This window comes from Vipera ursinii, assembly GCF_947247035.1.
Source record: "Vipera ursinii genome assembly, chromosome: 5".
Classification (NCBI taxonomy): domain Eukaryota; kingdom Metazoa; phylum Chordata; class Lepidosauria; order Squamata; family Viperidae; genus Vipera; species Vipera ursinii.
Window position 1 is genome coordinate 26290312 of NC_139518.1, and position 72089 is coordinate 26362400.

At 39.1% G+C, this 72089-nt stretch overlaps 3 protein-coding genes across 8 annotated transcripts in view; 2 read left to right on the plus strand and 1 right to left on the minus strand.

Moving 5' to 3' along the window:
* Positions 1-511: 511 nt before the first annotated feature.
* Positions 512-50450, minus strand: RNF13 (ring finger protein 13; the record flags this gene model as incomplete). 5 transcript variants are annotated; one of them, XM_083364430.1, is made up of 10 exons in its annotated part: positions 512-891; positions 1620-1700; positions 13722-13815; positions 17452-17476; positions 17955-18045; positions 19239-19326; positions 24619-24744; positions 39444-39524; positions 40969-41095; positions 50349-50450. In XM_083364430.1, the coding sequence occupies 9 exons, from the start codon at positions 41080-41082 to the stop codon at positions 512-514; spliced, it is 1080 nt and encodes a 359-aa protein (XP_083220556.1). The 5 variants fall into 5 exon arrangements, with proteins under 5 accessions (XP_083220556.1, XP_083220554.1, XP_083220555.1 ...); XM_083364428.1 differs by having other exon boundaries at positions 17371-17476; XM_083364429.1 differs by having other exon boundaries at positions 17955-18065; positions 19229-19326.
* A 5683-nt stretch (positions 50451-56133) lies between these two features.
* On the plus strand, positions 56134-66753 carry ANKUB1 (ankyrin repeat and ubiquitin domain containing 1). The gene is made up of 6 exons (XM_083365076.1): positions 56134-56361; positions 59731-59874; positions 60179-60395; positions 61265-61379; positions 63308-64237; positions 65533-66753. Exons 1-6 carry the CDS (start codon positions 56272-56274, stop codon positions 65615-65617), a joined length of 1581 nt encoding a protein of 526 aa, XP_083221202.1. The 5' UTR covers positions 56134-56271; the 3' UTR covers positions 65618-66753.
* A 3574-nt stretch (positions 66754-70327) lies between these two features.
* Positions 70328-72089, plus strand: part of COMMD2 (COMM domain containing 2) — a 12376-nt gene continuing 10614 nt past the window's right edge. For both annotated transcript variants that reach the window (XM_083364434.1, XM_083364435.1), the window contains exon 1: positions 70328-70467. In XM_083364434.1, the coding sequence (XP_083220560.1) occupies positions 70401-70467 (67 nt within the window). In that variant the 5' untranslated portion in view covers positions 70328-70400. The remainder of the gene's footprint in view (positions 70468-72089) is intronic.

Below are 72089 nucleotides of genomic sequence, written 5' to 3' on the forward strand. Positions count from 1 at the left end.
AATTCCTCTTTGTTGGGAAATAATCTTGGCAGACAAATACAGAACAAGTATATCTTGTTCTTTAAAAGGTGCTAGTTCTTCTAGAGAAAGCCTTCACAGACATAACACCCATACATTTTTGGTTGGATGGATGTTTAGGGTAGTACCATACATTTAACAACTGAATAAGTCACTGCTTGCTTACACTCTTGTAGCAGGGAAAACACATGTATGGTCTTGGTTCAACTATGCTGATAAACCTTTTTGTGTGTGTGTGGGATGTGTGTGTGCATTTAGTGGTGGAAGCCCCGTTACTAACATTGTGAAGTCCTGTTAAAATGCTTATCTTCAAAAGACAAATTGAATAAACGAAAGGAAACCTGTAATGAGATTAAACTATATAGAATGCTATATGAACAGGTGCTTCTAGTGAAGCAATGGAAGGGCTGCAATGCACTTCTCTTATGTACAGGTACATAAGATGAGAGGTCTCTGGGGAGAGGAGTTCATGTAACACTGCCCACTTTGCGGTTCAAACAGCATCTGCTGCTCTGTAATCCTTTTCATCGTTGAGCTGTAGCTGGACTACTACACTTTCTTCCGTCACTCCATTCTCTGCATCGCTACTGTCAATATCTTCATTTCCTTCCTCCTCCTCCTCCTCCTCTTCATAGTCTGAAGATTCTGTCATATTTGGATGTGAGTATGACTCTGATAATGCGCCAAAAGACTGAGTGCTAACTGAAGCAATTGGCCTAAGCAAAGGGGTATTCTCAGAGACTTCATTCTCCTCCTGACTGGTGTCTGTTTCAGAATCGGAATCTCCATGAGAAGGGACCACTTTCTGTTTACAGACAGGACATGTTTTCTTCGTTTTAGTTAGCCAAGGATCCACACATTTGCAATGGTAGGCTGCCAGAAAAAAAGGAGAGAGTTGTTTTAAGGAGAGTGGGGAAAATGGGCAGATATAGGCAGCGTGGGGATAATTTTACATGTTCTATGATTTTTAAGGCATTCTGCGCCACCCACCTTCAGACCAGCCACTGATCTGTACTGTCAAATAACGCTTATGACTGGGATCTCCTTGGATTATCATTTCAAAATACAAACTGAAAATAGCACAATTGAGTTTTTAAAAGGTAACAAATGCTGACCTGCTGTATCAAACAAAATCTAGGCAGTCCAGCCATTCTGTTAATCTCTTGAGAAGGTACAAACTGTCACCCAGTTCTTAATATTTTATAAATATGAATTTTGGATGCAGCCACTTAACATTATTTAATATTTAAAATGTCACCTTTTTCAGGTGACCTATACAATCAAACCTAGGATACTGATAACACTGTAAAAATTCCTACAACTATAGGACTAAGTTTCTTCTCTGACCTGCCACACCCCAACTTTATTATATTCTAAAATGATTCTTGAAATAACAGTAATAAATTTCATTATATGTCTTTCCCAAGATGGCTCGGAATTGAGTTTTAATAATAATTCTGTAGGAACCAGCCTTATTAGTTTAATCCAATAAAAACAACTGCATTTACAAATATACATTTGGTTCCTTGTCTATAATAAGCAAAATCTTGTATCCCCCAGCAAAACAAGAATTCAGTAAATAATCAAATGTAGCCACTTACCATGAGAACAAGGAAGAATTCTGAGTTTATCTCCATCCTCATATTCATCCAGACAAATGGCACAAACATCATACTCATCTCCTGAAGCAGAGAAGTTTTGAATGAAAGACAGTACAGAAGCAGAAGTAAAATACACAAATGACAGGAGTAACTTACAATTTTATAGAATTCTAATACTTAGTATTAGGATGGCAGCTGCTATACAAGAATAAATGGAGCACTTTTGGTGAAAAATATTTTACGATGTATGGAGTGTCAATCAAGAAGCTACCTGAAACTTATTACACCAAAGCTTTCTTTTCCTAGCTAGGTACTGCAAAAACCCAGGAAACACAAAGTGCCAAATTGTTTATAACACCATCAAGGTATCTTTAGTCTTAAAAATAAACCTTTATTCAGCTAAAATAAAAGCATTTGCTTTCTCTGAGTCATGTGCCTTCAAATCAGTATTTTGACTCCTGGCGATAGCGTTAGATGAGACTGCAGTTTTCTTGGCAAGGTTTTTCAAAAGTGGTTTGCCCTTGCCTCCTTCCTAGGGCTGAGAGAAAATGAATGGCGCAAGGTCACATGGCTGTCTTTGTGTTTAAGGTGGGACTAGAACTAATGGTCTGCTGTCTTAAATCACTTACGTCAAGCTGGCCCTCTGCAAATGATAGTTAAGGGAGAGGGAAATCTTCCCCAAATAACTGATTATTTTTATGGAGAATGAGGCATAGAATTGAATAGTCCAAAAGAACTTATGTTAGCCAAGAATCTAAGAAACATTTCAATTTTTCAAGCTGTGGCTGAAAATCCTGGCCAGATTTCCGAAGCAATTCCCAATAAGGAATATAGAGTATTCTAGTCTTTAGGGCAGTAAAATGAGACACTGTTGTCAGATTTGCTTTCAGGAGATACAGATAAAACTGCCAGCAATAAAGGGTACTACTGTGCTAACAGAGTACAGGGCCATCCCAAAGTGTCAGAAATTTCATTACATAGTCAGCTAAGTGACTTTGACAATGAAGTAAATTGTGTGGCTACTGAATTTGTGCTTATTAAGCAAGGAGGGTGAGCTCACTATAGAAAACAGACGTGACTCAAAATGATATTGACAGGTTGGAACAATGAGCTGAAGCTAGTGTGAGCTTTAATTGAGCTACCAAAAATTAAAAATGGAAGCCAGACTATAGTTGCATTCATGAGCTGGGTGGCCATATAAACTGATTTAATAAACAAATGGGCTAAATTAATACATATTACATGGGGTCTTCACAATACAGATGGTCTTGACTTAACAACCACTCATCCGTAATTGTTTGAACTTAATGATGGTATTGGATCACGTTCTGATCATCACAGCATCCTGTGATTGTATGATTGCCATTTGTGACCTTCATTGCTGGCTTCTGACAAGCAATCAATGAGCAAGACAGCAAGAAGCTGCAAATGGTAACCATGTGATGTCATGCTTAACAATGTGGATTTGCTTAATGATGGCAATTGGGAATGCTCAAATTTCTGTTGCTACACTTTCATGTGATACCACACTTCACAACCATATTGCTTAACCCTGAAAATTCCAGTCCCAATTACCCTTGTTAACAGATCCACATGTAGACATGAAAATGATTTAAGATATTCTAAATAGAACATGAGGTGAGTGTTATTAATTTTCATTGATTAGTGCAATCACACACTGTTTTTCATGGGAAACAGTTATTCAACTAGAGAAATATGTCAAATTTATCACACTGAAAGAAACTGATAAATTGAAATGTCCACAAAGAGGAACCATGATGAGCAGCCTGGAAACCAAGCCTAATGAAGACTCAGAAAGGTGTGGATAAGTCCAGGCATTTTAGCTCTAAGGTGCTAATTCACCTTTGTTGTTCCAGAGGACAGGACTAGAATCAGTGGATTAAAGTTGTAATAAATAGATCTAGCAAAACATTAGAAGTACTGTATTATGGAGGAAAAGAGCCTCAACTAATGAGACTAAAGAGTTATAATCAGAGGCTGAGTGGCTATTTCTCTGTAGAGTGAGTAATCTAATTATTAAGATATTTGCATCCTGCCAGAAGCACAGCAGAAATTGTAGTGCAAATATACATATAGAAAAAAGGTTCACCCAAGTTAACGCTGGTAACAATGCAAGACTTCCTCATCCTAAATACTAACAATGCTCCAGGTTCCCTAGTCTCATTACTGTGACATAACTGTCAGGACATTTTCCTGTTCCACCCACCAGGAAAGCTAGTTTTTATGCCATACAAGAAGTCTCAGTGTTGCTAAGATACAGCCTAGAACCTGTTGGCTCAGATTTAACACACACATTCAGTTTGGAGATGAAAGAATCCCTCTCCTTCTAAAAAGTTCCAATAATTAGTCTCATCTGAATGCAAAGAAGGGCATAAAGTTTGCAGGCAATCAGAATGGGTTGTAGTTTAAAGTAAATGAAGGAATGCCTAACACCAAGATTATACTCCCTCAAATCTGCCATCCAAATATGAAATAAAAAAGCACAAATAATTAACCCTTCAGTATCAAAAGGGTTTGAGCAGCTGTAATCGGTGCTAATGGATTTTGCATTAGTGCCCCGGGAAATCTTATCTTCAACAAATAGCATTTCTGGCTCCTCTCTTGCCAAATACAGTATCGCAAAGAGCTAATTCTGAAATAGGTTTTCTAAGGTACAACTTCTTCGTGCCAGGAACCACAGGGATTAGGTAGGCTTGCTTTGTTTTGATGCCCTCGTTCTCATAGCAATGCCTTTGATTAAAGAAGCTTAAAATCCTTTTTGTGTTAACCTTTTTCCACAATCACATTTTGTTTTCCTCTGGGAGGTTAGTATGCATGATTTTACAAGCAACTTAGTTTATATTTTAGCATTGACAACTGAACTATTAATGGGAGAGTAAGTTCTATCTTGATGCTTCCCAATTAAAACTGCTGGGGAAAAACTCTAAAAACTTGTTTTTTAAATTAAATACAAGCAAGTCTGCAAATTCTGTGAAATGGCAAGAAATCTGCCTAACTACCCATAAGAGAGAGAAAAATGCTTCACATACCATAGGCAAGTAGGTCTGTAAGCATCCAACAAATCACATTAAGATTATTAACTACTATTATTATAGCTCTTTTAACACAATGTCATCAATGTATTTTCACAGTAAGTATAAGCAGCATTAATGTGAAAATGTTAATTGAGAATTTATATTTCTAAGCTGGGAATGGTAGAAATGTTTAAGTAATGTCAGACAAGATGACCTTTAGTTTAATGCAATAGAAATCAAGTTATATTGGAACTAGGGTGTTACACTTTGTGACATACCCTGCAATTTGTTAATGCCGAAACATAAATTATAAGGGGTATCTATAAACCCTTAAGTAGTTATTTAGCTTCCATTTTTCAGGCAATTATTTGTGTAAGTAAGGTAATAATAGTATCTGCTCTGCCCTTCTAAATCAGATAAATTGAAGAATTATAGTGTATATAGCCATTACATGAAAAACAATTATCATTTTGTTATTAGAATGTTTCAGGAGATTTGAAAAAAGTCATTCTAGAAACAGAGAAGTCTCAAACAGTTCAAATATACTAATATACAAACACATTTTGTTTCTTTGCCCCCAACAACCTGGCTCCTCATTTTACCAACCTTGGAACAATGGAAGACTGAGTCAACCTTGAGCAGGTCAGGATTGAATTCCTGGCTATGGGCAGAGTTTGCCTGCAATAATGCATTCTAACCATTGCACTACCAGGACTAATAAAATCATCTAAAGCAGGTTTGTCAAACTCGCGACGTCATGTAGCATCGCACGATGTATCGCGACTTATTCCCCATTGCCGGCAATGGGGTGGGCACGGTTTTAGTATGATGAATCTGGCCTGCGGGCTGGCAGTTTGACTTGTCTGATTTAAAGGATAGGGATTTGGAGCAAAGCAGCAGGCATTTAAAGAACACAGGAGCCTTTGAGGGAGCTTCTCTAGAGCTCATGAGCATCAGAAAAAGATCTAAGCAGGGAGGAAAAAAAATCAGGAATTGCTAAAAGGGAGTCACCTGTTAATGTTTCTGGTTTTTTTTTAATTCCATTTATATCCCGCCCTTCTCCGAAGACTCAGGGCGGCTTACAAGCTTAGCAGTAGCTTTCATTCTATGTATATGCCTGCTTATTAGGGCTTTCACACACACCCCAAGCGGCATTATTACAAAGTCAGCTTAATTGCCCTCAACAATCTGGGTCATCATTTTACCTACCTCGGAAGGATGGAAGGCTGAGTCAACCTTGAGCCTGGTGGGATGCGAACCTGCACTAATTGCAGGCAGCTGGTGTTACTTAAGGAGGGATTAGCCCACTGCTCCACCAAGGCTCTTGTTGCCAGTGCTGTGTGTCTAACTGTTTGCTTATTACTGAGGCAAACTACACCTTCATTCCAATGGGGGGGGAGGAGGGGGAAAGGTGATGTTTTATGGGTTTTATGTTGTGGATTTTTAATGCTGTATAAGCTGACAGTGTTAACATGTATGAGTTGGAAGGTCATAAAATTTAATTTTTCAATGAATGCAAATAATAAATGTGGATAATTGATAATACAAGGGGATAATACAATTCAAGACTAAGTATTGGACAACATCTCAAAGTATGACAAACTGGAAACTGAAAGATTATGGCATAACCCAGCCATGGTGGTTCAATGGTTAGTGGCACACTGGGTGTCGTGCCAAAAAATATTGGATGGCATTTAGTAAATTTCCATCTGTCAATTTCAAAAGGCCACACTACTTGGATCCACACATACAGGTGAAACTCGAAAAATTAGAATATCGTGCAAAAGTTCATTTCAGTAATGCAACTTAAAAGGGGAAACTAATATATGAGATAGACTCATTACATGCAAAGCAAGATAGTTCAAGCCGTGATTTGTCATAATTGTGATGATTATGGCGTACAGCTCATGAAAACCCCAAATCCACAGTCTCAGAAAATTACAATATTACATGCAATCAATAAAACAAGGAGTGTACATAGAACAATATCGGACCTCTGAAAAGTATAAGCACGCATATGTACTCAGTACTTGGTTTGGGCCCCTTTTGCAGCAATTACTGCCTCAATGCGGCGTGGCAAGGAAGCTATCAGCCTGTGGCACTGCTGAGATGTTATGGAAGACCAGGATGCTTCAATAGTGGCCTTCAGCTCTTCTGCATTGTTCGGTCTCATGTCTCTCATCTTTCTCTTGGCAATGCACCATAGATTCTCTATGGGGTTCAGGTCAGACGAGTTTGCTGGCCAATCAAGCACAGTAATCCCACGGTCATTGAACCAGGTTTTGGTGCTTTTGGCAGTGTGGGCAGGTGCCAAGTCCTGCTGGAAAATGAAGTCAGCATCCCCGTAAAGCTCGTCTGTGGAAGGAAGCATGAAGTGCTCCAAAATCTCCTGATAGACGGCTGCGTTGACCCTGGACTTAATGAAGCACAATGGACCAACACTAGCAGATGACATGGCTCCCCAAATCAACACAGACTGTGGAAACTTCACACTGGACTTCAAGCATCTTGCAGTGTGTGCCTCTCTATTCTTCCTCCAAACTCTGGGTCCTTGTTTTCCAAATGAGATGCAAAAGTTGGTCTCATCAGAAAAGAGGACTTTGGACCACTGAGCAACAGACCAGGTCTGTTTTTCTTTAGCCCAGGTAAGACGCTTCTGACATTGTTTGTTGTTCAGGAGCGGCTTGACAAGAGGAATACGACATTTGAAGCCCATGTCCAGGATCCGTCTCTGTGTGGTGGCTCTTGATGCACTGACTCCAGCCTCAGTCCACTCCTTGTGAAAGTCCCCAACACTTTTGAATGGCCTTTTCCTGACAATCCTCTCCAAGCTGCGGTCATCCCTGCTGCTTGTGCACCTTTTTCTTCCACACTTTTCCATTCCACATAACTTTCTATTAATGTGCTTTGATACAGCACTTTGGGAACATCCAACTTCTTTTTGCATGTAATGAGTCTATCTCATATATTAGTTTCCCCTTTTAAGTTGCATTACTGAAATAAATGAACTTTTGCACGATATTCTAATTTTTCGAGTTTCACCTGTATACTTTGATATATTATGACATCCTAGGTTCTTCGGAAGAACTCAAGGTGAACAAAGGCCAATACCAACTAAAGAACTGGCAGCTGTGATTGTTGTGAATAAATAATATTTACAAGTGATTGTTGCAACTGGAGTTACCCAGAAAATACATCACACAAAATGTTAGCTGTGACTAAATCAGATAATTCTTGGTTAATGACTGTTTGATTAGTGAGTGTTCTAGGTTATAAACAGACACCTAGAAAGATACTTATAACCCAGATTCAGATTTCAAATATCCAGCCCCCAACATGGTCCTATGAGTGCATTTTTGGTGTGCTCAGCAACCACCCAACATTTATGACAATTTGCAGCATCCCATGGTCACATGAGCACAATTTACAATATTTTGACATTTACTTCTGCTCTCTGGCAAAAAGCACCATACTTAATGACTGTGGCGTTTGCTTAACAACCATGGTGTTCACTTAACAATTGTGGCAGTCATTTAATGACCACCACAAAATATGTAGTAAAATCAAATCAGTCACATGATGAACACTTAACGACCGGTATGGCATATAATCATAATTCTGGTCTTAATTGTACTTATAAATTGAGGGCTACCTGTAGAATTAAAAATATTGGAGTCCAGAAAGTATCTTACAATTAACTTAGCCTGTAATGTGAAGACTAAAATATTCATCCCAGATTCAAAATCTCCTTCAAACTTTGAAAGGTAGATGACTGTAAGTTCTACTGCTAATTCCATTATGCACCACCAAAATGAAAAGCTCTGTTTTACAGACTCCATTAATAATGGATTCAATGTAACACTCACCCTTGATCAAATATTTATAACTGTTCCAGCTGCCTGTAGCTGTAAACAATAATCTGGCAGTGATTTTGAATTCAAATAGACTGGATGTTATATATTAAAAGTTGTGTATTGAAAAGTCCATGTATAATTAACAAGTATTAGCAATTATTAAAAATAATTTCAATTAAAAATACAGTACAATTCAATAATTTACAAATCTCCAGGAAAAAAGGTTCTCTTAGCTTGCGCCCTGGGATTTTCAGCAGGCAAACAGTTGTTTTTTTTTATGCAGCCAGTGGATGTGTTAATGGAAACGGCAAACTCAACAGTTTACATGAACCTGAAAGGAGCAACTTGCCAAGAACAGCTATTGCCACCCACCTCAAGTTTGATCCAATCAATTGCAGCAAAAGCAAAGGAAGAGGTAACTGTTTCTGAATGTCACTTTTAAAATGAAATTATACCACTCCAAATCTACACCAAAGAAACACACAACTATTCCCAATGCCGGGAGGTGGGGGAAGGGAGCATTTATAGTTTTCTATCTATGCAAAAAGTTAAATGTCTCTTGAGCTATCCTGGAAGTAAAGAATTAGATCTGGTTTAGGGACTGTACCTAGCTATCCATTTACTTGGACAATCAAATGATAGGGAAGGACCAAGAAGACCTCTGATAACATCTACTCTAGATGATAATGCTTTTGTCCACGTCGGGTGAAGTGAGGAACACGTTTCTCCTTGTTATGTGTTGTATAGGCAAAAACAATCTTTGTATGACCAATTGAAGACTCAGTGCAAGTCCCATCTCGCTCTACAGCAGGGGTCTCCAAACTTGGCAATTTTAAGACTTGTGGACTTCAACTCCCAGAATTCTTGAGCCAGCAACATCCGTGGGCGAGCTGGCAGGGAAAGTTGCCAAGTTTGCTCTACAGCGAGGAAAGGGCAAAGTAGCCACAACAAGCTTCCTTTCCAGCAGTCCAGGTGGTTCCCTACAAGAGCAGCTCTGCTTCCAGTTGGCTGTTCTGCAATTTTCTCCTTTTCAGCAGCCAAGGCAGCAACCACACAAAGGCTGATTAGATAAGAGTAGTTGCATTTAATTACAACTTGATGAAAATGATTCTTCAGTTGTCTGGGATGATTTCCTTCTTTATAATATGAAACAAATTGCCTCAGCTAAATAGTAAACATTTATAGAGAAAACTACCTGTTTCATTGCAAAATTTACAATTATAGAAAGGAAGGTGTAACATGCAAATTATTTCTATTTGTGAGGTTGCTTCTATTAAAGGTAATTTATACAAAGGCCAGAGGAATGAATATAAATATATAAATTATACTTTATAATTATAAATAAAAATAAATAAACCAAAGCTTTGAATGGCGCTAACTACAGATTTTTTTGAAGGCAGCTTGGCACAGAACTCTAGAGTGGTCCCCTATGCCAACTGCTCTCCCCTTAAGTGTCCATGGACATGGACTCTAATTTATGTCCACTTTGTAAAGACAGAAAGGTAGAATTATCTCCAAAGAACATCAATAGAGGGGCTTCTCTACTCAGTGCCAAAGTCTCCCATTTTATCTGTCCTCTATATCTGAAAGTAAAATAGCACAGTGGCTCTCTAAATTAGGACCTGAAGTAGCAGCATTAGAAGTCAACAAGCAGCAGCTATTTAAAAGTTTGATAATGTGGAGTCCATGGGCACTTTTCAACTTAAAGTTGCAATGAAACAAGCAACTTATGGTTACTTTAAACAGGTATAAATTTTAGGTACATGTGTATCCTATGAATTCAATGCAATGTAAGATAATTAGTTTAACATAAGAGCAAAGTAATACTTATTCTTTGCAGTGAATAGGCAGGCAGCTCCTTCCACATTCACTGACAGCCAGATGCACTGGAATTTCAACCTACATTCATTCATTCATTCATTCATTTCAGAGAGACAGCTGCATACCCTGCACCATACATACAGTTAGTTATTAACCCCTCTGCCTTTCTGGTAGAAGAGAAACAGTTTGTTCTTTTGAGGACTGCAGACAATTCTCCAAATAGAAAAACACAACCAAAACTGTGATACCAGGGCTAGGGAAGATTATTCTTGAATCTCTGATAACATGTGGTAATCTATAAGAAGCTCCAAAAAAGGCACAAAAGGAATGAGACATTAGCTTCAAAGATCATTCCAGAAAGCAGGTAACACAGTCATAACAGTTTTAAACAAATAATAACAATATTATTATTATTATGGTTGGTTGAAGTTAGCCAGATGTTTAGACTGGATTTGCATTCTATCCACCTATTTATTCCAACTTTTATATATATGATGTGTATATCATTCATATATATATGAGAAGTGGCACACATACTTAATATCCCTGTTTTCTGTTTTCCCCATAACGACAATCTTGCCAGGTGAGTTGGCTGACAGTGACTGGACCAAAGTCTTCCAGCCAGCTTTCATGAGTTCTAAGGGACACTTGGAACTCAGTCTCCTGGTTTTTAAGTCACACTTTAACCACCACAGGTAATCCCCAACCTATTCAAAGTTATGACAGTGATGAACAAATGATGGTTACAACTAATCTTTGGAGTTCCAACCATTGCAGCACCCCCACGGTCACAGGATCACCATCTGGGCACTTGGCAAACCATTTGTGTATTTGACCAGTTGCCAAACACCCTCAATCATGTGATTGCCATTTTCATCCTTCCCTGCCAATTCCTCCAGAAAGTCAGTCAGGAAGCTGGCAGGCAAAGTTGCAAGTTGCTGGCGTAAATCTCCGTGATCTGCTCATCCTCCCAAGCCCCTTTGCTGTTAATTCACATAATACTATGAATGTTCCCTGACCCACATGGAGCCTCCCTTGCATCCTTCCCCACCCTCTCCCCCACCTTCTCTGTCCTTCCCCCTAACCAGCAACAGACACTTACCTGCCTGCCAGCCTGGAACTTGCAACTTCCTGCTGGCTTCCCAATGACTTGGTTATGAGAAGCTGGCAGGAAGTTGCCTTACCAAATGAGCATGGGGTTCGGTTAACAGCAACTGGGACTGCAGGAATTGCCGTTGCTAAGTAGTGCAGTCATACTTTACATTAATGACAGAAATTCCAGTCCGAATTATTGTGATAGTTGAGGACTATCTGTACACCAAACTGACTTCATAATTGAGAGCTAGTAATATTGCATAAGAATACTGTGGCTGCATATGATATTAATCTAATTTATTGTCTTTGATATAAATTTTCTCTATGCAAGTTCAGTAATTGTGCATCTTGGACGAAAGACCAACATAATCTCATGGTTAATATAAACAGTCTTATGGTTGCCACTCCATTTTTCTATTGGCAGTTATTCTGAAATGCTGTCTATATTTTTAATGCTTGTGATTCTATTTATTGCTTGTAAGATTAGTCTCCTCACATGAAAGTAGAACTGATTTCCCTAACCACATGCCTATAAAGTCAGAAGAGGTGGCATTATGCCATTCATTTTCTTTTACCATTTCCCCCCTTTTTCTTGTGCCCAGGTGATGGGAGCCCTATCTCTTTTACATGCTGGGTCACGTGGAGGAGAACAGGTAAAGGTATCATTCTGGACGGTAGGAAGCTGCCACCCTGACTCATCAGGAATTGGACCTAGGGTGTGTAAGGCTCAGTCCTACTACTATATTTATGTATTTGTTGGAAAGGACAGGGGAAAGAAACCTTGGCATCTTTCATAATCCTTTATAGTCCATTTTAAGCTCAGTGAAACAAAACTATTCAGCAAAGATCACTCAGCTTTGCATAGTGAATCTCACTAGAAGAAATTAATTCTGCACATCATGTCAAATACCCTTTTCAATCAAATATCTGCTTTGCAGTAGTACTACTGACAATATCATGAATAATGCAAGATATTTATCAAGGGCAAACAACATGCAGGCTAGAGTTATGCCATGAATTCATATAATGTCATATATATTCCTTCTGTTGATAGTGGCATTATGTAGTTATAGATCTGTTTATAAGCTACAATAGATGGTCCACTGAATTATACCATGTTATAAAGCAAAAACCCTTAAAAACTAACATCCTCACTCCCCCCTGAACAGTACACAATGAAGAAAAAGTACAATATACAATGGGAAAATTCAGTTCAAGCACATGTCAAAGGAAAGATCCTATTCAGTTTTTTAACGACTGATTTCTGAAAACTTAATACAGTACACTTTTGCAATAAGATGTCATTCAGATATGCAGAAGCAGATTCTTTGAAACTGCTGGCATACTACCTGGAAATTCTGCAAATCAGAATCCCAAACAGTTGTCAAAGCAGTAGGGGAAAATATATATAGCGTATACAGCAAGCTTCTTTTCTCCTTTTGACAGCCAACATCAAAACCTTTATGCTCTGAGTAGAAGACATCATTCTGTACTTGAAATATATAAGAACTACTTTAGTTCTTCTAAGAGCTGTTATTGCACGACTGCTGACAAATAACTGCTTTTGTGAGCTGTTTATATGATTCATATTATATAAGAGGGCAGACTTCATTGAATTAAGCTGTCATAAGCTATAGAATAAAGGAAAAAAATCACCATCTCCTTTCTTGAAATTACAATATTTTATCTTGAAACATTTTTATGATTTATTTGTAGTACACTTACATCCTGCTTTCTTACATCACGGAACTACATTCTAAGTAATTATTAAAAGACTGAATCAATTAAAAGACTAGTACTACATTAATGACTCATTAGTTTAAAAAAATCATAAATTCAAATTACTAGTAGATCTTCACTTTGGCTAAAGGAGCATTTTGTGCTCCTGCTAGTTGGTGGTTTAAATAGCAAGCTTGGAGATTAAATACAGAATGTTGAATATAATAAACTGTTCCCACTGGAAAATAAAAAAGACTCTCCAGGTTGCCCACCAAAGTGCTTATTTCCATATGACTTCTACAGAACATTTTTTAGTTGAGGAAGTTGGGTCAGGGGGCTGAAAGGGGCAACCGTATTTTCCATTCTTCCCAACATGCGTTCTGCTTTTGTCTATTCTAGACTTCAGTCAGGAGCTTTGCATACCACTCCTATACTATGAATGAATGCTATCCATGTCTGAAAGCATTAGAGTTTGTCAGTGTGCAAAACACTATCAAATTGTTTTCTGCAGCTCTAACAGTGTTTTAAAAACGGCCAGGGTAGAGATTATTTTAAAATTTCTAAAACATTCCACTTACCTTTCTTGAACTTATGTATTGGAAGCTTCTTAAGCTGATCCTTTTGCAGGCGATTCCTTCTTGCTCTGTGTCTGTCCTGAACAAATTTTGTTATCTTGAAAGAGAAAAATAAAATAAAGTATAGGACTACTAAATTTGTTTCAAGTTACCTAAAAAGAAGGAAGTATAATAAAACTATTTATAAAATACAACAATAAGTCTCCTACATGTAAATTCTTAATTCAAATCTTCAGTTAACATAATACAATAATGTTTAAACTTTCAGCAGTTATGGACTGCTAAGAAGAACATATGGTAACTCTAAGAACCACCTACTTCTACTGTTCCCAAAGATGTACAACAGATACTTACACAGAATTTCAGATCATTTTTTTAGATTTCAAAACTATTTCATTTTTGGTTTTATATATTATATGGTGATATGGAAGCCACTTTGACTTGCAGAAGTTCAATATACCTTTAACTCAACTACTGGCTCCTAGGGGTAATCTTACAAAGCCTACCGTATTCTGCTGCTTGCTCTTTATATTTAAATTGTATAAACTGGTAGAAAAATAGTTTTATTACAGTTTCAGTAATAAGTTGTAATGAAGATTTTATAGTTTTGTTCTGTGAATCTATGTAAACTGCAAAGAGTAGGCAGTATACGAACAGGGTTACATCCAAATATAGCAAGCAGCTTTAGCTGGTCACTGCCTGGCAACTCTTCTACACCAAAGGCCAGTTATTTCTTTGAGTCCTGGCACAAAACCCTTTTCTTATTATTATGTTTCAGGTGGGCCATGATCTCATGTTAAAACTGGATGCATTTGCGCAGAAGATCTCCACTGCATATTCTGATGGATTCCCCTTGCAGCCAGGATGTTTAAATGAGTGCAAAGGACTGCAATCCAATGTTCCCTAGCAGTTAAGGTAGACATGTTTGCCACACTCTTTCTCCTGCCACGAGCAATGTTCCTCTCTCTTACTGCCCCTATTTTCTTTCCACGTAGAACTACTTATGCTCCATCTCAATCTCCAGCTTCTGCATTTAGCAGTGTGGATAAGACACAAGCACATATCTTGAATTCTAACACAGACATGCTCTGAAAAGCAAAAAAGCCTCCTGCCTATCATTCCTGTATGAGGAAGTAAACTTGTATCAGAATTTGGTTTTCTCCTGTACATGCACTTATCCCTTCATGGAGACTGTCAATAGTTCTTTCTTCATTAATGGTCAAGTCATTTAACTTTTGGATGTTAAAAGTCAGGCTTCTTGTGATTATCACCCTACACTTCAAAGAGTGAGTAAAATCTGTATCCTAAGAGAAGATTTTTCTTACTTTCTTGTCTATTCTGATATGCTAATATTAAAGCCAGATATTTCATTCCTAGTTACAGTCATTTCAGAATCCCATATCAATCAGTACTAATACTAATGAGGTTTTCCTAACCCTTCTATGCTTCTACAATACTTATTTCATACTTCTGCATTCTATGTGGATGGAATGAAAGTTTTCCATATGGCTCCTCTGTCATTTAGACCAAGAAAAGATCTACTAGTTTCACAGAACAGTGCTTAAAACAGTCCCCCACAAGTTGAAAAAACCCCAACACTACTTTAAGAAAGAAGAGCACTATGGTGATCAATGATTCCTGCTGGGAGAAATGAAGGCTGCAATCTGGAAAACATGATATAATTTTGAGGGAGGCACATGGCAAGTCCCTGTATCCAGGGTTGATACAAGACTCTTTAAACCACTGATACGTACCTATTCCTACTGATAGAACTCATTTAAAAGAAACAGAAACAACCCAAAAGGAAGAGATACCGCAACTATGCATAAGAAAAATATGCTTGCCCAAAATGTCATGAATCAAAATACAGAAATATAGAATATAGAAATTCATTAAATATACAGTATTTGCCTGGACAGGTAGAAGGTAATTAAATAACTTTGACTAAAATTTCAAACAAGCATGTGAAATGTAACTTTAACAAGAATCAGACTGCAATTAATCCCTTTCCTCTCGTCTCTAACTTCATTTGTCAGAATGCAGCACCAACATGGGTTTTGTTCTGCTGGACCTAATCCTTAGCTATCGGGAGAAAGTAATTGAAAAAAGTGGAAGTAACTGGAATCTTGGTACTAATACATTTACAATGACATTAACACTCTTCGTTAAACAAAGAAGCTAGATTGTCACAAAGTCTCCTTAGCCAAGCTTCCTGAAAGGGAAAAAAGGGGGTTTACTACAAAATATTGGAAACTGACATATGTATACTTAGCCCTCACTCCATCCCAACCCAAATCAGTGAGTACTGCTCTTTAATGCCTTTGATCCTCTTTCCATTTCTCTTTTTATTTAAGGCAGCCATTTATAAGATACAAACAGAATGTCCATCTAGTCTTGTTCTAAAGGTTTTGCAAATTTTCATTCTCATGCTCAGAGAACTCCATAACAACTGAATTCAAAAGAATTTCTTTTTAGCATTACCAACTAGATGTCAGTGTTTGCTTTCATTTCTCCTGTCAAGATAGGCACCTGTCCTACTGCCTAATATTGAACTTCGCAATCATTTAAAAATAGGATGCAGAAAGTCCAAAAAGAAAACGTTGCCCATTTATAACCCATTCTTTGAATAGTCATATATATGCATTCACAGAATTTGCTGAACACTGTTTCACAGCAACCATTTGAGGGTTTTTCTACATCACCAGCTGTTTCAAGAGATAGAAGATTTCAGAAGCTAAACCAGTCATTAATGACTAAAAGCATAATCCATAAATAAGCAGGAAATCTTCCTTTTGGAGCAGTTTGCTATGTTTATTTAATTTCTGAAGTACTACCCACACCTTTATCCTGGATTATATTTTAGATATGAAAATAAAATTTATTTCAAGAGAAAAATATTTTTCCAGTTTACCTTCATGTGATTAGTACTATTTAGTACTATTTTAATAAATTTGCCGGACAAAAAATTATCTATTACTCTAAGTACTAGCTACGTTTTGTTCACTTGCTTATATAAAAATTAAATAAACAAATAAATAAATATAAAAGAAATGCATTAATCCTCACAAAAAATAATAAAATAAAATTCTTAAAAGGTCTGATGCATTTAATCTTGCATAATAAACTCTTGTATTACAGATATATTTGAAAATATCTGGAATCATAGTTCCCTGAACCTGCAACATAAAAAGGATTTTAACTTTTAATTTGCTTCTCTAACCTACTATGATATTCAACTTATATCTACCCCAATTCCTAAAACAATGAAAAAGAATTGTGACAAAAACTATAAGCTTCATATACCATCAGAAGAACAAGCATATTTTAATTAAAGTTTGTGTTTATAATATTTGCACATGAAACCTTGTATATGGCATATAAGGGGATTCATATCACATTAAGTTGAATATAAATACTATCCATAAGGAAGCTCTTCTTAAACTGATGAATCCATGGAAAACTCAACTGTAGTGATAATCCAAACAGCTTTTTAAAGTTATGCTAAAGATTCTAATGTACAGTTTACCTAATGCCAGCAATATCTTTCACAAATACATATGCTAAACATTAAAACAATGAGTTCAGCAATAAAAAATGTGTTCATATGTGTAGAAAAACCTAAGATAACATAATGAGAAAAGATTATACCTACCATGAATATAACAATAAGGATGAGACAGATTCCCACAATAATTAAGAATGGGATTAGATAATATTCCAAAGGAAGACTGACCTCTGGAATTAGCATAATATGGGCTCTGTGAAGGAAAGGAAAAATAATTTATTGTAAAAATTCTACCAACATGTTATACAGATAAGAATATCTGTAAGGAATTCTGAAAATACTTCACTTTTCTTCTGCTAAGACACGATTGTTACATTTGGTTATATATTTCTTTGAAGTTTTAAATTTACACAGATCGTATCTGTGGACACTTTTATACTGTATATGTTTATAAGCCAGCATTATTTTTAAATAAAATCCTATAATTTTAGAAGGTAGCTAGCATAAAAACCCTTGCATAAATTTGTTTAAAATTTGAACACTTAAATCTACAAATTTCATATAACTTTCACAAGAAAATAGAAGGTTTTGAAATATGGGAATATACTTAAATCTCTTGCAATTTCAGCATCAAAAGCAAGCAAAACATAACATCCTTACACTAAAGCTGAATATTTTGTTCTGTTTATCACCATAGTAAATAGAAAGTTTGTGAGGCATCTCATACATACCCTTTTTCATAAGTAAATTCTTCTTTAAGAGATTTAGCAGATGTTTCACCAATGAAAACTGATGGAATGTCAATCTTCTTTAAAATTTCAACTGTTTTTAAAAAAAGATAACTAGTAATCACTAATCCAACTGTGATATTTATTTATTAAATTTATGCGCTGCCCATCTCAGCAATGAAGCGATATGCTGTTTCCCTAATGTGGTTTGCATAGTGCTGCAGAAATTGCCAAAGCAGATCGCTTCATCGCTGGGCTGCATGACCACATCATAAGTGGCTGCCATTTTAGTGCAGCCGCAAGGAATTGAGGCTGCTCTGAAATTGGTAGCCACTTTCAGGACCCAGCCATGCAGCCCGGGAGCACTAAGGGATGGAGGGGTCTGCCAATCTTCCCCAATGTGAGGTCCAGAAACGTTCAAAAGGTTAGTGCATGATGGGGATGAGGCCCAAGCCCTTTGGGGACCTGCCGTGCATGGAGGGGGGAAGCTCTGTGAGGGACACAGTGGGGCCTGCCTTCTATAAATGTTTTGGTTCCTTACGTAATTGGGCATTTTTCCAACATTAAACCTTCTATTTGTCCCGGCATATGACAGATTTTCAAATCTGTCCCAGTTATAGTTTTGTGTTTTTGGAACTGCAGTTCCTTTACAATACATCTCATCCAAGTGTCCCTCAGTTAACGACCACTCATTCAGCAACCATCCAAATTACAATGGTGCTAAATGAGTGGTACTTACAACCAGTACTCAAAGTTCCGGCCATGGTCACATGATTATGATCTGAGTGTTTGGCAACAAGCCTGTCACAGCATTGCATTGTCAGTTGTGATTTGATATGTTCCCTGCCAGCTTCCCACAAACAATATTAATGGAGAAACCAGCATGAAATTGAAAGTTGCAGACAGATGAAGTCATCAGCGACTCACAGAGATTCATTTACCAATAGTAACTGGGGACTGCTGGAACTGCTATATCAGCACAGTCACATGACATTGTGCTTTATGACCACATTGTGTAGCGAAGGAAATCCCAGTCCCAATCTCAGACTTAATTACTGTTAAGTAAAACTACCTGTATTCACAGGCTAAAAGATAGAAGAGTACTTGGCATAATACGTCTGATTCTGTGTTCCTCTCATTTGATTGTAATGATGTGTCCATAAAGTTCATATTAAATATTTTTTTTTATTTTGTTGAAATTCTTAGTGGGAACAAAAAAATGATATGCCATCACCACTGAGAAACAGAATAATTTTCAAACAGGAGAGAATTAATACCTGTACTTACTGTCTTGAGATCCCATGCTAATGAGGTCATCAGAGTCAACATTGTGAACAATTGCTGCCTTAAATCCAGCTCTCTGTGCATTTAAAACCTGCATGTCAAACACACTTGTAATAAATATTCATTAGAGATACATGATTTACTCCTGCTACCCATATATCGTCTTGAACTAACTTATTTTATTTGTGAACTGTTCTTATAGTATGCAAACTGTACAAAAGAAAGTGAGTGATATATATTTTGCCTTTTGTCACCCTGCTGACAATGACTCTCAATACTGGAACTTGGACAAACCTAGTACCACTGAGCACAATACCTTCTCCCATTTACCTGTATTTATATGTAAGAGCACCGCTGAAACCTCCTTTTGCCTCAGGCAACTTCAATGTGTTCTACAAAAGACAAATTAGCTGTTTTCAACATCAGCTATTTTATTTTACAGTTTAATCCCGAATGTAAATAGGATCCTGAGAATTAAAACTTGATTGGTTTCACAGACCCATCCTGGGTTCACTAGGTCATGTTCAATATTGAAAGAAAGCAAATATTTCCAAATATTTCCATAGTTAATCCTACACATCCAGGCATTGTCTCACAGGGTAATAAGCTGCTTTTTAAAGGACAACCGAACCTTACAATATCTCTTTCTAGGTCTGGACTCTCCTCAATGGGAGAGAAACTCAGACACGTTTGTATATCAGCCTATATCAGCCATTCAGATAAGTCTGTAAAGTTACAAAAATTGTGTATCTTTAGTTTACAGTTTTCATATGCCTGGATGCTGTTCTTAAACAGGCGCGAGGAGTCTATTTTAAACCATGACAACACTACAGGAATTATCTAATTAATGGCTTGTTTCAGAAATATTTCAAGGAACCTTACCGTGCGCTTTCAAAATCATATGTAAATTTGAGAGGGAGACAGTCAAGTTAGCTAAAGTCCATAAAGATAACCAATCATTTATGTTTACAATTTTATTATGTTTACAAATTTATCTAGAGGTAAATCTGAGCTATTCTATGTTATCCTACACAGGATTTAGTGTATGTTCCTAGACAATGCTTTCTTGACCTCTCCCACACATACGTGCCATTTCTTTTAGTACTAGATTTAAGAGGTATTACTTGTTATGCATCAAAAACAGTTGTTATGGAAGGAATTGTGCTTGCTCAAGTCTCAGGTTTGTCATCAGCAGTCTGCAAAAAGCCCAAAAGTCACTCTTTTAGTTTCAAAAGGTAATATGAGATGATCAATATATTTATTTATATATTTGATCAGTGTCACAGAAGCAAGGAGGGAAAGCCTTTGCTTCTAAATCTTAAAACTAAGGACTGCCATCGGACAGGCAATAACTATGTGCAAAACATTGAAAGATAAAAAGGACAAATATAAGAAGTGGAAAGAGGGGCACATAACTAAGTCAGAATATCAGCAAATAGCCCGTGCCTGCAAAGATGAAGTGAGGAAAGCTAAGGCTCAAAATGAACTAAGGCTTGCGACCAAAGTCAAAAATAACAAAAAATGCTTCTTTCAACATATAAAAAACAAGAAAAAAGTTAAGGAAATGATTGGTCCATTAGTGGGGGAAAGTGGCAAGAAGGTGACAAGCAACAGGGAGAAAGCAGAACTATTTAACTCGGTTTTTGCATCTGTCTTTACACAAAGGGAAAAAACAGTGCAACCTACCAAAAACAGTACCATAAAAAACAGAATAGAAACGCAAGTTAAGATAGGCAAGAAAATGGTAAGTGAGCACCTGTCCAGCCTAGACGAGTTCAAATCACCAGAACCAGATGGATTACACTCCAAGGTTCTCACGAACTGGCAGACGTGACCTCAGAACCACTGAACTATATTTTTCAAAGATCCTGGAGCACTGGGGAACTACCAGAGGACTGGAAGAGAGCTGATGTAGGGAAAAAAATAGATCCAGGAAACTACAGACCTATCAGCCTGACCTCAATACCTGGGAAGATTCTGGAAAAGATAATCAAAAAACAAATCAGCGAACACCTTGATGCAAACAAAGTCATCACTAAAAGCCAACATGGGTTTGTCAAAAACAGATCATGCCAGACAAATCTTATTGCATTCTTTGACCAAGTGACAAAATTAGTGGACCAGAGGAATGCTGTAGATATAATTTACTTGGACTTCAGTAAGGCATTTGATAAAAGTAGATCACAACCTACTACTTGATAAGATAGAAAAATGTGGGTTAGATAGCATCACCACCAGATGGATTCGTAGCTTGCTGACAGGCCTTACTCAGCGTGTGGTCCTCAATGGAACCGCATCTACATGGAAGGAAGTGTGTAGTGGGGTGCCCCAGGGCTCTGTTCTGGGCCCAGTGCTCTTCAATATCTTCATCAACGATATGGATGAGGGGATAGATGGGGAACTCATCAAATTTGCAGATGACACCAAGCTGGCAGGAATAGCCAATACTCCAGAAGATAGGATTAAGGTACAGGAGGTTCTGGACACTCAAACACTGAGCACTATCTAACAAAATGAAATTCAATGGTGAAAAAAGCAAGGTTCTACATTTAGGCAGGAGACTCTGGAAAGAGTACAGAGAAGAGCAACAAAGATGATTGAGGGACTGGAGGCTAAAACATAGGGAACGGTTGCTGGAATTGGGTATGTGTAGTTTAACGAAGAGAAGGGTGAGGGGTGACATGATAGCAGTGTTCCAATATCTCAGGGGCTCCCACAAAGAAGAGGGAGTCAAGCTATTCTCCAAAGCACCTGAAAGCAGGACAAGAAGCAACGGATGGAAACTAGTCAAGAAGAGAAGCAACCTAGAACTAAGGAGAAACTTCCTGACAGTTAGAACAATTAACCAGTGGAACAACCTGCCTCCAGAAGTGGTGAATGCTCCAACACTGGACGTTTTTAAGAAGAGACTGGACAGGAATTTGTCTGAAATGGTATAGGGTTTCCTGCCTGAGCAGGGGGTTGGACTAGATGACCTCCAAGGTCCCTTCCAACATTATTATTGTTGTTGTTGTTATCAAACATGTTTACTTTGAATTAAGTCTTATCAAGCAGTTGAATAAGCTTTATTCCCTAATAACCGTGTCTGTTTTGGATAATTACTATAGTACACAAGTTTAATGCAGACGTATTGAAGATTTCAATTACAAATTATCATTTGCAAATTTTCATAAACTGAATAATGTAATATAATATAATATAATATAATGTACAGTTTAATATAATAGTTTCATAAATAAGTAAAACAAATTATTTAACATTTCACTACTGTACTATGTTGTTTAGTTTCTTTTCCTCAGTAAACATTTTATTAGATCCACAGATTCCTGAATATAACGTACAGAGCTGCCGCATTAGGCTAAATCAAGCTTATTTCACTTCCTATAACCTATAGGGCTAGTTCCTTATGCCACTGTTGTCAATCAAAAGAAATGCTTTTGCAGTATTAATTTCAGTATTCAATATAAAAACAGCTGGCACATAGCAACTACAATTTAAAATAGATAATGAATGAAACTAACAAAGTTCTCATCTTGGGAAGTGATCAGGATTTATTTAAAACTATACTATCTGATTTCTATGCAACAAGCCAACTGCTCTAGAAAATGAAGCAAATCTATATCAAAAAATTCTTCTGGCCATGACAATTTAACGCAATTCGTGTACTTTCTCCTAAGCAAAAGTTTAGTATTACAAACACAAATATATATTTATTGGGAGTAAAGTAAGCTTTTCATATACTGTATTAAGACCAACATATACATTCAATAGATCTAGCAGTAAACATCTTGATTATACTGCTTGAGATAGTAAGGAAACAAAAGAAGTATTCAGGTACAACAGCATGGGCAAGTACAGAATCTTCCCTTGACTGCTACTTTTTTTTCTTAGACGTTAGACGTTTCTTTTATGCTAAGAATATCCAAAATCATTCCCCTCAAGCAGTCAGATGAGGTTACAATCCTGAATGCAATTTAACCTGTGTGTAAACAACAACCATAAGGGAAGAGAAAACTTCTCCAAATATTCTATTTTGCATTTGTAGAGTTCAGCTCTCCCCATCCCACCCCCAGGCTGCTTAGAATTCTTCAGAGCTGTTTTTTAAATAAAAAACAAGACAAAAATGCACTTTTAATTATGCTCATACAACCATTGTGTTCAGTATGGCACCCTTATTAATTGCAGTGGGAGTACGCACTCTTTTTGCATTCCACTTTTCTAGCAACGTTACCAGTCATCTGCCAGCTTGCTATTTTATTAGCTCTGCTCTAAAATATGTGAATGGCACATGCAAGGCACCCACAATCATATGAACACACTGTCCGGGCACCTAAGTTTTACAACACTTGTCATTTTTCTTTTTAAGCTTGCTTTCAATTATAAACCACAGCAATAGACTTTCTCCAAGCCACAGTTCTTGGTGCTAGGAATTGTGATATACTTGGAAGTAGTTAGAAAAATTGGAATCAAACCATAATTTCAGATCCTGGGTTATTTTTACTTGAAATGGGAAAGTAACATTAGGGACAGGAAAATATGCCTAGGACTGGCAAATGTATTAATTTTACAAATATATCACCTTTACCATCTATGTTCACTAATCCCAGAAAGCGATGTGCATGTTCAACATGAACCAGCTGTTTTAAATATTATCTAAATTATATAATTTAATGTACAAGTTGTGAAGTCCCCAAGCAATCTTATTTCTAGACAGCTGCATTTTACTGTAGTTTAAACTCCATTTCAAGAACCCCCAAAGAATGAAGCAGTTGCATTCTGGAACAAAGCCTAGTGCCAACTCTAAACGCTTCTGAGAATATAAAGAATGCCATTTCTTTACTAAAGTATACAGTACAGGTACCCACAAGAAAAAAAGTTCCAAGTCCTGCATTAAAGACATATTAAGTTGTTGCAGAAGAAAACCTTCAGAGAAAATAAGTTTCCTCCCACAATGCTTGACATATAAGCAAATTGCCGCAAGCAAGAGAATTGGTGGATAGCCCAAAAACAATTTAATTACAAGTAGGCAGTTTTGGGGGGCAAGGGGGAGACATTTAATATTTTTTTGGCAACTTGGATGCTATTATGTCTGGAGAAAAATACAAAAAAGAGAGAACTATTTTCTGTCTTTTTTAAAGTGGGTTTCTATGTATTTTAAATTGCATTGTCTACTAGTTTTCAACGGGTTACCTGTCTCAAAATGATAAAAGACTCAGTTCCAACCATCTTCAGCAAGAAGAAATTTGGGGAGCAACTTACCCAAATTTGATTTATGCATATGGACTCAACAATGTGACTCTTTTCAAGTAGCATATTTAAATATAATTTTGAAGCTTCAGAAATTCCATACATTTCTGAATTGAAGACATGAAAGGTTACTTACCTTTATATCAAAATTGCAATCAAGTCTTCTGATTAATACAAAGAATTCATGGGATGTGTTATCCTTCAGAGGTGGAGGAATTATAGGCTCACAGGCATTCTCAGGTTTTGAATTTATTAGGAACCCCTGAAAACCATTTTCAAAAGATATGATTAGTATTTTGACATAAGACAGGAAAATTAACAGATTTTTTTAACAGATTTGGGGAATTATACAGCATAAATAAAAATGTAATATAATTAAAAGGAATTATAAAATAGCAATCCAGGTTTGATATCGAATAAAGTAATTTTAATGATTGCAGAAAGACAATGACATTTCTTTGCAGGGAAGGCATTCCAAACCCTGAAGAAAGATTGCTGTCATGCTAACCGCCACCTCCCACAATCAGGCTAGTAATGTTGCACAGCAACTTGCCTGATGACAAGTCACAGGGCAGGAAAAAATCATCCTGAATGAGCCAGGCCCTCCAATTCGCAGTGCTGCACCATACAAGAACTTTGGAATCCTTTTAGATCAAGCTCAGGACTTTATACATAACCAATGCAGCAACAAAAGAATAAGTACGACTCTGTAAATGCTTGGTTACTTTAGTCTCTATCAACTGCAGTTTCTCAATTACCTTCAATAGCGACCTCAGTCCAGGAACTGTAGCTAGACAAAGCCCCCACCACCACCACTGCTGCAGGAGCCACAAGTCAAGGAGGACTGACTGACTTTTGAAGAAGTGGAGAGCTTGGCCCAGAGCTATCACTGGAATTGAGTCAGAGCTAAGAGTTCCTGAGAAAAACAGTATATCCATCTTGCTAGGATTTAATCTGAAATTGTTTTATCCCATCTACTCCCTATTATATGCCCTGTTCACCGCCCTGAGTCCTTCGGGAGAAGGGCGGTATAAAAATTTAATAAAACTTAAACTTAAACTTAAACTTCTAAGGTCAAAGTACCAACTCAACACCTCCAAATCATCTCCGGCCTGGTCTGGCCTGTGATGTATAACCAAATGTCGTCGGTATATTGATAATTAATACAATTAACATGTTACACTGGTATTTGTGAAATCTAAAATACATCAGCGAAATATACGCAGCCTAAGAAGGTAACATAAACGTTAACATTTCATTCAAAATATCTATAGTGGTTTTATTTCACAGAAGTTGCTATGATACCCTGTAGTGCACGGGTCGGCAACCCGCGGCTCCGGAGCCGCATGCGGCTCTTTGAGCCGTCTCCTGCGGCTCTCAGCCGCCCGGTGCGCGCGCACCTCTTCGAACGGGCAGTGGTGCACGCGCATCTCTCCAAATGGAGAGTGGCACCGCCCATTCTGATAGGTGCGCACGCACCTTTCCGAAGGGCGGAGGTGCGCGTGCACCTCTCCAAGCCGCCGCTGTCCCGTCCAGAGACCTGCCGCGTTCACGGCAGCTGTGCAAACGGGATGGCGGCGGTTTGGAGAGTGCACGCGCACTTGCCAAACCGCCACCATCCCGTCCAGAGACCTGCCGCGTTCGTCAAACATTGACGAACACGGCAGCTGTGCAAACGGGATGGCGGAGGTTTGGAGAGTGCGCGTGCACCTCTCCCAAGCCGCCGTCGTCCGGAGACCTGCCGACGTTTGGGGAGGTTTGGGGAGGTGCGCGTGCACCTCCCCAAACCTCCCCAAACGTCGGCAGGTCTCCGTACCTCCGCGCGAACGGGCAGTGGCCCCGCTTGTTGCGAAAGCTGCCGCGGCCCATCTGCAAAGCTGCCACTTTCGGCAGCTTTGCAGACGGGCCGCTGCCCGTTCGCGTGGAGTTACGGACACCTGGCGACGTTTGGGGAGGTTTGGGGAGGTGCGCGTGCACCTCTCGGAATGGGTAGCGGCCCCGCTTGTTGCGAAAGCTGCCGCGGCCCGGGCCGTCGCTGTTGCGCAACTGGGAACCGGTTCCATCACACATAAAAAAAAAGACAACCGCGCGCGTCCGTGCAAGAAACTTTTTTGCGCATGCGCGTGCATGTACGCACACACGCGGCTCCCACTTTTTTTTATGTGTGATGGAACCGGTTCCCAGTGGCTCTTTTCCTTTTTCGGGTTGCTGACCCCTGCTCTAGTGGATAGTTTAAGGTGGTGAGCTGGCATTAGTTTTTAAAAAAGGCCGTCACTCTGGCTTATTTTATCACGGAATTTCAGCTCTTGTGAGATAATTTCTTATAAAAAGGTAAAAGTAAAGGTTCCCCCGCACATGCGTGCTAGTCGTTTCCGACTCTAGGGGCTGGTGCTCATCTCCGTTTCAAAGCCGAAGAGCCAGCGTTTGTCCGAGGACGTCTCCGTGGTCATGTGGCCGGCATGACTAGACGCCAAATTTCTTATAGTATGACCCAATTTGAAAAGAGAGCAGCAGAAACAGAGAAAACCATCTAGCAAATTTGTCGTACACTCTGTGTATTCTCTGTTGAGAAAGAAATAAATATTGTGCTGGAAGGAGAACACTCAGTGTTCCTGTACTGTACAGCTACCTTCATTATGCTATCAATTACAGGATGTTCATAAGCCAAACTGTCATGGCGAGGAAACTGCCCTTTGCCACAATTAACACTATGCGATTCTCCAGATAAGCACTAATACCTCTAGTACCGGTTGCTGGGAAAGGATGCTCTTCTAAACATTCCCTTCCCCTCTTTATGAGGAAAGAGTCATGCAGCGCAATACAAGACAACTCATCCTATTTGTTTTGTGGAACTACAACATCATTTTAAAAACTAAATTACAAAGGTTCTAATACAAAAAATGGCAATTTGTTCAGTTTACTTATGATTGCCTGTTTTAAATTCTTCTCTTCAGGATAAAAAAATGATGGAAGTTTCATGTAAATCAATCAAAACTGTTAATGGTGCAAGTATGACATCACTGTAACCAGCATCCTTTGCCAGGTAAGGAAGAAATCAGAATCCTATATCCTAAAGTCCAATACAAATTAAAATTAATCAAATGTCAAGGTACAGTATAATTTATAATGACAACGTTCAAGTGCAACTGAGCTATGCTTCCAACTCTATTTCACATGGGCATTGATCCAACAAACCACTTAAGTGTGTACTTAAATACACTTGGACTTGGACTTCAGTAAGGCATTTGATAAAGTAGATCACAACCTGCTACTTGGTAAGATAGAAAAATGTGGGTTAGATAGCATCACCACCAGATGGATTCGTAGCTGGCTGACAGGCCGTTCTCAGCATGTGGTCCTCAATGGAACTGCATCTACATGGAAGGAAGTGTGTAGTGGGGTGCCCCAGGGCTCTGTTCTGGGCCCAGTGTTCTTCAACATCTTCATCAATGATTTGGCTGAGGGGATAGATGGGGAACTCATCAAATTTGCAGAAGACACCAAGATGGCAGGAATACCCAACGCTCCAGAAGATAGGCTTAAGATACAGAAGGATCTTGACAGACTCGAACACTGGGCACTATCTAACAAAATGAAATTCAATGGTGGAAAAAGTAAGGTTCTACGTTTAGGCAAGAAAAACCAAATGCACAGGTACAGTATAGGTGGCACCTTACTCAATAGTGGTAACTGTGAGAGGGATCTTGGAGTCCTAGTGGACAATCACTTAAATATGAGCCAGCAGTGTGCTGCAGCTGCCAAAAAAGCCAACAGAGTGCTAAGCTGCATTAACAGAGGGAAAGAATCAAGATCATGTGAAGTGTTAATACCACTTTACAATGCCTTGGTAAGGCCACACTTGGAATACTGCATCCAGTTTTGGTCACCACAATGTAAAAAAGATGTTGACTCTAGAAAGAGTACAGAGAAGAGCAACAAAGATGATTAGGGGACTGGAGGCTAAAACATATAAGGAACGATTGCTGGAATTGGGTATGTCTAGTTTAATGAAGATAAGGGAGAGGAGTGACATGATGGCAGTGTTCCAATACCTCAGGGGCTGCCACAAAGAAGAGGAAGTCAAGCTATTCTCCAAAGCACCTGAAGGCAAAACAAGAAGCAACGGATGGAAACTAATCAAGGAGAGAAGCAACCTAGAACTAAGGAGAGACTTCCTGACAGTTAGAACAATTAATCAGTGGAACAACCTGCCTCCAGAAGCGGTGAATGCTCCAACACTGGAAGTTTTTAAGAAGAGACTGGACAGCCATTTGTCTGAAATGGTATAGGATTTCCTGCCTGAGCAGGAGGTGTACTAGATGACCTCCAAGGTCCCTTCCAACTTTATTATTATTATTATTATTACACAGATATGCTATAAAAGTTTAAGCTTTAAGCATATATTAAAAAGCTTTGTTGCAGCCTGCCAATTCTATAGTATTTTAAGCACATTTTTATTATTGCATTTGAGGTATTTTCACCACAAGCAGAATACGAATTTTATTTAATTTTCATTTTAAATATATCTCTTGAGAAGGGAAAAACAGAAAACTTTGTACCCTCTCAGGATCCTTGGCCCTACTGGGTGTAATCACTAGAGAAGGAAATAATATACAGTACAACTATTACTTAGACTTACTGAATCAAAGCTTAAATAGAGGGGTCCCTCTTCAGGTACCGTATTTTCCGGCGTATAAGACGACTGGGCGTATAAGACGACCCCCTACATTTCCTGTTAAATTATAGGGTTTGGGCTATACTCGCCGTATAAGACTACCCCTCTTCCAACGCACACCAAATAAAAATTAAAAAACATCAGATTTGATTTTAATATAATAATTTTAATTCAAATGCTTATGACATGCAGGTACTTAGTAGGAAAACTGTCACTTATAAACATAAGGCTGTTTGTCATCAAACATGTAAACATAAAACAGTGCAAGTGGATTAAACTTAATAATAATAATAATAATAATAATAATAATAATAATAATAAGAAGAAGAAGAAGAAGAAGAAGAAGAAGAAGGAGGAGGAGGAGAAGAAGAAGGAGAAGAAAGAAGAAGAAGAAGAAGAAGAAGAAGAAGAAGAAGAAGAAGAAGAAGAAGAAGAAGAAGAAGAAGAAGAAGAAGAAGTAGTAGTAGTTGGAAGGGACCTTGGAGGTCATCTAGTCCAACCCCCTGCTAAGGCAGGAAACCCTATACCATTTCAGACAAATGGCTGTCCAGTCTCTTCTTAAAAACTTCCAGTGTTGGAGCATTCACCACTTCTGGAGGCAGGTTGTTCCACTGGTTAATTGTTCTAACTGTCAGGAAGTTTCTCCTTAGTTCTAGGTTGCTTCTCTCCTTGACTAGTTTCCATCCATTGCTTCTTGTCCTGCTTTCAGGTGCTTTGGAGAATAGCTTGACTTCCTCTTCTTTGTGGCAGCCCCTGAGATATTGGATCACTGCTATCATGTCACCCCTCGCCCTTCTCTTCGTTAAACTACACATACCCAATTCCAGCAAGCGTTTCCTATTTTCCTAATTCACTTTTTCACTTTTCCTAATTCACTCTAAACCTTTCTCTGTGCAGAGCTTTAAGTAACACCAGCTGCCTGCAATTAGTGCAGGTTCTCATCCCACCAGGCTCAAGGTTGAGTCAGCCTTCCATCCTTCCGAGGTAGGTAAAATGAGGACTCAGATTGTTGGGAGCAATAAGCTGACTTTGTAATAATGCTGCTTGTGGGGGTGTGTGTGAAAGCTCTAATAAGCAGGCATATACATAGAATGAAGGCTATTGCTAAGCACATTGATTTGTGCTTTAAATTGTAAGACGCCCTGAGTCTTCGGAGAAGGGCGGGATATAAATGGGATTAAAAAAAAAAGACCAAATGGGAGATCCGCTCCAGGTTTTCCAGCCAGCCCGCCCAGTTCCTGAGTCAAATGTGTCCTTAGAGCTAAGCAGCTGCTCTGGCTGGCATTCCCCACCTGCGTTTCAAGTTGCTATTGCATTCCCCACCTGCCTACAGCTGCTTTTTAACTTTAGAAGGAAAGACGCCCAGACCCCAGCCTGTAAAAAATCACAGACTGCAGCTTCTACTCCAATTGGTCCCGCTTTCCCTGTGCAGACTAAATGGAAGATCCGCTCCAGGTTTTCCAGCCAGCCCTGTCCCTAAAGTTTCAGCACCCGGCGTATAAGACAACCCCTGACTTTTGAGAAGATTTTCATGGGTTAAAAAGTCGTCTTATACGCCAGAAACTACGGTAGTCTTCAACTTACAACCACAATTGGAACTGGAACTTCTATCACTAAGTGATGCAGTTATTAAGTAAGTTATTAATTTCACCACCTTTTTTGCCACAGTAATTAAGTGAACTTTAACTTTCTATTGCCTAATTGTTAAGACATAGAATTCAAATCCTGTCAGATAATACAGTTCAAATGTGCCTGCCTGCCTTTTAGATGTATTTAATTATACCCCCAATATGTAATTGCTAATTATTCAGTTGGCTTCTGTGACACAATGGACATCAGTTTACCAGGATTGTCTATCAATAAGTTCTCCTGTCAATTCTTGTAAACTCAATAACAGTATTTTGCCATCTTGTTTTCTGTCAACCCTTTTACTAATTGTTTCTGATTCAAGAAGCATTGGGTCTTCTCCAATTACTCTTGTCTTCATGGTAAAGGTCCAAAATATTTAACATTTACCTTCATCTTCTGATGAGCTCTGCAGTTTTATAGAGTATTGAATTATTTGTTCTTACAATCCAAGTATTCTCAATTTTCCCCAGCACTACAATTCAAAGGCATCACTTTTTTATTGTTCAACCTTTCTGATAAACAAGCTTTCAAAGTACATTTTTCACCTAGAAAAACAAGTCTTGACGAAACATACTTTTGCTCTTGGTGTGTTATTATTGCATTTTAGCATTTTGTCTAGAATTTTGCCATAGCAGATATCACTTTATTTTATAAGGACCACTGTGAATCTTTTGAGTCTAAGAAAATGAAGTCTGTTACTACTTCTGTTTCCTTATTGTCTGTTCACATTGGGCTGTCATTGCTTGTTGACAGAATCTTTTTTTTAAAGGAATATTGACCAGCAGATTGGCTTTTCTACTCTTTTACTTTCAATAAGAGTAACTTATTGTAGTTAGTTCCACTTTACTTTCAGCCATCAAAGTGGCATCATTAGTATATCTGAGGTTGCTGATGCTTCTCCCAGCAACCTTAATTCCAGTTTCTGTTTTTTCTTCTCAGACATTCTGTATAAAAATTATTTTTTAAAGAAACCACAGCATACAATCTTGGCCTACTCCTTTTCGAATCTAGTTGGCTCCATATTCCTTCTAACAGTTATTTCCTGGTGATCGCATAAATTATTCAACAGGCAGATGAGGTAATCCAGTGTTTTTAAAGTTTTTTTTTGTTGTGGTTTGTAGAGTTAAAAACAGTTATATAATTAATAAAGCAAAAAAAATAATTTATGTTTGAAACTCCCTTGCCTTTTCCATTATCCATCAGATGTTTGCAATACAATATCAGATGCTTCTGCTTCTTCTGAATTGAACTTATACACTTTGTGGCTCTTTCTGTGCATGCTAAAGCCTGGATAGAAAAAAAATTGAGCATTTTCTTACTGCCATGTGGGATCAATGCAATTTGTGCTTTGAGCATTCTTTAACACTGCTCTTTTTAATATTGGAATAAAAGATTTTTTCATATCAGTTTACAAGCAGCAAACTATTAGCATTTTAACCATATCATCTTAAAAGTTGCTTTCAGCCAGGAAATGGGTGGCATATACATTTAATCAATAAAATAAGAAAATAACCTTTAAATAGTTAACTGATATTTCATCTAATCTCACAACTCATTGTTAGCAATATTTCCTACAGTCCATTTCACTTCAGTTTCCAGATCCCTGGCTCTAGTTCAGAAATCAAACTACACACACACACACACACACACACACACACAGAGAGAGAGAGAGAGAGAGAGAGAGAGAGAGAGAGAGAGAGAGAAAGAGAGAGAGAGAGAGAATATCTCATCAATGGAGATCCTCTCATACATTTTTTTCCATATATTTCTTCTATCACTTCTTTATATCTTTTTTCTTCAATAGCTTTTTGTCTTCTTTGCCTTTTACAGTGTTTCTTCTTTTCATGAAAATTGCACTGATTTATGTAAACCTGTTAAATAATTTGCACTTCCAGATCAATTATCCTCGATTTCTTTACATTGTTTATTTAAATGTATTTCCTTACCCCTTGCTCTTCTCTGGAACTTAGTGTTTAAGTTTGGCAAATTTCGGAACATAGATCTTCAAGCAATCCGTTTATCAAATCTAAATCTATTCTTTACCTCCATTGCATTACTATGCAGAATACTGATAAGATTATCTTGTTGGCCTGTTTTTTTAGTTTTGTTTGTAATCTTGTAAGAATTATTTCATGATCTGAACCACAATCAGCCCCAGGCCTCATTTTTGATATCTGAAGAAAGCTCCTCCATCCTTGCTTGCACACTACATACTTAGTTTGATTCCAGTATTGTCCATCCTGTGACAAATGTACTCATCTTGCTGGCTTCTAGTGTAATTTGCTATCATAATCTGCTAAAATTTCAAAACACTGTTTTTCCTGTTAGTGCAGATGCTGTTTGATTCCAATTTCAGCATTCCATTCTTCTATAATTAACACAGTATCACTTGAGGATGTTTTGCTGATTCCTAGAATGTCAACGTGGTGAAATCTGATACTTCTGTCTGATATTCACTTGATTCATGGTTTTGACATCAGCAGCTGGATATTCTTTCAGTTTGAATCCAGGCACATCTCCAACATAAAAAGCTATTCCTATTTGTCCTTTGTTCTTTGCAGTGGAATACTTTCCCACTGAATGTTCATTCTATAGTATACCTTCTTAACCTATGGGGCTCACCTTCAAGTACTATATTGACATTACCCTGGCTTTGAAAATCTATGTGGCTTTCTTGGTAGAAATCTGGAGTGGGTTCCCATTCCTTTTCAAATGGATTGTATCCTATCTGTTCCATTTTTTTATGACAGGCCTATCATGGGTTCCCTTTTGAAAGTAGACACTCCTAATGGTATATCTGAATGTCATTGAGATGTGCAAGTCTTTCATTGCTACAAGGCACTGTTCCATGATATACTGATTGATATGTGCCATCAAATGGTTTTTTATTCCTATTGACCACACAGATTTTCTCCATGAACTTTTCTGATGTTCCATGAGGGGCCTATATATTAATTTCTTTTAAAAACTATTAGAGCAGTAGACAATAATTCAAGATCTCTTTGGTACATGCTAACGTTTTCTGGTGCATTTTACAGCATTTCCAGAAATACAATCTGACAACTAATACATTATTTACCTTAGATTAAATAAATCTAAATCTACCTTGAGATGCTAATTTGCCAGTTTTCTTGTAATTGCTTTTGTAGACAAATGACAAAGATTTCAGTCAATATCGAAATAAACCAAAGCATTCTCAGAATAAATCACTCTAGAAATATAGGTACAACATACTGCAATTCTTTTTTATCTTGGCACTAGCTATTATTGCATATTAAGGCCTATAAAGAAACAAATCCTTCTGAAAACAAGTATAATGTTTTGACTGTACATCGGCAATTTAGATGACAGAATTCTCAATGTTTATTCTAAGAAATATAGCCTTTGTAACTGATATCAAAGTAAGTTAGTAGTACATACTGTATAATATCTGTTCTATTCAAACCAAGAGAAAAATGAGTGCAACAGAAAATAAGATGCATAATTTGTTACCATAGTTGAGAATATGATATTTGATAGGAATACCACAAGAATGTATACTGACCCAATGCTCAGTACAGCCTTGAAGAGACTGCACAGGAGCTGAGAATTACCCTAATCAACAGACCTACATTCAGAACCTACAGGGAGTGCAGAATTATTAGGCAAGCTGTATTTTTGAGGATTAATTTTATTATTGAACAACAACCATGTTCTCAATGAACCCAAAAAACTCATTAATATCAAAGCTGAATATTTTTGGAAGTAGTTTTTAGTTTGTTTTTAGTTATAGCTATTTTAGGGGGATATCTGTGTGTGCAGGTGACTATTACTGTGCATAATTATTAGGCAACTTAACAAAAAACAAATATATACCCATTTCAATTATTTATTTTTACCAGTGAAACCAATATAACATCTCAACATTCACAAATATACATTTCTGACATTCAAAAACATAACAAAAACAAATCAGTGACCAATATAGCCACCTTTCTTTGCAAGGACACTCAAAAGCCTGCCATCCATGGATTCTGTCAGTGTTTTGATCTGTTCACCATCAACATTGCGTGCAGCAGCAACCACAGCCTCCCAGACACTGTTCAGAGAGGTGTACTGTTTTCCCTCCTTGTAAATCTCACATTTGATGATGGACCACAGGTTCCCAATGGGGTTCAGATCAGGTGAACAAGGAGGCCATGTCATTAGATTTCCTTCTTTTATACCCTTTCTTGCCAGCCACGCTGTGGAGTACTTGGACGCGTGTGATGGAGCATTGTCCTGCATGAAAATCATGTTTTTCTTGAAGGATGCAGACTTCTTCCTGTACCACTGCTTGAAGAAGGTGTCTTCCAGAAACTGGCAGTAGGACTGGGAGTTGAGCTTGACTCCATCCTCAACCCGAAAAGGCCCCACAAGCTCATCTTTGATGATACCAGCCCAAACCAGTACTCCACCTCCACCTTGCTGGCGTCTGAGTCGGACTGGAGCTCTCTGCCCTTTACCAATCCAGCCACGGGCCCATCCATCTGGCCCATCAAGACTCACTCTCATTTCATCAGTCCATAAAACCTTAGAAAAATCAGTCTTGAGATATTTCTTGGCCCAGTCTTGACATTTCAGCTTGTGTGTCTTGTTCAGTGGTGGTCGTCTTTCAGCCTTTCTTACCTTGGCCATGTCTCTGAGTATTGCACACCTTGTGCTTTTGGGCACTCCAGTGATGTTGCAGCTCTGAAATATGGCCAAACTGGTGGCAAGTGGCATCTTGGCAGCTGCACGCTTGACTTTTCTCAGTTCATGGGCAGTTATTTTGCGCCTTGGTTTCTCCACACGCTTCTGTCAAGACTCGTCCTGCAACAAGCAGGGTAGATGCCGAACACAGGAACGAGAGACTTCTGCTGCAGTCTAGAAGCGCTTTATTCTTCAGAGCAACAACCGCAACGAGAAACAAAGCCAGCGTTGGCTGCTACCTGCATCCAACGCTGCTATATACACTCCTGAAAACCCCACCCAAACTCCACCCAAACATGCCTCCGCCCTCCCACTCCCTATAACTTCCCCACCCCTCCCCTACAAGGCCTTTTGCCCGTCGCTCAGTCAGGTAAGGCCCCCCCAACGTGCCGCCACCACCGTGCCGTTTCCCCTCACCCACTCCCTGCTGCACCCACCCCCCAACCCCCCTGTCATCGTCCATGTCCGAAGGCCCCAGCCACCCGGTCGCCGCAGCGGGGAGGGACCCATCCCCTAACGGCGTCGCCACACAGTCCTGCGCAGGCATGGCGTCGGAGTCTGACGCAGTCCCCCGCGAGGCCGAAGCTTTCGAAGCCTCCCAGGCCGCAGAGACGCTGAGCTGGCGCAGGCCTCCACCAGGCAAGCCGCAGGCCGGGGAACTTCGTGCCAACATGCCGCCGGGCGAGCACAGCGGCGAGCACGTGGCTCCCCGGCTCCGGAGGCTCCAGGACTCACGCCGCTCCGGAGGCTCCAGGACTCACGCCGCCTCCAGGACTCACGCCGCCCCAGCCACACCAGCCTCCTCCGAAGCAGTCTCCAACGCGGCCCCTTGCACACCCTCCGCCATGGCACACAAACGGAACACAGCTGAAAGGCAGTAGGGCCGCAATGCTAGTGCAACGCTGGCTTTCTGTCAAGACTTGTCCTGCAACAAGCAGGGTAGATGCCGAACACAGGAACGAGAGACTTCTGCTGCAGTCTAGAAGCGCTTTATTCTTCAGAGCAACAACCGCAACGAGAAACAAAGCCAGCGTTGGCTGCTACCTGCATCCAACGCTGCTATATACACTCCTGAAAACCCCACCCAAACTCCACCCAAACATGCCTCCGCCCTCCCACTCTCTATAACTTCCCCACCCCTCCCCTACAAGGCCTTTTGCCCGTCGCTCAGTCAGGTAAGGCCCCCCCAACGTGCCGCCACCACCGTGCCGTTTCCCCTCACCCACTCCCTGCTGCACCCACCCCCCAACCCCCCTGTCATCGTCCATGTCCGAAGGCCCCAGCCACCCGGTCGCCGCAGCGGGGAGGGACCCATCCCCTAACGGCGTCGCCACACAGTCCTGCGCAGGCATGGCGTCGGAGTCTGACGCAGTCCCCCGCGAGGCCGAAGCTTTCGAAGCCTCCCAGGCCGCAGAGACGCTGAGCTGGCGCAGGCCTCCACCAGGCAAGCCGCAGGCCGGGGAACTTCGTGCCAACATGCCGCCGGGCGAGCACAGCAGCCGCGGCGCGTCCGGAGGCGGCAGAAGCCGCGGCGCGAGTCCCGGAGCCGCCCGAGCCGAGGAGCCGCGCGCAGACGCACCGCTGGGCGAGGGCAGCAGCTGCGGTGCGTCCGGAGGCGGCAGAAGAGGCGGCGTGAGTCCTGGAGCCCCCGAAGCCGGGGAGCCGTGTGACGACGCACCGCCGGGCGAGGCCAGCAGCAGCGGAACGTCCGGAGGCGGCAGAAGAGGCGGCGTGAGTCCTGGAGCCTCCGGAGCCGGGGAGCCACGTGACGACGCGCCGCCGGGTGAGCCCAGCAGCTGCGGCGCGTGTGGAGGCGGCGGGAGAAGCGGCACGGACCCCAGAACTTTCCGAGCCGCTCTGGAGCTGGGTAAGGTCGGCGGGAGGGAAGCAGGTGGTGCAGGGGGGGTGGAGGGGCCCCCCTTTCGAGTGTCGGGCTTCCGAGGCCCGACAGCTTCTTGCGACCCTGTTGACTATTTTGAATGAAACGCTTGATTGTTCGATGATCACGCTTCAGAAGCTTTGCAATTTTAAGAGTGCTGCATCCCTCTGCAAGATATCTCACTATTTTTGACTTTTCTGAGCCTGTCAAGTCCTTCTTTTGACCCATTTTGCCAAAGGAAAGGAAGTTGCCTAATAATTATGCACACCTGATACAGGGTGTTGATGTCATTAGACCACACCCCTTCTCATTACAGAGATGCACATCACCTAATATGCTTAATTGGTAGTAGGCTTTCGAGCCTATACAGCTTGGAGTAAGACAACATGCATAAAGAGGATGATGTGGTCAAAATACTCATTTGCCTAATAATTCTGCACTCCCTGTAGTTTCTGATTTGAAAAGTACTTATGTAAAAGATGGTAACAGGCATCGTGTTATCAATGTATCATCTATAGCCGGAACAATGAGAGTTCTTACTCAGAAAGACAAGGTGATGGAGAATAAGGCAGGGGTCCCCAACCTCTGGGCCATGGGCTATTGGCCACATGAGTGGTGAGTGTTGTCATGGGTGTTTGCAGCCCCACTCGCATGACCATCATTGCAAGCATTCACACCTTACTTGTTCGACTGTCATCATGGACGTTTGTGACCCCACTCGCATAAGCGCCGTCGCTGTGAGTCTTGTGGGTATTCGCAGGTCCATGTGCAAGCACTGGTGTCACCGTGAGCAATGGGTGTTCATGTGCACACACACATGTACATACATTACCCACCCCCAAGAAGACCATCCCTTCTTTCCCCCTTCCCCGTGCTCCAGGCTACCAACCTGGAAAGGTTGGGGAACTCTGGATTATGGGACACTAGAGAAAATTATAAAATATACACGGGCTTATTTTCCATTTTTCTATGATGAACTGCACTCAGAACAACAATCCAGTCAGAGAATCAAAATTTAACATAAATATGCTGAAGATGTTCATACAGAATATGAACAGAATAATAAACAGAATAATACAGAGATCTAACAGTGTAGTTAAGAGAGATGATGCACTCAGTTACAGCTGGATTAGGTTACATTACCTCAAAGCATTCAATTAGTATTTCAAATGGCAAGAATTTAATGTTTTGTTTAAACAAGAATCCCCAAATTTCTCTTTGAGCAGCAGATGACAATTTGTATAGTCAGTAAATTACAATCAGGGTAACACTATCACTGCAGTGTTCCAGTCTCATGGAATAAAGTTCCAAGAAGTAACTGGGATTGAAGAATATTTCAAAACTAAATTTACACACTGAGCATAGGGTAAAGACTCAACACCCTACACTAGCCATTTCAATTTTATTATTTTAATTTTGGCTGCAATTTTAGAAAGTAAAAGATTCTTCTAATGTGATCAAAATTCAAATGCTTGGCAACTGGCATGTATTTACGATGGTTGCTGTGTTTTGTGGTCATGTGATCACCTTTTATGGCCTTCTAATAAGCAAAGTCAATGGGGAAGCCAGATTAACTTTTAACAACCATGTTACTAACTTAACAACTTCAGTGATTCACTTAACAACTGTGGCAAGAAAGGTCGTAAAATGGGGCACTTAGCAACCGTCTTGCTTACCAACAGAAATTTTGGGCTCCATTGCGGTTGTAAGTCCAGGACTACTTGTTTCATAATAAAAACAATCTGTTTCAATGGAATTGTGATCTAGTTTCCAGTTTAAAATAAAATCTTGGGGAAATTCGAAAGGGTTTTTTCTTACACTATTTTTAGATCAAATTGTAATTAATATATCTATACTTATACATGCTGTGTAATTGAATGAATCAAATGTCATAAATTTATGTGCTTATATTTACAGTTTTTCAAAGCATAGCTATGACAAATCTGTTGCAGTTAACTGGCCAATAAATCACAACCTATTTAAATTTATGATAAAGAGTCATAAAATGTCATAAATTAGGATTTTTTTAAAAAAAATATTCCATAATCTGTTTAAAATTATTTCTTACCTTCAAACCTCCAGTAGGCAACCTGTAACCAAATCTTGCTGGTAAGTCATCAAATGTCTGTGTTGCATTTTCAAAATTAAACTGTAATACACAAGAAACACAAAAACATATATCATGCATTAAACTGCAAAATTAGCCATATAAAATGTTATTATATAATTGTATGGTAGAATACAAATAGCATAGTTTTTGCAAAAAAGATGGTTTCAAAGCAAAGAGCAAGACATTTCTAATTTTGAAATTTTGAAGTAGCCCAAATATAATATATATATTGTTTTCATTTATTAAGACTTATGTTTAAACCAAATTCATGAATAATTGTAGAGTGTAAACTAGTTTCTTTTTATGGAAAATCAGAGTCAGAAACTGCCAGGAAGGCAGAAAAACCCAACATTTAGAAATTCAATCAGCTTTTTGCTTCTATTCTGTCTACTGCACTCAAAAAAGGGAATTAACAATTATATAAAATTTACTTAAATTTTATATATTACTTTTTCAATATTAACTTAACTTAAACATAAACTAGAGCAAGTTAAAATTATTATTTACAGTGCATTTACAGCATTGAAAACCTGTTATCAGCAGAGAATAAACATGGAGAGAAATCTAAGCACTAATTTTTGTTGAGAAATACTGAAATTCTTTTATTAAGTAGAAATATTCTGTACTAAGACATGGCTTACATAGCAGGCATTGAAAAAGCAAATCACAGAAAAGCGCAATAGAGATTCTTCTGGGATAAAAGATATTGGAGAAAAAGACTTCTGCAGAGACTACTAGACAAAATATGGGCACTTTGACCCAGAGATTACTCCCTGTGTGGCTCCCCAACTCATTACTCATATATATCGCATGTTGCTCATAAGTTACAATTAACTTAGTGCTTTTAAGACTTAAATTGGGAGAAGATGGAAGACAATTTATAAAAAAAGTGGTTGAACAAAAATTTGTGTGCATGCTTTTCTGTGGATACATTCACCTGCTATAAGCAAGGACAGTTTCCACTTTGCCCTAGTAGCAAAGAGGCTCTCAACTCATTTTGCTAAATATATTTGGCCATTGACAGTTTGTACATCTGTGGAATAAGACTTTGGAAAAGCAAAATTGAACTGAGGGCCGCAGTGGCCTTTGAATAAAGCATTAGGGCTAAATTCTAAATGGGATAGATAGAGCCATTCTGCAAATGAGTGAAGTCGCATCAGAGTCAAAAGAAGGGCACAGAGTGTCATTTTTTTATGAAGGCAAGAAGGTTCATAAAAGGAAAGACAAGAAGGTGGGAAAGACAAGGGACAGAACAGCAATATAAAGGATTATTGCGAAATGGGAAGCAATATAATGAGGTAGTGGATGTCATACATAGCTGAGATAGTAGACATCAGTAGGAAATGTCAGGATATGTGCTAGGAAAAATTTAGCCATAGGATCTGGTAAATTATTTGAGTGTATCTAACATGCAACTAGGTTTAAAGGGTTGAGTACCATTTTTGAAGAATATTTTATGCTATAAAATAATTATAAAACTTACCGCTAAGATGTCAGCTTCTACTGGCAATAGGTTTAAAAAAGCAAACAGCTGAACTGTGAGAATAGTATAAATCTGAGTGGCAGACAACATTAACATTCCTATTGATAGCAGCATCTTAATGAAATTCCTGGAAAAAAAGAACAAAAAAAGAGAATCGGGATATGAAAAAAAGCATTCACTTCTCCTTCTTCTTTACTTTCTCTTTCACCGCTTCAGGTGTCAAGGAAGATACAAAGTTCTGGCTCTTCTGGCAGCCTCAACCCCTCTTAATTGATGTTGCTGTAAAAGCATTCACACTCTAATATAATTGAAACATGTCATCACAAAAGTATAAAAATGCTTTGAGGTGATCCTATTATAGCCACAAGTTATAAAAGCAAGCTAAGTATCCAGTTGTTAAATAAATAGCACACAGTCTAACAAGCTATTGACAAAGGATATTTTAAGCAGCACAGGGTGTTTTTAGATTTAAAGGTAAAAACAGCTTCTCTATTACTTTACTAATAGTATCATAATCCTTTATCTTTACAGTCATGAAGTATGATTGTATTAGATGTCACAACAGTGTAGTAAAGGTGACTCTGGTTTAACGACTATGTACAGTTAAGATGGTGATAAAGTAAATTTTATGATCAGTCTTCACATTTATATCCTTTGCAGGCCTGTAAAGCAAAGAAAAGCTGAAGCACGATCAGAATCGCAGTCATGGTGTCAGTTAGCAATTGCTTTGCTTAATGACAGAATTGTAGGTAACAGTTGTGGCCATTAAAGAGGACTACCTGCATGATACTATTCCTGAATTATAAGGGAAATTTTGTCACAGATTTTGTAAAGAGTAAGGTTGGCAAGGTGGAAAACAAGTTTCCAGGCCAGAGATGGGCATTACACAAGCATGCAGGAACTGCACACAGACCAAGTATTTACACCAAGGATCAGACAATTCATGAAGGTAAGAAGAAATCTATGTTCAAATCCCTAAAAGTACACCTTTGCACTGGCAATGAGGGGGCAATCATGACTTTATCTGAAATAAGTATTCTAACCCAGCCAAGATGCATTTATTTTACAAATGTACATGGCTACCAATCTTAATTAAATAATTCTAAGTGGCTAACAAGTAATAAAAATAAACACATTAAAAAGCAGCAACAATAACAATAAAAGACTCCTGATAAAATAATTGGTTCTTCAATCATCACAGAGCAAAACACATAAATTGGATTCCACTATCATCATGACTCCCTTTTTAAGGACTTCTGAAAGGCCAATAAGGTTGAGGCCTTCCAAACCTCAGGGGTGGGACTGAGGACTGTTCCACAAGACAGGCACTGCAACAGAAAAGGCATAACTCTTAGATCTCATCAGATAACAGTGTTTCACACAAGGGTTCTGGCACATGGGCAAATCAGGTGGAACAGAGATAAACAAGCAGCCCACCAAGTATTCTGGCCCAATGCTTTAAAAGTGGTAACTAGCATGCTGAATTGCACCTGAAACCTATTGAAAGTCAAAGCAGCCCACACAGCAGTGGTGTTACCTGAGCATAACATGGTGCACCCAAAATGTTTTGGATAAGCTGCAGCTTCCAAATGCTTAAAAATGGCATCCCTGTGTAGACTTCACTGCAACAGTCCATCTGGGAAGTGACTAAAATGATTCAGGCATGAGTGACCATTAGCAGAATCTCTCAATCTAATAGGCACAACCTATGCACAACATGGATTTAGGCAAAGGACCCCTTGGCCCTGCCCCACCCGGTCTAGGAGAATGGTACTACTACACCTGGAGTTAACAAAAGACACTCTCCAGAAATGAGGGTGGGGGAGTGGGCAGGAGAGATCATTAAATCCTATTTCTTACTCTGTACAAAAGGTTGAGTCCAAGCCTGTTCCATCTCATCTAGTGAGCTACCAGATACTAAATGACCTAGATTAGAGTTATATAATTGAGTCTCATCAGCATACTATTGTTGTGGGGAAAATAGGAGGAGTATGGATATGTTCTCTGCCTAGAGTTATTTGTAAAAATAATAAAGAATAAAAATAAACGAACAAACAAATACTGATAACACTTAATCCCTTGTCAACAGATGATCTCATAGCTTCATATGGATTAAATAGGAAAGGGTAAAAAATGGCTCATGGCCCAATTTCTTCCCCCTCCCAACACCCATTAGAACCCGCCTCAAAGGAAGGCAGCACACCACATCCCAAAACTCCTAAACCAATTAGAAGGATATCAAGATCAACAGTATCAAAAGCTGCTGAAAGATCAAGAATAACTAGACACCATTCTCATCCTGGCTTGCTAAAAATCAACCACAAGTATGATTAAGGGTGTACAAATACTGTTTCTCTGCTCCTTACCCAAGTGGGAGCCAGGCACCCAATAGAAGGCATTGACTGGCTATCTGGGCAGCCATAAAAGTGGAGTAACAAGTCGTTTTGCCACATGGTAATCCCTAATAAATATTCATACCTTTGCCCAATTGGATTCAATTTTCATCTTCCTCTAGTGATGCTCAAATATCTTTTGCTGCTATAGACAGCAAGGTTGATAATACACACCAGGTCAGCCCTCTCACAGCCTTATCACAGATTGACTTTGCATTTGGGTGTAGCATCTGGAACTCTGCTCCAATGACCAGGCCTTGGAACCAAGTACAGAGGCTGGAATGTGGCATCAATACTAAGGATAAGGTCACATTCTCTGAGAGCACACTTTCTTTTCCTATCATAAATCTCCATGCTTGCCATCACCATATCACTGCCTGCACACTTACCCCTAATTATTCCCAATTTTTGACCCCCTTATCCAAGTCACCCACTAGAAACCATGCTCCACTACAGTGATGGACCAATTCAAACACCAAGAAAGCTTCTGCAAAGCATTCAATCAACAAGCCATATAATCCCCTTCCTATCCACCCATCACACACATAAGAGTTCAGCAATAACCATGAAGAAGAAATCCAAGAACTACTAAGTAAATATCAACTCAGTCCTGGGACAGATGAGGTGTGAAACAAACTCAAGGTGAACTCAGTTTGATTCTGTTTTGTGTAAAGGGAGACAGAGGGATATTCTGGGAGTCTTTCAAAAATCTGTTATTATAACAATAAAGTAAAGCTCCTAACCAGATATCACCTTCACCATTGATCCTTGATATGTGTAAATCAGTTTTACCAACTCGGAACCTGCAAGTCACCACTTAATCTTGATGTCATGTTTAAAAGAGACTGAGAGAGAGGGATGTGTCTATGCATCTTCTCCCAAGCCAAGATGTTGATCTAAGCCAGGGGTGTCAAACTGCCGGCCCACAGGCTGGAGCGTCACGGAGAAACCGCGCCCATCCCATTTTCGGCAATGGGAAAAAGTTCCGAGAGACGTCGCAAGTTTGACATGCCTGATCTAAGCTATAAAGTAATAGACCTTATTTTACTGCCTATCCCATACTGGGAAACCTGACAGGTTTATCTAATTACAGCCTAGATGCCATAACCTTTGCCCCAAAGGCATATCAAGAACTCTGAAAAATTAATTTAGGTGCACTTAGAAAATGGTTGTAAGTGCCCTTACAAAATAGCTTTCTTGATTAAGTCACAAAAGATGCACTTACCCCAAAGCAAGTTGAGCCTTTCTTTATTAATATTTCATTTATCTAGGCCAGGGGTAGGCAACCTCGGCTCTTTTATGACTCATAGACTTCAACTCCCAGAATTCCTGAGTCAACTGACTCAGGAATTCTGGGAGCTGAAGTCCATGAGTCATAAAAGAGCCGAGGTTGCCTACCCCTACCATCATAGAACTAAACACTAGACTACAGAGGTTTGGAGGGCCTGTTGAAAATTAAGACAGTGCTGGACACCATAGCTTTTCTTTTGACATTTAAAATATTCTTTTTTTAAAAAAAAGGAAGTACTCCAACATGATTCATTAATCTCAACAATAATGCTCCATAATTTGCTAATCCAAATAACATCACAATATATTCAAACTTCCATATCTTATATTGAAGGCAGGCAGTGAGATACTCAAGTCCTTCTTTTATCTGACTGAGATTGTAAACATTCTTCAGGTCTAAAGATGCAGATGTTCTGCAGCTTGTCTGATAGGTCTGCTATTCAGAGGAAACAGATAATGATCCCAGATCATGTTCTTATTGGTATGCACTTTTTCATTTCTTTGCAACGAAAAAGATTGGAACAGAGGCTGGGGACTTAGGGGGAAATCTTAAAGAGAGATTTAGCAAACCATCAAAGTATTCCTTTAAAATACTAAGCTCTTTGGTATAATGCAGGGGTAGGCAACCTTGGCTTTTTTATGACTCGTGGACTTCAACTCCCACAATTCCTGAGCCAGCATGGCTGGCTCAGGAATTCTGGGAGTTGAAGTCCACGAGTCATAAAAGAGCCAAGGTTGCCTAACCCTGGTATAATGTAATAATGTCTCTTGCCTGGGGTTTTTGCTCCAGGTTTCAGTTCAATTGTGCAATCAAAGTCCCTATGAGGTGGAAGTGCAGTGGCCTCCTTCTGCTCTCCAAAGACATCCGCAAAATCAGAATTCTTAGTAGGTATTCTACATACTCTGGCTGGATGGTCACTATAAGCACCAAGTTTGCGCTCAATGGAGAGGGAAATGAGATTGCTCGTCACACAATCCAGTCATGGTTTATGGAGCTGAAATCAAGAAGAGAACTAGCACCACAGGTACTTGCAAGGAAGCCGTTACATACAAGGCCAAGAATTCCATGTCAATTGCCAGCTGCACTAGAGCAGTGAATTGCAAAATAGGACCCACCTTCAAAGTCTAGCTGTCTATAGTCTCTTCTTCTACAAATCTTGGTAGTTTTGCTGCAATTTATGCACCACCTCTACATCTATAAAGCTTGTGATGAGATGAAAGCTTTTATTTCTACCTTATACCCCAATTCTAAGATTATAGTGACAGGAGTAAGAAAAAATTCTTCTTACCCCCTTCGTCTTGAGCTCTCTTTTATTTGCTGGCTGGTTCCCTCCAGTGAGCTCTCATGATGGAGTCTAGTGGTGTTCCTCTGTTTAGCACCTGTGGATGAGAGTACGTACTTGCTGGCGGGTTGTTCAGATGCTCTAGTTCCCACTCTTGGTTTTCTCACCATGTTGGTCCTGACAATATGCCCTGAAACTCCAAGTAAAAACAGAAGCACAGATCTCTTTGCCTTTCCCTATTTCCTCCTCTGAGATGGTCTTATTGAGAGCTCCAATTTGCATTGGCTCCCCCATCCATGTCCAGAAATGCGACCGTTAGAAACCTTAGACTGACAACCTGTAGGCATCTCAGCACTTGGATGACAAGTGCCATTTCGTTCCATCCACCATCCAGGGCTAACTATTTAAAATCTGAAACGAACAAGCTTACTTTCCTGTTGCTCTGTTTGAGTTTCCAAATCTCCCAACTGACTGTGATTTCTGAATGGGAATGCAGAAAGTGTTTCTAAATCTCCTGACAAAAATTCTGGGAGTTATCCAATATCAGGTCATTGCCTTCTATCATTGGAATGGCCCATTTCACAGCCAACCCCTTCAGCAAATTCAATAAAAAGGTCACACTAATGTGATCTATTCAAAATTCTGCTGCTCTGCTGTGAGAACATTTTACACTGAACCAGAAGGATTTAGTTGGTCTACATCTCCTCTGTATTTCTCTGGTAAGCTTCCACAGAGTGCACCAGCACTGGCTCCACTGCGACTGCTGGATAACTTGTTGCAACAACTGCACTACAGCAGCTTGTAAATTATTGGCTGCAAGTCCACCTACTGACAGTGCTGGAGTAAGAATGCTGCTAGCCGCTGTGGAGTTTATTGGCACACTTTTGGATCTGTAATCATGCTTGAAAATTTTCCTGGTTCTTACTAAGAAATAAATGTTCGGCAAGATTGATTTCAGGCTCAAGCCCAAGGACAACGCAGCAAAATCCTGACTGAATCTAATCTTTTATTTGCTTACACCTAATGGACAGAATCTTGCCAATTTAAAGCTGTAACTTTCTAATACTACATATATCCTGAAAGAATCTAGGGTGCGGCTACCTGAACCTGTTCTCCTCCTCCCCCTCAATCCATCTTGGCAACTCATAGTCTCTCAATCTGGGCCCTTTCTGGAAAAGCTCATATTGCCAAAACATCTTCCCACAGCTTCTCACAGGGTGCAAGTGTAAAATATAGGTGTATATTTTACACTTGCACCCTGCCCTGCATGGCAGCAGCCACTCCTGACCCTGCTGCATTCATGCTGCATAACTTGATGGCCAGCCTGCTTATGAGCTTTCTGGGACTTGCTTAATGACACACTTAATAACAGCAATGGGAAGCAGCAATGTGGTCATATTATGTCAATCTTTACATGACCGCATTGCTTAGTGACAGAAATCCACTCCCAATTATTATTGTAAACTGAAGACTACCTGTTCCCGGAAAATGGGACAGAGATAGAAGCTGAGATTGTTTCTAGTATGGTAACTGCCCTGCTACTCAACAGCCCTGGATGAGATCCTTGAGTTATCTTGCTGCTGCTATTGGAAAAACTGAAATTTGGTTTTGGGAGACTAGAACTTCTATGCCTGGGTCAACTAGAGATTTCAGAGCCTGCATAACAACTATGGGCTTGTCTCAGATAATTTCAGCCCCAAATCACAAATGTGGGCATGTGCTAGAACTCCTTTTTAATCTAGAGTAGATCAAAAATAATTTGAATATAAAACCAGATTAGAAAAAAAATCTGGTTCAAAAAGAGTAACTGTGAGAGGGACCTGGCAGTGCTAGTGGATGATCACTTAAATGTGAACTAGCAGCTTGCCACAGCAGCCCAAAAAGCTAATATACTCCTTGGTTGTATAAAAAGAGGCATAGAATCAAAATTAAATGAAGTATTAGTACCACTTTATAAAATCTTAGTAAGGCCACACCTGGAATACTGCATCCAGTTTTGGTCACAATATTACAAAAAAAGATGCTGAGACTTTGGAAAAAATGCAGAGAAGAGCAACTAGGCCTAAAGCCCAAAAATATGAAGAACAGTTGCAATTTGTCTCAAATTGTATATGGTCTCCTGCTTGGGCAGGGGGCTGGACTAAAAGACCTTCCTTCCAGCATTATTCTGATTGAATAGACATAGTTCCTAATGTTCATGGTCTGTTTCTGTTGCTCCCCTCTGGGAGGAGTTACAAAGTATTTATAGCAGAACTACTAGATTCTGTAACAGCTTTGTTCCTTATACCATCCATCCTGTAAATTTGCAGGATTCTTCCCCCCCCGCGCCATGTATGTGTATACATTCAAACTAGACTATGATGTTTCTCCGTGTCATATATGTTTTTGTGAGTATATGCATAATAGTAATTATATTCCTAGCTTCCATGGTACACAAATGTATCACGCACATCTAAATGCAAGGAGAACATTTGCAATGTACCTTCTACTAGTAAGATCCAACAATGAGGTTTCTACATTTTATGACAATTAAATTGCTACTATTGTCATATACATGCATATACCAAATATATGGTTACTGAATCTACAGGTGTTAACAACGTCCTGTTAAGCAGGGGAAGGAGAGACATTAGAGTGTTCAAAACTTCAATTATCACAAGCACAAATAATTGTTTTAACATATCTAAGCAGATAGTATATCACAATGATTGTGTGCAAAGAGAAGTAGACTTCTGAAGCATTTCTTAAAGGGATATGGGCCCCTATCGAACTCCAGTGGAAGTTGTTACACACAGAAAGTACCATGTTTTTTTGAATTATGTAGTCACAGCATTCAAATTCAATATTTCCAGCACTTATAGCTTCAGTTGTAAAATCCACTCCATTTCAGCGGTGATAAAAACTGAAAAATTATCCCAATATAGTTATGGATTTTGTTTAAAAATGTGTAATACAGGCATGTATTAAAGTTTAGAAAGTTTAGAAATTTGGTAACGCCAGGCGTTACCAAATTTCTAAACTAGGCCCTGATAGAAAGGCAGAAAAGAAAGAAGTTTTTTCTTATTAAGTGCTATATTTAAGACATTATACTACAATATAGAAACAATTTAAATTTCTTTTTAAGCAAGCACATGAGAGAAGGGAACCACTCACTTTTTGACCCCAGACTATTTATTAATAATCTATGGGTTTAAATTATAACATAGAGGGAGACAGAAGACAGAAAATGACTTTCAATGCAATCACATCAGGAGTATGCCTTAAGATTTGGCAGCGTTTCCGCCAATCCTTTTATCCCTTGGTCCAAAAAGTCTTTAGCCTCTGGAGACACCAAGTTAGGGAAAACTGCATTATGGCTTGCTCCTGTGATAGAACTGAGATTTCCCAAGATATTAACTGCAAACTTTTGTACAGCAGTTTATATTTCTGTAACTACTCAATCCCTTGTTTGGTATAAGCACACAGAGAAGTGTGACTGTCTTCAAAAGCCACTCCCCTCTATGTATAAACCTACAAGAAACTTAAAGAGGCAAATAACTAAACAGCTGCATGACGACATCCAAACTGTATTGACTTTTTTTTCCCCCTCGTTTTCGATTCAACGTTATTAAAGTTGGAGAAGAGTTCGAGGCAACCCGAATCCGCTGCCACAACTAACAAAAGAGAAGGATTTTCTACCATCTTCAACGCGCTGCTGAAGAGCACGCGTAAAACTCTCCCGCGCCCGCTCAGCCCAATCAACAGAGGGCCCTAAAAAAAGGGTCGTGTCATCACAAACATACACTGCATCACAAAAGACGCCAGGATCACCCTGCGTGCAACTGTGTTCGGCTTCTGCTTGTTGGGAAAAATAAGCGAGAAACCCACCCCCACCCCCCCACTCGCGCGTGATGAAACTTCAGCAAGCCCCCAAATCGGGGCGATTTTCAGCCGAGGCGCTGCGGAAAGAATTTTGCGACAAAGCTCGCGGGAACCCTATCCACGCAGGGTTACGACGACCCGCCTAAGTCACAAAACGAAGACGGAAAGGCGAAAACAGGCAGCCAAAGTCAAACGAAAGTTACTTTATTGAGCGTGGGGGGGGGGGTGGAAAGAGTTGGGAGAAAACAGCCCTGCCACCCCCCCGCCGCACCGCCCCGGTTTTTTTTTTTAACCGTGCACAACCTGAACGTGCAAACAATCTCCTGCGCTTGCAAAGACCCACAAGAGAAGAGAAGAATCAACGGGGAAGGGGGTGGGGGGGAGAAGAGGCAACAAAATCACGCCCTGGAAAGCAATAAGATTCCCCGCCTCTCCCCACGACCGGGGCTCAAAGAATAACACGTACGCTCAATCAGAGCTCAACTCCGGAAAGAAGCCTAGGCTTTCTGACCGCGACCCCAAAGCCCTGGGTGGGAAGGAAAAAAACCCTTACCGAAAAGGGAGAGAGAGTCCCAGACCAGACGAAGGACCGCAGGGCGGCTCAGCCAGAAGCCATAATCGAGCCCACCCTCCGTCCGTCAGCGATCCAGCCGAGAGCTGCAGAAATCCCACCCCCGTTTGCGTGCCGGCTCGCGTATAGGCACAGAGGATCAAGCGGATGGCGTGGATTGGCTTTCTCAGCCTGTCACTCACAAACTGGACGGTGTTTGCGCACGGCTGGTCGCACGTGACGACTACTGGGGAGGGGTGGGGCTTGAGGGAAGCAGCCACCTCCTGAAGGTTAAGGAGACAAGGAAGATGCAGATGTGTGGAAGGTGGGTAGGCGATTAAGGTTAATTGCGGGTGACTTGGAATTTGTTGTTTCCTCTGTGTCAGAATTTAATTCTGGACTACAATGATAATGAACGTGATTTTTTTTTCTACTGACGGCAATGGTGGCACTTAGACATTGGGCTAAGTGTAGTTTAATCCTAACTTACGGAGTAAAATATAATTGGTAGAATTCATGCAACATATTAAAACTATAAACTGAAGTTGACAAGCGAGATTAGTGAGTGTGCTGGCTGTACTTACACAGCATGCACATCTATGATTGAATCACGTTTCATTGAGTTCAGGGTTCCCTTAATATATAAACAAACCATAGAGGCTGGTTTTGGACAATATTATCAGGCTAAGACATACTTGGTTTTATTAAATAATGACATATATCATTAAGTGATGAGTCGTATTTATTAAATAATAATTAGCTGTATTAAAACATTAAAAATTATCCATAGATTGTGAAATGACTTAGTTCGTATTGCACTAAATCAGTGATGGCGAACCTTTTAGAGACCAAGTGCCTAAACTGCAACCCAAAACCCACTTATGTATCATCGGGTGCTGGGTGGGCATGGCCCATTGGATGGGCATGGCTTCGGTGGTAACAGTAGACTGGGTGGGACTAAAAAATTCAATCAATCAATTCCAACTTTGCGAGATCTTTTTCCCCCCCTGCAAGAAGTTGAAATTGATTGATTGATTGAACCTCTTTTTTGCACAACACAGTGGAGGCCTAAAGCGAAAAGGTTTTATAAAACCTAGCTGAAAGCCTAGGACTTGGGCGATGGTGCGCGTGCCCACAGAGAGGGCTCTACGTGCCACCTGTGGCACGCATGCCATAGGTTCACCACCACGGCACTAAATCATAGCAAGGATTCTGCATATGGCATCACACACTCCCAAATAATATACTGTAATTGTGTCATATAATGTTCTGTATTAATACGGTAAACAACTTAAGAATTTTAACAGTATGCCTTGAACAAATAGGGATTATTATTTTCATCTTCATTATTAAGAACCCCCCCTCCCAGGATATCAAAGATTATAGGGTCATGCTTTTATATGTGAAAGAATGATATACCTTCCATTAAACAATTCCTTCATTTTGTCACAAACTGGGGATTGAAGTACTACAAGTTTGATGAGCATCAGATGGTCAGGGCATTGGAGATAATAAAATTCATTTAGTGATTAAAATATACCTTAAGGGGGGGAAAGATCAATATACTGCAATATTAGTATTCAACAGAGACAGTCATTATTTTGTGAATTATTTTCTATTCAATTAGGAGTTCTCTAACATTTAATGTCGTCTGTGCAATTGTTTGTATACAGTATTTAATTCAGTTCTGTGACATGCTTTTAATGCAAATATATCATTCAGATTATTAAAACAACAACACTATCAAAATGCACACGTGCTAAAGCCATTACAAATTGCACAATATCCTGATATTCCTGTTAGGAAGTATAAGAACAATCTGTTAAGAAGTCATTGCTAGTCTGAGACATAAAGGGCGTTGCTTATCTTTTACAAAATTTGGGGCCCAGGTCCCATAGACATAGGACACAATATTGCTCAAAATGTTCATATGTTAATATCAATAAGACTGACTAAAATATTTTTAATTTCACAGAAGGCAAGCAAACTAAATCATTTCCTGTCATGAGGAAATGGCTGTTGAAAATAAATATTTTCTGTAAAGCAGTATCCAAACAAATATTAGACTGCTTACATATTCTCTTTTTTCTTAGTGGCAGATTAGTGTTCAAGTTGTCTGATATCTTTGCACAGGAATAATTGGTGTCAGCAGACCATGACAGCCACATGCTGGCTTATACACAAAGCTAAAACAACGAGTTTATAAATAAACTGGAGTTGCAAAAAATGGGATTTTTTTTCTTTCTTAATACTGCAGCTCAATGCTTGAGTCATTTTTTGTCCACTAGCAAAAGAATGAAGCAGGAAATGCACAAAAAATTAGCATTGCAAGAAGTTCTATATTCTTGATTTCTTTCTACTTCTCTTTCAGCAACAGGTGGATGCAAATTCTTAGCATTGCTTTGGCTCTTTATGGAGGCAAATGAAAAATCAAAGAAGGGATGATTTGTGATGAATTCTAATAACACACATTTCAGTATTTAAAGCCTTACAATTAATGTTGCAGATCATTAGAATTAGAAATAATGGGGGGAGTAGAAATAAACAAACAAGTTTGTTTTTCATTTCAACAGTGTGTGTGTGTTTTAAATCCCTAAAATACAGAAGAACAGGAAAGTCTGAGAGATGCTCAGGGAAGTGTTTGCAGTTATAGCAATAATTGTGGGTGCTATATCAGGAAGATCTGGCCTATATATTAACAATTTTTTTTAAGTGCAACAAGAATGGTTAGCAAAACAACCCCTGAACATTTGAAAACCAATCATTATTTTGCTCTTTCTGGAGTGCTAATTAGAATGTTTAACTTTCTTGCAAATTTTTCAGTCATTATAATTTTTTTAAAACATTCCTAATCTCATAATGAACGGGTTGAGAGAACATTTGTTGTTTTTATTGATAGGCTTGTTGGGTTTAATTTATTAAAAATAAAGATCATTATAGATCTTGTATTGTTTTAATTGTTTTAAGTGACCAAACTGGGATAATAATCTTAAGAGGATCTTAAGAATGTAAGCGGAAACAGAGAGGGGAAAATGTAGTTCATGCATATTTTATATTAAATAATTATTTTTTTATTTAACTGCATTTTCATTCCACTTTTTAGATAGACAATAGTCTTCCCAACAACAACAAGAAGAATGAGAGAAATCCTGTTATTTGAGTTTCAAATAAAAAAAATAGGATATATAAAGAAATTAGAGTTAAGGGAGGTTGTCCCCCTTCAAACAGCGGGACATCTAGACTTATTGCTGGTATATCAGAATGTAGCAGTGGAAAGGTAGTCAAGGACAGATTTGGTTTCAACTTTCTGGAGGCAAGATGTTCATGAAATCAAAAGGCCAGAAAATATGCTATAAAGTTATACCAGACAATAGGACTTCTTGTTGTTGTTAGCTGCGAAGTCGTGTCCGACCCATCGCGACCCTATGGACAACGTTCCTCCAGGCCTTCCTGTCCTCTACCATCTTCTGGAGTCCATTTAAGCTCACGCCTACTGCTTCAGTGACTCCATCCAGCCACCTCATTCTCTGTCGTCCCCTTCTTTTACTGCCCTCAATCTTTCCCAGCATTAGGCTCTTCTCCAGTGAGTCCTTCCGTCTCATTAGGTGGCCAAAGTATTTGAGTTTTAGCTTCAGGATCTGGCCTTCTAAAGAGCAGTCAGGGTTGATCTCCTCTAGGACTGACCGGTTTGATCGCCTTGTAGTCCAAGGGACTTGCAGGAGTCTTCTCCAGCACCACAGTTCAAAGGCCTCAATTCTTTGGCGCTCAGCCTTTTTTATGGTCCAACTTTCACTGCCGTACATTGCAACTGGGAAGACCATAGCCTTGACTATACGCACTTTTGTTGACAGGGTGATGTCTTTGCTTTTTAGTGTGCTGTCTAGATTTGCCATGGCTTTCCTCCTGAGGAGCAAGCGTCTTTTAATTTCTTGGCTACAGTCCCCATCTGCAGTGATCTTGGAGCCCAAGAAAATAAAATCTGTCACTACCTCCATTAGGACTTACAGAACAGTAATAGCGGTTCCAACAATAAATGGGACCATGAATCAAAATGGTTTCATTCTCAATGTTTCACTTCAATGTTTCTCCAGCAAACTCCAATTCCTGTGGGGGTTTTTTACAGAAAAGGGAAAACAATTGCACTTCCCTTTTTCTCTCATTGAGGGAAGTCAAAACTATTGTGCTTCTGCTGTTATTGTCAACTAGACCATAATAATTTTCAACTCTTTATTGAAGGGAAACCAGACCACAGCAATTTTCTACTCTTTTTACTGAAGGGAAATTTATTAAAGATACGATTTTTGAACTAGAAAATAGAGTATTGTATTTGACACTGTGAGTTCAAACTCGGAAAGTACTAGGGTTGTTAAAATATTTGCATTTGTGATTCACTGATAAGAATAAATATAAAAATAAGTGAATGTAGAAAATGAGGTATTAGATTATTAAATGTACATGGAAAGATGTTTGGCAAAAATCTGATTGAAAGAATATAAAAGATTGCAAGAGGCAACATTTAGAAAGTGTTTTATGCTAGACATTGGTCTGTAAACCATATTTGTGCTTTTTAGTCACTGAGTAATATATGAATGACATAAGACTCATTGTACATTTTCTGCTTCAGAATAAGCCTCTATTATGGAATGTTTTGTGTGAATATAATGTTGAGGGCTGATCGGTGAATTTTTCAGGAACAATATGTAATAATAATAATAAAGTTGGAAGGGACTTTGGAGGCCATCTAGTCCAACCCCCTGCTCAGGCAGGAAACCCTATACCATTTCGGACAAGTGGCTATCCAGTCTTTTCTTGAAAACTTCCAGTGTTGGAGCATTCACGGCTTCTGGAGGCAGGTTGTTCCACTGGTTAATTGTTCTAACTGTCAGGAAGTTTCTCCTTAGTTCTAGGTTGCTTTTCTCCTTGATTAGTTTCCATCCGTTGCTTCTTGTCCTGCCTTCAGGTGCTTTGGAGAATAGCTTGGCTCCCTCTTCTTTGTGGCAGCCCCTGAGATATTGGAACACTGTGTTTGAAGTAAAGTATGTTGAGAGTAAATAAAATGCTTTGTGAATGATTTAGCATTGAGCAGGGAGTAAGAAACTGATGTCCTATGGTTTGCTGAGTGTGTTTATTGATATATGATGTCAGTTTCCCACTTGATAACCAGGGAGGCCCCAAATCTCTTGGCCTTTCAGAAAGCTGTGAAGCCTGGGGTCCTCTCCCAGAATCTTTTTCCTCCTTATAGACATTATAGATATTCATAGATATTTCCTCCTAAAATATTTCCCTTTTCTAAAGGAAACAGTAGAGTACAAGAATATAAAATAGTTATACATTTGTTTTCCCCCTGATTACCTTACTTACGTATTGCTGAAAATCTCAAGCTGTTGCCAGATACCGCTGGTTTCCAAACTAAGCTGGCAAGGCTAGTCACATTAACAGGTTTACAAAGTTGTCATGGTAACACGAGTACAAAGCTTAGATTTCATTACAGAAAGTTTAAAGATTGTTTTGAACAATTAGGTAAACATACTAATTTAAGCCAAGAGATTGTATTTTGTTTGAGCTTAAATAAATATCATTGAGCAAATACTGCTGTATGATTGGCTGGGACCAGGCATATACATGCTGAAATCTTGTTCATGCTTGCCTTGGTCAATACGTGGTTTGAAAGTTTAATCAGGTTTGTAAAGCAAACTTTTTTTTTTCTTTTTAACTCAGCCTATGATCAAATTCTTCTTACTATTTCTCAGATTCCATGGGCTGGCTGCTTCAGAGGATTTTCCAGGGTACCTTTTGCTTTTAAAGATGGACGTGCACGTTTAGACTGGATACTTACAGCACAAAATTGGGAGGTTTTTTTCACCTCTTTTGTGGTAAGATGAGGCTTATTAAAGACATTTGAAGAATTCAAATAACATCTTTCAAAATGAGAATATTTGTCGCTTTTGAAGGACTCTGTGAGTCTTTTGATATTTCACCAGAGAATACTGTGCAAGATGTAAAACTGATGATAAAGGTAAGAACTTGAACTTTTATCAAATTGCTTTCTTTTTAGAACTTTTGACTTTCTGTCCATGTGAAAAATTGAAATCAGTAATAAAATTCACTGCCAAAATGAAGAGAAATCTCTTTTACGGCATATACAAAGCTTTTTGTGAAACAAGGAACTGTTGTTACCATGCTTCCTGTAAGCTTTTTGTTTAAGTTGCTATCACTAAGTTACATGAAACTAGAATTATCTTAGGACTTCTTTTTTCCCTTTTTGAGCAGTTACTTTCTAGAAAATTAGCCTGCAAATAATTTGAAAACTCTCTCAACATACATTATATGGGAGAGTTGTTTGTGTTGATTGAATGTGAGAGGTTAAAAAAGAAAAAAAATAACTAGTAACACAAGCTACATGAGTAGCATATTTACACAGAATTCATTGGAGCTGAAGTACATAAGGAACCTAAGGATTCCTGTGCTTTTGATTTAGTATTATTTCCTTTAATTGCAGAATACAAACCAGATAGGGAAAGCATGCAGAACTTGGCTCTTGGGATTTTTTTTTCAACTCCTTAATAATAGCCCTGCTCTTAGTCATGTGAGAAAGCAGACTTAGAATGGAACAGTCAGCAGCATTCTGAGCAACTACCCAATTTTATTTATTTATTAATGCTTCTCTTAGAGAAATACACTGAAGGATTTTTTTTTCCTACATGTTTTTCTCTGCAGCCCCCCAATCTTGATTTGACCTGATTTCAAACTCAATTTTTTTTTCCAGATTCTTCCCACCAAATTTTCTCTTGTTCTATTCCAGAGGTCCTTAACCTTTGGGGCACCAGGGACCCATTCCATGGACAGAGGTTTTTCCGCAGACCGGAGGGTGTGCGGTTTTGTGTGCTGCCTGCATCCCACGGATGGGGCTTTGCTTGTTTGTGCGGCCCGGTTGCTGACATGCCATGGCCTGGTACCGGTCCATGGACCAGGGGTTGGGGAATCCCTGTTCTATTCAGTTTTTGCAGTTACCTCGTTGATAAACATAAAAACAGATGAGCAAAGTCCTGAGCCAATTTCTAACATTCTGTTGGGTTGAAAAGAATAGAAAAGTAAAACGCCATCTTTTTCATCTTCATAATTTATTATGCCACCATTAAACTTATATCAATATGTGTGAACATGGCATAGCAAAATAGCTGCATACAAAGAATATGCACACTCTGCATTCCTTTTAACATGTTTACTGATGCCGTATTAAATTCAAAGGGATTCCCTATGAAGGAAATGTAAGGGCTGAAACTAGCAAGGAAGGGACCATACACTTCTCAAGCTGGAGAGAATAATTATGGAAACATATCTCAACTGCAGCTGCTTTCCGTGACCTTGAAGAGAATGCCACAAAAGGTAGAATGAAAAGAAATCAAGGACTTAAACCTGGAGTATAGAACACACACACACACACACACACTTTAACTGATGTGAATTGCAGATTTTTTTGTTTGTTAATGACTCTTTTTTTCTGCAGAAAAACTATTTATTACACCATGAAGGCTCTGCTGTAGCTACACAGTAGAATTTAGAGAAGCCTGACTGTGGGCATAGGATTGCAACTAAAACAACTCAGTCTTATGTAACTTAACTTTACTTATAGAATAGTAGAAACCATTGAGTAAAAAAAACCAGATTTAAAACAGAGTGCATATAAAAAAAATTCAGACCATTAATATTACCAGAACAGAGCCTGGTGCTAAGATGCTCCGCACAGAAACAACAAGAGTACAGGATCTGGTACTGCACCTTCCACTGCAAGTACAATGGGACCATTCAGATTGATTCCAATGCAAGAGCAGAAATCATTTGTTGTTACTGATTCAAATTTTTAGCTAAATACTTTGTGGTCATAGAATATTATTCAGAGAATTTTGGAGACAGAGCAGAACTGGTAAGCATATGGGATTCTTCACAGAATCCATTGTAATCCACTGTAAACTGCTGGCCAGTTTATCTTGCAGAAGATGTTAAACTGTCTATTGCAACATACATCCTTGCTTGCATTATACTATTTATCAGAGGGCACGTAAAGGGAAATGCATGTTAAATCAAGCACTGGAATAACTGTGCCACAGAGCTGATATGAAAAATCCTGCCTCATCAAGTAATTTTAAGCAAACCTCTTTGGTTTAATGGTAAACTGAGAGGTCCAGGGTGCTCTCTGAGCTTTTGTTTTCTTGCAGACATTTCATTACCCAAACTAGGTAACATCATCGGTACTAGTAAGGAGTGTGGTTTGCTGTCAGTTTATATTAATGGTAAATTATTTGGGGCAGTAAACTAAGAAGAACAGCAGTATCGAAATAATGTTAAATCTTAACCAAACGTATAACCTCTTGGCACTTTGTAAAACAAGACTAGGGAATCCTATAACTTGCTGAGCTACAACTCTTGGTATTTCTAAAAATTAGTAACAAAATCTGTGTATGGCAGGCATAGTTATTTTATGCCGTTGCTCAAGGTCCATGTTTCTCATACAGATAAACCAGGGTTTTTTTATAAGTACCTTATACCAAAACAAAGCACTGATTTATCTAGCTTAATATTTGCATTCACCTTCTTCAAATCCTTGCCCTTTGAATGCATTGGACTTTAACTTCTACATGGGATGTTGTGTAGGATAATGGAAACTGAGGTCTAGTGCAGGAGTCCCCAAACCACGGTCCGTGGGCCACTACCGGGTTGTGACCTCCTGGCCATCAGACCGTAGAACTGGCTGGCCAATGCATGTACTCACTCCTCACTCATGCTAGCGCTGTTGCCCCTATGCAAATGAGGTGCAGTGTGGCAAAAATGAGGCACCATGCGGCAAAAACGGGGCACTGCCGCTATGCAAATGGGGTGCCGTGCAGTGCAAAAACGCGGCACCGTGCAGCGTGAAAATGGAGCACTACGTCAGCGCGAAAACAGGGTGGTGCTAGTGAGTGTCACGCAGGCACTAGCTCCGCCCCATTTGCATCGCACATGCTCATGGCCCCGATTGTGTGTGTGTGCGCGCACACACACATATGCATAAAATGCTTCCCCCCCTCCCTTTCCCTCAGGTCCACCAACCGAGAAAGGTTGGAGAGCTCTGGTCTAGTCGCAATAGAGAGTGACAGATTGAAGGAAACTGGTTCACACTGACTGATAGTTGTTCTCCATAATTTTAGAAAAGGGTTCTTCAACTCTACATTTAGATGCCAGGGATAGAGCCTAAACATTCCATATGTCAACCATAGCCCTGTTACTGAGTTCCAACCCTTCCCCATAGTTTCTACAACTATGGCTATTGAATGATAACTTGGATAGTACCTTAAACTTTTAGTGTCTATGTTTTTTTTTATTAAAAAATCTGTTTTCTTCTGTTAAGGATTATTTTCATGTTCCACTTTCTGAAGACAAAAAAGGCAGGAGATACTTGGAGCTGATATATGCAGGAGCAGTGCTAAAGGACAACTGGGTACTTGCTGATGTAGGCATTACAGTTTCTTCCTCAATTAAATGTGTCATCAAGGTATGATTTTAAAAGAACAAAAAGGCTGCCTAATACTGTACAGTTAATAACAAATTGTTATCTACTGTAACAAATTGTAAGATAAACCTTACTGCCTTATGTGAAGGACATTTCTTGCACATACATTCAAAATTGCCTTCCTCAAACCAATGTCCACCAAATATTTGGACTTTATGACTAGGAGTTTTAATTATAAATGTAGAAATGTAGTGTTGTAGTTCAACAAATCTAAGGGGAACTAACTTATTGAAGTCGAGTCATATACATTATGTTTTTTATTCATCAATATTGTTTTCTCCACCAGGAAGAAGACAAGCCAATTTTCTATGTATACAATGCGGTCACTCATGAAAAATTGCCCATAATGGGAAGGATTTATCTTCTTTCATCAAAGGTCTCAGAGCTGAAAACTTTAGTGACCTTGAAATGTGGTTTTCCAAGTAGCATTTATTGTCTCAGGACTCCAGAGGGCAGGGAGATGTTTGACTGCAATACTCTGAACAATTATCAGTTAGATATAGGTATAAGACTGTTTGTGTATTATATCTGTTTTAGTTGATAAGTATAGGACCTTCACATCTTATCTACGTTACTCAGAATTGTAGTCTAGATGTCTTTATCTCAGATGGTTTATGAGTCACAGTGAATCTAAAGTAAGCTATTTCTGATTAGCCATATACAGAACTATATTATAAGAAATATTTACAATTTTACTGAGAGAAAATGAAATAAGTCGTCATATTTGGCAATGCCATATTACTGTCTTTTCAAATCCTAATACCCGCACATGATTGACTATTTAAAAATGTTAGAACATAAGCAACTAGTAAGCAATTAAAACTGGACATTTACTTATGAGTAGATTTTAGAGGGATATTGTTATTAATTTTAGTGTTAGTACTTTGTATGTATCTATGTTAAAGGGGAGTTAAAGCACATTATGAATTTGGTTAATTTTATATTATGGATAATTTTTAGTTAGAATATGATTATTATATCTATAACCCTGTATTTAGCTCTGGGAAGCGGGGGTGGGGAAGGGGGGTGGTTTGGGGTGGGTGGGTTTTGGGGATATGTATTGTAAAAAATTTTTTTGTAAAACTTTAATAAAAAAAATAAAACTGGACATTGTGAAGGATGTTTATAGTTAAATAATTTAGCTATTCTTCAGAATTAATATTGATTCAGTTTCACATTGTCTCCATAATACTATGTAAATAAGTCCTTTTCTAAATCTAAACTTCACTTTTCCTGCTATAGTTCATGTGAATTTTTTTAGCTTCTCTGCTACTATAGATATTAAAATCTAGTACTCCAGAAGAGAATGAGTGGTACCTTCTAGCCAACAAAGATAGAAGCAAAACTAAATAACAATGTTTTCTGTTAACAGGCACAACTCTTCATTTGGATGTTTGGGATGGATGGAGAGAATTCTTGACCAGCTGTATCCTAGGAAGCAAACTCAAGATCCAGTACTATCTGTCAAAGGAAGAACCAATACTCAGGTATGAAGATTCAACATACACTTTTCAAAATTCAGTTTTATTTTAGATGAGAACATTTATTCCAAGATAGTCATTAAGTGGTGAGAACTGAAGGATAGAGGGAATAGATGGAAAGAAAGTGAAAGTTAAAATCAAGAAGGTCAAATCTTCTATTGCAAGACTGTACCTATGTTGCCTTTGCTGCATTGGTTACAATAGGCTTCCAAGACCATTTTACAGGGAGTGCAGAATTATTAGGCAAATGAGTATTTTGACCACATCATCCTCTTTATGCATGTTGTCTTACTCCAAGCTGTATAGGCTCGAAAGCCTACTACCAATTAAGCATATTAGGTGATGTGCATCTCTGTAATGAGAAGGGGTGTGGTCTAATGACATCAACACCCTGTATCAGGTGTGCATAATTATTAGGCAACTTCCTTTCCTTTGGCAAAATGGGTCAAAAGAAGGACTTGACAGGCTCAGAAAAGTCAAAAATAGTGAGATATCTTGCAGAGGGATGCAGCACTCTTAAAATTGCAAAGCTTCTGAAGCGTGATCATCGAACAATCAAGCGTTTCATTCAAAATAGTCAACAGGGTCGCAAGAAGCGTGTGGAGAAACCAAGGTGCAAAATAACTGCCCATGAACTGAGAAAAGTCAAGCGTGCAGCTGCCAAGATGCCACTTGCCACCAGTTTGGCCATATTTCAGAGCTGCAACATCACTGGAGTGCCCAAAAGCACAAGGTGTGCAATACTCAGAGACATGGCCAAGGTAAGAAAGGCTGAAAGACGACCACCACTGAACAAGACACACAAGCTGAAACGTCAAGACTGGGCCAAGAAATATCTCAAGACTGATTTTTCTAAGGTTTTATGGACTGATGAAATGAGAGTGAGTCTTGATGGGCCAGATGGATGGGCCCGTGGCTGGATTGGTAAAGGGCAGAGAGCTCCAGTCCGACTCAGACGCCAGCAAGGTGGAGGTGGAGTACTGGTTTGGGCTGGTATCATCAAAGATGAGCTTGTGGGGCCTTTTCGGGTTGAGGATGGAGTCAAGCTCAACTCCCAGTCCTACTGCCAGTTTCTGGAAGACACCTTCTTCAAGCAGTGGTACAGGAAGAAGTCTGCATCCTTCAAGAAAAACATGATTTTCATGCAGGACAATGCTCCATCACACGCGTCCAAGTACTCCACAGCGTGGCTGGCAAGAAAGGGTATAAAAGAAGGAAATCTAATGACATGGCCTCCTTGTTCACCTGATCTGAACCCCATTGAGAACCTGTGGTCCATCATCAAATGTGAGATTTACAAGGAGGGAAAACAGTACACCTCTCTGAACAGTGTCTGGGAGGCTGTGGTTGCTGCTGCACGCAATGTTGATGGTGAACAGATCAAAACACTGACAGAATCCATGGATGGCAGGCTTTTGAGTGTCCTTGCAAAGAAAGGTGGCTATATTGGTCACTGATTTGTTTTTGTTATGTTTTTGAATGTCAGAAATGTATATTTGTGAATGTTGAGATATTATATTGGTTTCACTGGTAAAAATAAATAATTGAAATGGGTATATATTTGTTTTTTGTTAAGTTGCATAATAATTATGCACAGTAATAGTCACCTGCACACACAGATATCCCCCTAAAATAGCTATAACTAAAAACAAACTAAAAACTACTTCCAAAAATATTCAGCTTTGATATTAATGAGTTTTTTGGGTTCATTGAGAACATGGTTGTTGTTCAATAATAAAATTAATCCTCAAAAATACAACTTGCCTAATAATTCTGCACTCCCTGTAGAGTGCTGGTTGTTACTTATTAACCATAGTGCTGGGTAACATCAGCGACTCTTTATGTAAATGCATACTGACTTCTCTACTGTAATTGTGATTACACATGATTTTGGAAATGCTATACCAATTTTTTTTGTACATACTTCCTTTCAGATATCAAAAGAAAGTAGCTCTTTACATGGCAGCCTTTTTCGGACACCTTCAGGTTTCAACTTGGCTCCTGAAAAAGGGAGTGAAGCCCACTGAAACAATAGGTGTGCATCCTTATCGTGAATGGTGCCAGGAAGATGATCATTCCAACAACATGAAAAGTCCCGTTCATGCAGCTGCAGAAGCAGGCCAACTTATGATACTGAAAGCATTTGTTAATTACAGTGCCTTATCCCTTGAATGTCAAAATTCTGCAGGGCAGACTCCATTGCAGCTATGTATCCAGCACAGACATAAAGATTGTGTATTGTATTTAGTCACCAAGCTATGGTCAGTGGTTTCTTATCCTACATTCTCTCTGCCCATGAAAATCTATATTAAGTTAAAGTTGTGGCTTCTTAAATCTCAGAATAATATCTATTCAACCAAGAAGTGCAACCCTGCTGCAGTCTTCAGAACACGAGTTGGGGATGTTGTCTTTGTGGATGGTTTCACAAAAACAGAAATGACCTCCAGAGGTTTTTGCTCAGCCATGATCAAACATGCCAGCAGCAGAGGTTGCACGCTGCCAGATTTAAATAATCGCTTTCAACATGAGCAATCTTGGTACCATTTGACCATATCTGATATGTACCTCAAAGAGAAAAATGTTAGATTTCCTCCAGTGGCAGGTGCAAAGAAGAGAGGTAACAAAGACAGACACTGCCAAAAAAGGAAGCCTAGGAAGAAGAACACACGGCTTAGTGAAGAATATATGGACCAAAATATGTGTTTAGCAAGAGTTCCTCTACCTTCTAATTCTGTCCTCAAGCCAGCTTATTACTATTCCATACCTAATGTAGAGTTTCTGCTAAATCCTTCTCTGGAGTCATTTTCAAAATACTGTGGAAGAACTCCAAGAGAGAATGCAATCTACTGCTTAGCTATAGCCAGGTATGTATCAGTCTTTATTCAAAAATACATGTTAGAAACTGGCATCAGAAGTTGTTATTTTTTCTTGGGGAGACCTTATGCTTCCATTCCCAGTCTTAAAAGAGATGCCTCTATCCCAAAACTAAGCTGGAAAACGTGTGGCAAAAATAGTGATTTGTTGCCATAATTGACAATGTGATTTCACAGGGCCAGGGGGCATCAACCCAAATGTTGAGAGGCCTGCATGTAGACTATAGTCTACCTAGCCTTGGGCTTTTTTCTGTGACATAAGTATTCAGAACATTTTACAAATGATACAGTTTACCACGTCACCTGTTTGACCTGGGGTAAAGGTAAATAAATGGGTATCATTAGCATGCTGATGATACAAGAACCTATGTGACAGGTTATCTGTTCCAGCTGCTTCATGTAGATGTTAAAAAGAATGAGGAGTGCTTCATAATTAACCATCGTGTATTATTACCAATTACAATTATCGTTTGGAGGAGCTGCTGAAAAACTAAACATTCTGATGAACAGATACTGCCATCAAGTGGCAACAGTAATTTCAGTAAACTATAACCACCTTAGAAAGGAGTGGGAGAATCTGGTCAATGCTGAGCAAGTTGATTTTAGCTGATTTGCAGAATCATGAAATATATTTTTAAAAAACTATTAAATAGTGTGGATTGTCCTCTCCTGAAAAAATATTTTTTGATCCACTTCATTAGGCAACATCTCTGTCAAGTTTCCAACATTCTCTAGGGAGAAGCTTCTGAGAAGAGGTTAGGGAATCAAATACAGAGGATGGATTAGTTTTTACTGTTCAGTGCAGTATGTCAAATCCAAAAATACATTAATTTAGCAACCAATTTAATTTATACACACACACACATATTGAGGGGGCACGATAGCTCAGCAGTTAAAGACTGAGCTTGTCAGCTGGAAAGCTGAAAGCTGGGTATGCAACAGGGTGAGATCTTGTTACTGGCTCCAGCTCCTACCCATCTAGCAGTTCAAAAGCATGCAAATGCAAATAAATAGGTACCACTTCAGTGTGAGGGTAACCTTTACCTTTATATACTGTCTATTTATCAAACAATGCAAATCACAGTAACCAGCTGTATCTTTCAACATGAGCATAAATAACATATCACAGAGTGGAGTTTTCTCCCAGGTACCTATCTTTATTTTCAGAGTATGTTTTCTCTTAATGTGTAGTAGGAGTCCAGACTCAACATTTTGTGTGTATTTATAATTAATTGATACCTTGTATGTGGCCACAAAGTAACAAATGTCTATGTCTTTTATTGCAGTGAATTTAAAGAGAAGCCTTGGCTGCAACAATTGGACATTGCAAGAACCCTAGCTAGAAAAAGTGTATGTAACCCTACATACTAAGAAGACTCAGATGAAATAGACTATATAATAGAGAGACTAACCAAAAAGGTTTACAGATACAAGGCATCTTGTATTGTTGCTATCTTAATACATATACTGAGAATACTGGAATATTCCCTTTTCCACTCCTTCCAATGCCTTTGAAATGCCATTCACATTCCAAAAGGATTAAGCATAACAAAAGGTTTATATAAATATGAAGCGGTAACACATGATTTTTGAACGTTTTGGATGGCTCCTATTGGGGATTCTTTAAACAGAAACATTGTAGGCAATCTGCACACTAATTTTTCTGAAGCTCCATCTGAAGCAATGGCACTGAAATGGAATGGGTTGGAGACTTTGAGAAAGATGAGGGCGAAGGTTCGTTCTCCGAGCTTGTGGGATGATTTCCGAACATTTTGTTACCTGGTTGATAACATGTTCAGCAGGGTTTAGAGGATGGAAGTGCCAGTGTTCATCTGTTTATATTCTCTTTAACTTATAAACAGAAGAACACTGACCCTAAACTGAAGATGTTACCTAGCCTGGTAACAAAACATTTGGAAACCAACTCACAAGCTTGGAGAACAAATTTTCACCCTCATCCTATACCCGAGCTACAGATATTTGTCACTATTGCAAACCTTGAGAAAGATTGTGGTGGGCAAAGAAGTTGGTATTAAAAATAATCTTAGCTTACATATTATGCGGATGAAAATATTTTGCATGTCAAAAAGTACTATCATCCTAACTTGAAGAGTGATTGATAAGTCTGAATTCTACTATAATGCCATTCCCAAATTAGTCAGATATAATTGATCCTAATTTATAAAACATTTTTGATGCTTTTGAAATGTATTTTTGCTACTTCTTAGAATTCATATGTTCCTATTAAATCATTATTGACATATCATTTATCTTTTTGTACTAATTTACTGAGTTGAATCTACTTGGAGAGCAATAAGTTATAGCAGTTATGGGGGTGAGGCGAGATATGCTGGAACATTATTGCCACAAACATTGCTATTTCTATGACCTCTTACAGCAAGAGACAAAGGAAAATCTAATACGTGAGAGCTGGAAGTTCACTTATTCCATTTCCAAGATGTTGTATATTTTCCCTTTTTTGCTGCCATTAAAGCTAATTCATGAAATTCTACAGCATGTGAATTGCTTTCATGGTCATGTATTGTTATTTAAGGGTTTAATATGACTCGAGTATGCTATCATTGGAGGGATGGAGATCTGACTGAACAATAATACCCAAAGTATGCATATCAATGTCTCTTTGTCATTTGAAAACTTTTATTTAATAATAATAATAATAATAATAATAATAATAATAATAATAATAATAATATAAAGTTGGAAGGGACCTTGGAGGTCATCTAGTCCAACCCCCTGCTCAGTCAGGAAACCCTATACCATTTCAGGCAAATGGCTGTCCAGTCTCTTCTTAAAAACCTCCAGTGTTGGAGCATTCACCACCTCTGGAGGCAGGTTGTTCCACTGGTTAGTTGTTCTAACTGTCAGGAAGTTTCTCCTTAGTTCTAGGTTGCTTCTCTCCTTGACTAGTTTCCATCCGTTGCTTCTTGTCCTGCTTTCAGGTGCTTTGGAGAATAGCTTGACTCCCTCTTCTTTGTGGCAGCCCCTGAGATATTGGAACACTGCTATCATGTCACCCCTCACCCTTCTCTTAATTAAACTACACATACCCAATTCCAGCAACCGTTCCCTATATGTTTTAGCCTCCAGCCCCCTAATCATCTTGGTTGCTGTTTCATTGCTGTTCTATTTGTTTGTTTGTTTTTTGACGTTTTAGGGGGTGTTGTGTAGCAAGTGAATAGATGCAAGGAAGGAAGGTTCAAAAGCAGGGGTATAGAATTGGATAGGACCATTCTGAGCAGCATGCAATGAAGTATTTGGGGGATCACCTGCTAAATGCTAAATGTGATGCCACTGCAAAGGGACAAGTACCCTCCTTGCACTATACCAATAGGAATAGTATCATGATCAAGATAAATGGTTGTTCCTCTCTACAAATAGTCCATCACTTATGACTATTTGTTTAACAACCATTTGAAGTTAAGACAGTGCTGAAAAAGTGGTGGCCGGTCCTCACACTTATGACACCACAATGTACCCAAAGTGATGTGATCAGAATTTGGGCACTTGGCAAATGGCATATATTTACCCAAGCATGCCAAGGCCGTGTGATTACCTTTGGTGACCTTTCAAGAGGCTTCCGACAAAGTAATTGGGGGAAGCCTGATTTGCTTAGCAACCACATAATTCATTTAAGGACTGTGGTGATTGGCTTAACAACAGCAGCAAAAAAGATCTAAAATCAAGTGTGACTCACTTCCATTGCTTAGTGATAGAAGTTCTGGTCCCAATTGTGATTTTAAGTTGACTTAAAATTGGTTAGATCAGGGGTCCCCAACCCCCAGTCTGTGCACTGGTACCAAGTTGTGGCATACCAGCAACTGGGCCACACAAACGAGCAAAGCCCCATCCACAGAATGCAGGCAGCACACAAAACCATGCCACCTCTGGTCTGTGGAAAAACCTCTCTCCACATAACCAGTCCCTGGTGCCCAAAAGATTGGGGACCTCTGAGTTAGATGACATCTGGAGTATTGTATTTCATTCTACGCTAATTTTAGGAGAAGCAAATCTGAAGAAAAACAAATAACGGAGAGAACAGTTGTACATATTGAGTATTTTAGGCTGGAGAACACTGCAGGGAAACATAACCCATTTTTATTTAATAAAGAAGATAGAAAAGAATTTTTAAGTTCTGAATGACAGGACAATAAACAATGCATTTAAATCACAAGGAAGTACATATCAAGTTCCGGCTGAGAAGCCCAATGAAGCAGGACACCAGAGGCATTGCGTTCTCTAATGTTTATTAGGCATTAACAAACTTAAAATAGATTTAAAGCTAGCTATGAGAAAAAAGTGAGAGGCAGTTAATTAAAAGAATGAAACCCATCCCCTCTCTGACAGTTCAGGTCATATTGTCCAATATATCTTCCAGTAATTATGAGAAGAAACTTTAGTTCCATCAAAACAACTCTTCAATGATTTTGGGTCTCATGTTGATAAGGAACACCTGTGTATTCAAAACTCTCCCCTCTTTCCCTCCCCCACTGTTGGCAAGCTAGAAGCATGCAGCCATCCTAAAGAGTAGATTTCGTAGCTTGACAGTACATTTCAGTTGCCATCCTGAAAACATTCCTAATGGTAAAAGCAAGTCAATTTGGAGCAGATTTTGTGCTGTGCACAGGTAATCCACAACTTAGAACAGTTCATTTAGTGATCATTAGAAGTTATAATGGCACTGAAAAAAAGTTGCCTTATGACTGTTTTTCACACAACTGCTACAATATCCCCATAATCACATGATCAAAATTCAGAGGCTTGGCAACTGACTCATTTATGATGGTTGCGCTGTCCCGGAATCATATGATCACCTTTTGCAACCTTCTGACAAGGAAACTGAATTGGGAAGCCAGATTCATTTAATAGCCATGTTGCTAACTTAACTGTAGTGATTCATTTAATAATTAGGGCAAAAATTAACCATTGTGCTTCGTAACAGAAATTTTGGGCTCAGCTGTGGTCATAAATCAAGGACTACTTGTATTGTCCTTTTTGGATGCCTTTAAACAGACTGATCACTAGTCAGAGATGTACAGTGGTCACAAATTTCAGCAGTGGATAGGGAAGTGGATTAGATTATTTCTTTTTTAAAGCAGGTATTTATTACTAATATAATTTCAAAAAAAGGAAAATGTATAATACTGATGCAAATACTTTTAAAATATAGAAAATGTGGGGGGAAAGGAAGGGAGAGGGGGGAAGCAATGAAATTCAGGTGGGTAACTAACAAGGATGCAATATTGGTCAGTTTTGGCACATCTGAGCCAGTATATCAGAAATGTAACTAAAATCTGGTTTTATCTAAAGCAAACTCACATTGCTCTAAATTACCTTCTTTTATCCCTTGCTTTTAATGTGTTTTGGTTTTTGTTTGCTTTGTCTGATATTGCTAACTCCAGAAGGACATCACATGATAGGTTTGTATGCAATACTTTGCTGAGTTTATTTTTAAGGAGCCTGACCAAGAACACGTCTTCAATAATGGTTACGTACTTTTTTTCTCCCTCCTGCCATTTTTGGAGGAGACAATCATACCTCGTATCTGCAGGATTCCAACACAAAATATGACCAGTTTATTCCTTAATTGCAGGCCCTGTCATAAGCTCTGTAAAACATGATTCATAGCTCTGCGTGGCTATGAACCCAGCTAATTGTGGGGTGCTCAATAAATCTTATTTTAATGCAAAAGATTTTAATTCAGGACACTTTACCCGTCCACCAAAACGCTACGCTTCACGTTTTCAGAAGAGGACTCTATAAGCGAACCTGTTAGTAATAAGTACTGTATAGTCATGCTCAATATTAAATCTGCATTAAAATATTTTATTTTAAAATGGTTTTATATATATATTACAGAAAAGAGCGAGTTGGGAAAGTGTTGCGGCGGCAGCAGCAGCAGCAACACTTCGACTTTGCTTTAAACTGATTCTAAAGCGGCGCATAAAGGCTGGCGCTATATAAAGGAATTGAAGCAAGTTCGTCTTCAGCGAGTCCGATGGGGAACCCTTGATGAGGGAGTTGCTTCTCGGCGGAGGGCTATCTCGGTGACACCAAGAGGGAGGGAAATTCTGTCTAGTGGGAATCGAAGCTGGGAACTGCTGCTTGTGTCGGTGGGGGGCGCTAGGTGAGGAAGATGCTGCTGGTGCTGTCGGAAGAGCACAAAGAACACCTGGGCTTCCTTCCCCAAGTAGAGAGCTCAGGTAGGAGCACTTCGAGGGCTTGCAGGGCTCGTCCATTCTGACTTGCGTGGCTCCGGGGACCGCGGGCCCTTCCTCGCCCCCTCACTTGCATTCCGCAGAGGAAGATGGAAAAGCGCCTGATGGGATATATAATCCTGTTGTGTTGAGGCTCACGCCACTACACAAGCCTTTGCCTGTTTATTTGGGAATGTTCCGCGTGGAGTATCGGAATATTTAGGACTGCGACCCTGAGAGCGCCCTGGATACGTTTGCTCAGCTGAAAACACCCTTGGGGTCACGCTTCCAGGGAAGTGTGGCTGCCCTCGCAGTTTAAAAGGGTTTTATCAGCATTGCCAGCAAAGATGTTTGTAGCAAATAAAAACGTGTGCCCAATAAAAATAGCTCGGCTGCCCCTGCTTTTATAGTACAAACTATTGCAAGTAAGCATAACAATTCTAATACAATTCTATTGATACCAGGGATTATATGTTCACTTTATTTTCTGGTATATTCTATGTAGACTTATGATTCATTTTGACTTTAAGCTTCAAGAAATAATACAAACCTACTCTATAATTTGACCTATGTTAATTCTCCAATTTTAACGCGAAAGCTTTGCTAAGACAGCTTTAGAACATCTTGCATAGCTTTCAAAGGCCAAAAAGACTACTGTATACACCATGTCTGGAGTACTTTGTTCTGTATCTTCAAGACCAAAGTATATTAAAGTTTATGTAAATGTTTTTAAATGAACACAAACTATAAATCTAAAAAGAATGATTCTTATAATGTTTGTTCATATAACTTAGTATGCTTTGTTAAATGTTAATATTTGCAGAAATTCTAAGAATTGTTGTTTTTTTTAAACTTGTAGCTAGTCAAAAATTATGCTGGGAATGACTTTGCCTTAGCTATTTTATTTTGTAGTTTATTTTTTTGCAACTAAAATATTTTTTAACAGTAAAGTTATTCTTTTTTATTAGTTCACATATCTGATTAAGATGTGGGTTAGATTAACAGTTAAATGAAGCATAATTACTGTAGTTGGCTTCATGTAACAAATTAAGCAATAATAGTAACTGAGCTTACACAGCACAGTGGTTGTTATATAACGTGATCAATCAGCTTATAGAAATAAATTGTTTTTAGGTTTATACAATACATTGAAGAATGGAGTAGCCAAAAGCCTGGGTTTGTGCAACATTGATTAGTTAACAAAGTTTGTGATTGCTTTTATGTTGTGTGAACATAGCCAAGTCTGTCAACTTGCACAATCACTTAGCATACCTAATCATCTCAGATAAATTGATCTAATCCTCATATTGCAGATTATTAATGTAGCTAATTTGCAATTACAAATGTTCTAGCAGAGGCAGTTCCTATGTCTGCAGTTAACTCAGTTTTATTCATGCAGTAAATTGAACCAAATTAACCATATAAGCTGAGTTCAGGTTGCATTCTCTGTGATGTTTGGGGTCATTTTGTGATTTGTTGTGATTACATCTAATTTTTGAGCTAGGAACTTCTTTGGTCACATTGGAGTTTAAGTAGACAGTAATATTATTAGGAAGCACACTGTGGCTGCGTCAGTACTTAAGAAACTGTCAAAATTTCCCCATTCAGATTCAGTTCATATGCAGTTT

What these genes read in the sequence shown, in the direction of transcription:
- ANKUB1 (XM_083365076.1), top strand. Translation starts at nt 56,272, where the DNA reads ATGAGAATATTTGTCGCTTTTGAAGGACTCTGTGAGTCTTTTGATATT. An exon ending in ATGTAAAACTGATGATAAAG is followed by an intron (nt 56,362 to 59,730) that starts GTAAGAACTTGA and finishes TCTTCTGTTAAG; the next exon opens with GATTATTTTCATGTTCCACT. An exon ending in AAGGAAGAACCAATACTCAG is followed by an intron (nt 61,380 to 63,307) that starts GTATGAAGATTC and finishes ACTTCCTTTCAG; the next exon opens with ATATCAAAAGAAAGTAGCTC.